The 70,498-nt window shown below is 37.4% G+C and overlaps 5 protein-coding genes and 1 pseudogene across 6 annotated transcripts; 3 read left to right on the plus strand and 3 right to left on the minus strand.

The window, feature by feature from the left end:
* Nucleotides 1-7,442: 7,442 nt before the first annotated feature.
* Nucleotides 7,443-12,199, plus strand: LOC147820683 (olfactory receptor 5T9-like). 2 transcript variants are annotated; one of them, XM_087203701.1, is made up of 2 exons: nucleotides 7,443-7,467; nucleotides 11,250-12,199. In XM_087203701.1, exons 1-2 carry the CDS (start codon nucleotides 7,461-7,463, stop codon nucleotides 12,197-12,199), a joined length of 957 nt encoding a protein of 318 aa, XP_087059827.1. In that variant the 5' UTR covers nucleotides 7,443-7,460. The 2 variants fall into 2 exon arrangements, with proteins under 2 accessions (XP_087059827.1, XP_087059826.1); XM_087203700.1 differs by lacking the exon at nucleotides 7,443-7,467 and having other exon boundaries at nucleotides 11,213-12,199.
* An 8,124-nt stretch (nucleotides 12,200-20,323) lies between these two features.
* On the minus strand, nucleotides 20,324-21,271 carry LOC147820684 (olfactory receptor 8H1-like). The gene has a single exon (XM_087203712.1). It carries the CDS (start codon nucleotides 21,269-21,271, stop codon nucleotides 20,324-20,326), a length of 948 nt encoding a protein of 315 aa, XP_087059838.1.
* Nucleotides 21,272-36,866: 15,595 nt separating this feature from the next.
* LOC147820685 (olfactory receptor 10AG1-like) lies at nucleotides 36,867-42,960 on the plus strand. Its single transcript, XM_087203789.1, has 2 exons — nucleotides 36,867-37,525; nucleotides 42,927-42,960. The coding sequence occupies exons 1-2, from the start codon at nucleotides 36,867-36,869 to the stop codon at nucleotides 42,958-42,960; spliced, it is 693 nt and encodes a 230-aa protein (XP_087059915.1).
* Nucleotides 42,961-44,356: 1,396 nt separating this feature from the next.
* On the minus strand, nucleotides 44,357-45,298 carry LOC147820686 (olfactory receptor 5W2-like). The gene has a single exon (XM_087203698.1). It carries the CDS (start codon nucleotides 45,287-45,289, stop codon nucleotides 44,357-44,359), a length of 933 nt encoding a protein of 310 aa, XP_087059824.1. The 5' UTR covers nucleotides 45,290-45,298.
* Nucleotides 45,299-52,063: 6,765 nt separating this feature from the next.
* On the minus strand, nucleotides 52,064-52,996 carry LOC147820687 (olfactory receptor 5W2-like; annotated as a pseudogene).
* Nucleotides 52,997-69,900: 16,904 nt separating this feature from the next.
* Nucleotides 69,901-70,491, plus strand: LOC147820688 (olfactory receptor 5D18-like; the record flags this gene model as incomplete). Its single annotated transcript, XM_087203694.1, has 1 exon — nucleotides 69,901-70,491. A coding segment is annotated over exon 1 (591 nt), but the record flags the coding sequence as incomplete, so codon positions are not given.
* Nucleotides 70,492-70,498: the final 7 nt, after the last annotated feature.

Below are 70,498 nucleotides of genomic sequence, written 5' to 3' on the forward strand. Positions count from 1 at the left end.
AGAAGATGGTGACACCCAGGAGATGGGAGGCACAGGTGGAGAAGGCTTTTTTCTTTCCTGCAGTGGAATTAATTGTCAGGATGGTAGAGAGAATGGACAGATAGGATCCAGATATGGTGATGAGGGACAGCACTAAATTGGAGCCAGCACAAATGTATACAATGATTTCAGCCTCATGTGTGTCACTGCAGGACAGGGCTAAAACTGGGGCTGTGCCCCAGAAAAAGTACTGGATGACATTAGGAGTGGTGGGAGGAGATGGGGAAAGGGAAGAGGGAAAGGGAAAATTATGAGGAAAGAAAGAAACGGAAACGATGTCTATGTAAATAGGGAAGGGTGGAGGGGTGAAGGGCGCACAGGAAATGGGGAAAAAATAAGAACCAAGATACATCATGGACAGACACAAGCACCCAGTGATAAATGTAAATGTATTGTATACCTAAAATGGACCAATGAAAGAATTTAAGCAAAAAAAAAAAAATTAAAAGTAGAACAGCCCTGTGATCTAGAAATACTGCTGGTTTGTGTACATCTAATGGAGGCAGGGTAAATCTGGGTCAAAGGCTACTAATTTACAGTTAGGAACAAGAAATTTGGTTATGCTTTACACAGGAGGAGTGTGACTACATTAAAGTACTGTAACTTTCCAAAAAATCTAGAAGAAACAATTTTGAAAGTTTTCACCCCAAAGAAATGATAAATATTTGATATGATGGATGTGTTTGCCCCAATTGAAACATTATGCAGTCTATGAATGTATGGAAATGTTGCTATATACCTCATTCACATGTGACATAAATTTACAGTGTGGTGAAATTTTACAAACTGTACACAAGCTTGTGAAAAATACCTAGATAAAGAGTCAGAATGTCCCCAGTTCTCCCACTAAACTTCTTTATTTATCTTCTAGTCACAGGCACCCCTGCAAAAGTAATGTCCTTCAGAGTAATAATAAACATAGAAGTCAGTGAGTTGTTTTCAAAATCAGGGTTTGGAATCTTAAATTCAAAACAATCATGGTCTTTAAATGTCACATAAGAATTTTGATAAACACGTACACCTACACAAGTAAATCAACTTATAAATTATTTCTAACATCCTAAAAACGTCTCAAGCTTCTAGTTTGTATTGGATCAGTTTCTTTTGCCCTCTGCTTTTGTCACTTAAAAATTATACTTGTCAGTGTATTGCATTTTTCATTGTTATACTGCTGCCATGTCCACAATGAGATACAAATGCCAGCGCATTGGAGGAAACATTGTGAATTTTTTGTCTTCCACTTAGCAAAACTTTGGTATCTAACTATAATTTTTAACTCTTAACCGTTGGTGAGTCTTCCATTTTGTAAATGTACTTTTACTTATATTTATTTGCTAATGTTTATTCATTGGTTACTTCCCTGAAATATACACATTAAAACTTCCTGCATTTCTTGGCAGATCTTGATATCACATTTCTTCAGTCCAAAGTTTATGAATCTAATCCCTCTCTGAAGGCTTTCGTGGTTGCTTCCAAATATCGGCAAATAGAAACAAAGCTGCTGTGAGCATGAATGTGCAGAATTTTGTGTAGAAATACGTTTTCAGCTCCTTTGGATCTGTAACAAGGTGTATGTGTGCTGGCTGGCTTTTTAGTAAAAGTGTATTTCACTTGGAAAGAAACTTTCAGGATGAGTGCTCAGGTGGCCGTGTCCCCAGCATTTCCACTGCCCCGAGTGAGCCTGCCCGGTGCTACACAACCTCGCCTGCATTTGTTGTTTACCGCATTCTGAATTTTAAGCATTGCATCAGAGGAGTAGGAGATCGTATGATTTTTTTTTTTTTGCCCATTAAGTTTATTGGTACATTTTAGGTATAAAATATAGTTACATTCATTATTGGGATCTTGTACCATTACATAAGTATCTTGGTTCTTATTTTTTTCCCCTTCCCCTGCCCTCCCTTCACCCCCTCCACCCTTCCCTATTTGCAAAGACTTTGTTTCCATTTTTTTCGTTTTCTCATATTTTTTCTTTTCCCTTTTTTCCTTCCCCCTACATTCCCACTTTCGCTGCTCCTTTAGACCTTTTCTTCCTATTACACAATATCAATTATACATTTTTTAAGTTACAATATCAAGATCTAGAAGACATTACCACAGATTTTACAGAATTTAAAAGGATATAGAAAGAATATTACAAAAATCTTTTTGAAATAAATTTGACAACTTCTAAGAAGTACCTTGGAAGACAAATTAATGAAACTAACTCTGGAGGAAATATAAAATTTGAATAACACCTATTAAAGTAAGTATATTCCTAGCTTGAAAACCTACCTATATGACAACAGGCTCATATACATTTCAACTGACAAATTATATCAAACATTTAAAGCAGAATAAAGAAGGAACACTTCTCCCCTCATTTGAGAAACTCAACATTGTGCTAATCCTAAAACTGGATAAAGATAATAAAAGGAAAAAGTATGAACATAGATAGAAATTTGTTTAACAAAACAAACTATTGGAAGTCAGATCTGGCAGGATGTAGAAAGTGGTTTTATTATAGGGATGGCAGTGTTGGTTCAGCATTGAAAGATCCACCCCAAAAAGTCATCATTTAAACAGAGGAAAGGAAAAAGCCATATGATCCTGTCACTAGTTGGAGAAAAAGTATTGGACTAAATTCTACAGCTGTTCATGGTAAAAGCTATCAGGAGACTAGAAGTAGAACAGAAACTTCTCAACAGATTAAAGACATGTACTCTGTACTTCCAGTGAGAATGCCTTATATGAATGGAGAAGATACAATGCTTTCTCCTTAAGGTGAGGAACAAGGGCAGATATGCCTACTCTTCATCTGTCCATTAAACTTTGAAACACAGACCCAATCAAAACAGTCTTGCAATCAAATGACACAATTAGGATAGAATTGGCAAGGTAGAAGTAAAATTTTTATATGTAGATGAAATGAACATCTATGGAGAAAATACTAAGAAATCTGTAGAAGCCCCTACAACTTGTATTTGAATTTAGCAGGATTAGAAAACACAAGGTATATATAAACATTCAGGTCTTTGTATACTTGCTATAAATGAAGAATTGGATATTGAAATTTAAAAGTTATGTAAGAGTACAAAGGACCTAGAAAAGTAAAAAGAAAAAAAAACAGTGTTGGAAGACATTTACTACCTAATTTTAAGATTTCCTCTAAAGCTACAGTAATCAAGGCAATGTTGGTGTAAGGAAAGACATATAGATCATTGGAAGAAAACAGAGAATCTGCAAATAGAACCACACATATATGGTCCACTGAGTTTTGAAACATTATTTAACATTAACATTTTATAGAACATAAACTCAGTTCAAGAGCAGAGGAAAACATAGTGTTTTCAGCAAATGGCACTAGAACCCCCAGTATCCATACATAAAAAGTTAATCTCAACCCTTTATTTCCATACATAAAAATAACTTGAAAGGATGTATGAACCTAAATATGAAAGGCTGAAACTGTAAAACTTTAAGAAAAAATTATAAGGGAAAATGATTATGAATTTAGGGAAGGGAAGAATTTCCTAGGATATAAAAAACATGATGTATAAAAGGAAAAAATTGATAAATGAGATTCCATCAAAATTTAGAACTTTAAATGACATCATTAAGAAAATGAAAAGTAGTCCTTAAACAGACCATATTTATAATGCATATAACCTATGGTCAGAGTATATAAAGAAATCTTACAGCTCATTAATGGACAACCCAATTGAAAAGTAGACACAAAAGATGATAAAAAGCCAGTACAGCACAAGGAAAGGTGTGCAACTCTAGAATCAGAAAAATACTAATCAGTGCAATAACAAGATTGAATTATACACTCATTAGGGAGATGAAGTTAAAAGTTTTAAAAGAACTAATGCCAGCTTAGGTGTGAACCAGTTAAAACTTTCTAATACTGCTAATGTGAATGTAAAATGATAAAACCATTTTGGAAAACAACATAGAAATTTCTTGTATTACTGTTAAGAGCCAACAGTCTCGTTCTTAAATTTTACTTGGGAGGAATGAAAGCACAGGTTCACAATAGATTTGTATATAAAAGTTCACTATCCCTTATCTGAAATTCTTGGGACCAGAGTGTTTTAGATTTTTGTTTGAAATCCTCTTAATCTGTAAAGAGGATAGCTACTCCTGCTTTTTTTTCAGGTTCCTGTCACATGGAGTATTGTTTTCCACTCTTTAACTTTCAGACTATGAGTTTCTTTTTAAATTAAATGTGTTTCTTGTATGCAGCACATTGTTGGATCTTGCTTCTTGACCATTCTGCCAGTCTATTTCTTTTGATTAGTGAATTGAGACCATTAACATTGATGGTTATAATTCATACATATTAACTTATCATTGTCATGATTTTTTCTGTTTGTTGGATCCTCCCCCTTTGCATTTAAATTCTTGTCAAGCCCTACAGATTCATTCTACTCGGCTTTCTGGGGATGTGATCCTCATTGTCTTTTGCTAGGATATTGTCTAAAATTTTTTGGAGTGTTGGTTTGGTATTCATGAATTTCCTAAGGTGCTCTTTGTCATGAAAGTGTCTTATTTCTCCATCAACTTTGAAAGATAGTTTTGCAGGGTACATCAATCTGGGTTGGAGGCTGTTTTCCTTTAGGGCTTGAAATACATCACTCCAAGCTCTTCTTGCCTTGAGGGTTTGCATTGAGAAGCCTGCTGTGATTCTGATGGGCTTTCTTTTCTATGTGATTTGTTTCTTTTCTCTAACTACTTGCAGAATTTAGTTCTTCAGTTGGGTTTCTGGAATCATAACTATTTTTTTTTCTTTTAGTTCTTTTATTGGTACATTTTAGGTATGCACTTCATTTACTTTTATCATTGGGTGTTTGTACCTGTACGTGATATATCTTGGTTCTTATTTTTTTCCCCATTACCTGTGCACCCTTCTCCCCCCTCCATCCTTCCCTATTTACATAGATTTCATTTCCATTTTTTTTTCTTTTCTCATATTTTTTCCTTTCCCTCTTTTCCTTTCCCCTTCCCCTCCCTTCACTCTCATCTTTGGATCTTTTTTCCTCTTTCAAAATATCAATTATTCATTTTAATCATTGTAACCCTTGTTTACACTATCAGTTTCTCACACTACTGAAACTATTTGGTATTTACACATGTGTGACCTATTTATTTCACTTAAGAGTATGGCCTCGATATGCATCCATTTAGCTAAAAATGACTCTAGTTTTTCATCCTTCATGGCTGAGTAGTACTCCATTTTATTAAAAAACCACATTTTCTTTATCCAGTTTCCAGTTGATGGACACTTGGGCTGCTTCCAAGCTTTAGCTATTACAAACTGTGCTGCTCTAAACATTGGTGCACATATATCACTGTGGGATGATTCTTTTAATTCTTTTGGGAAGATACCCAGCAGGGGAATAGCTGGGTCAAATGGGACCTCTAGTCCTAGTTCTTTGAGGTATCTCCATACTGACTTCCACAGTGGTTGCACCAGTCTGCACTCCCACCAACAATGGAGAAGGGATCCTTTCTCCCCACACCCCTGCCAGCATTTGTTATTGGTTGATTTCTTGATAACAGCCATTCTTTCTGGGGTGAGGTGGAATCTCAGGGTTGTTTTCATCTGCATCTCTCGAATGACCAATGATGCTGAACATTTTTTCATATATTTGTTTGTGCTTTTACTTCCTTGTCTGAGAAATGTCTGTTCATTTCAGATGCCCACTTTTGAATTGGGTCTTTGAATTTGGGGGGTCTGATTTTTTTCAATTCTTTATATATTCTAGATAGTAGTCCTTTGTCTGAGGTACAGCTGCTAAAATTTTTTTCCCACATTGTAGGTTGTCTGTTAGCTCTGTTGGTGGTTCCTTTTGCAGTGCAGAAGCTTTTTTAATAAGATGAGATCCCAGTTGTTGATTCTTTCTGCTAGTTCCGATGCTGCTGAGGCTTTGTTCATGAAGTCTTTTCCTATGCCAATGACTTCAAGAGTTCTATCTAACCTATCTTCCAGCAAGTTCAGTGTTTCTGTCTTAATATTTAGCTCTTTAATCCACTTTGATCTTAGTTTAGTGCATGGTGATAGGTATGGGTCTAGTTTCAATCTTTGGCAGGTTGAAATTCAGTTTTTCCAACACTCTTTATTAAATAGGCTATCTTTCCTCCAATGATGGTGATTGGCTCCTTTGTCAAAGTTGAGGTGGCTGAGTATGTCTGGAGTTGATTCTGCATCTTCTAATCTATTCCACTGATGCTCAGGTCTGTTCCTTTGCCAGTACCATGCTGATTTTATCACAGTAGCTTTGTAGTATAGTTTCAAGTTGGGGATTGTGATACCCCCAGCCATGTCTCTGTTGCCTAGAATTGCTTTAGCTATTCTAGGTCTCTTATGGTTCCAAATGAATTTTTGGATTGTTTTCTCTAGTTCTGTGAAGTATATTGTTGGAATTTCAATTGGCATTGCATTGAATCTATATAGTAGTTTTGGAAGTATGGCCATTTTCACTATATTGGTTCTTCCTACCCAGGAGAAAGGGATGTCTTTCCAGTTTCTTGTGTCCTCTTCAATCTCTTTTTTCCAGAGTGCTGTAGTTTTCAGTGTAGAGGTCTTTTGCTTCCTTTGTTAGATTTATTCCTACATATTTCATTTTGTTGGATGCTATTGTAAAAGGAATTGTTTCTCTAATTTCTCTCTCAGTGAGTCTGTTATTTGTGTACAAGAAGGCTATTGTTTTTTGGGTGTTGACCTTCTATCGGGCTACTCTACTGAATCTGTCAATTAAGTCTAGAAGTCTTTTGGCAGAGTTTTTTGAGTCTTCTATGTAAAGTATCCTATCCTCAGCAAATAATGACAGTTTAACTTTTTCTTTTCCCATCTTCATTCCTTTTATGTCTTTCTCTTTTCTAATTGCTGTGGCTAAGGTTTCCAGAACTATATTGAACAGGAGTGGTGATAGTGGGCATCCTATTCTATCTACATATTCCCTTAATCTGCTGTGGATACTTTCAATGGAGTTTTTGATCTCCTGAATACCTGTTTGAATCTGTTTCATGGATTCCATTTCTTTCTTATGTTGGGTATTCATGGCTTCCAGCATGTTTCTGAGCTCATCTATTTTTTTATCTATTTCTGTTCTAGATCCTCTAATCATGTCCATCACCGTGCCCACCATTTCTGTGGATATCTAGGAGATTATTTCTGCTTTGAATTTTTCTAGAGCCTCATTCATCTGGTTTGTTATTTCCTGTGCTATCAGTTCAGAGTGTTCAGGTGGTTGATTATCAGAGTTCTGCACCTCATTTCCCCCAGAAATTGCCTTTTGTGGGGTGGAAGTCTGGGTTTGTGACTTGCTTAAATGCCTTCTCATTTTTGTTTTTGGTACTGTCCCGGGTTTAGTTCCTGGGTTGATATTATGAAGTTGTTTATTGTAAGTATCTTTGTTGATCTATTTAAAACCCTCATGGAATGACTGCTTCTCAGAGGTGTCTACTGGATATAGCTGGTCTTTAGGTTTTGAGTCTATAATGACTCTGAGGCTATCTCATTTTCCTTATACCAGGAAGGAAAACTGTTTAGATCAATCATGACACCTTAACCCAAGTCATACAATCAGCAACACCGTAACATCAAATACCTCTTAAAGAATGACAATTTGTGGTAGTTATTAATCTATCACCTTTAACTGTGTGACTTAAATCAAGATCGAGGACCAACTCAACATATAGTGAATAAACTCTTCAATATAACAACTTTACCCTTTGGGATGGGGAGTTAGAAGGGGTTGGGGAGGGAGGGATAGATGGGAAGAAGGATAGGGGAAGGTTAGCAGTGTGGTCAGAGGACACAGGTTAGAAGGAAAAAGAGAATAATAGGAAAATGAAGAAGACTTCTGACTGAGGACCAAAAAAAGGGACAAAAAGGAAAGACAAACAATGTGGGAGAACAAGAGAGTGAGTGTAAGAGAGAGAGAAAGGAAAGAGAACAGAAAGAAGAAAAGAAAAGAGAAAAAAGGAGAGAAAAACAAATATTTGCAAAGAGTAGGGAAAAAAATTAAAGATAAGAGGAGCAAAAGAAAAGAAAAGAGGAAAAAACCAAAATAATAAAACTCATTTTGGGAATAAAAAATAACCATGAAGATGAAGGGCCTCTTTCAAGCTATGTCTCTGCTGTCACAATAGACAATGTCAGTTGCAGTGTGCAGATATAAGTCAATGAGTCTCAGCAAGCTAGTCACAGACCCATGAGCTTCAGGCAGATTTCTGGCTGCAAGTCCCAAGTTGAGCTCCCTGTCCTCCCATAGGGTTGAACTCTGCAGAGTTGTATTGCAGGTTCCAGCTGCCCTTCCCCTGAAGATAGTCCTGGTCCTGATAGGAGGTGAAGATGTCTCCAACTTACTCAGTACAGTGGTCTGGTGGTCTGGTGTCCTCTGCATCTTTGTAGTGTGGAACCAGGTGGCTGTACAGAGGAGCAGGGGTGGGGGGTGTCCAGTGGATTGCTGCCGGGGCATGGGCTGATCTGGCACATTCCACGCAACTGGTGATGTTGCTATGGCGTCCGCAGACCTACCTGTCTGCAGCGGGCTGATTCGGCGTGTTCCGCACGACTTAATCATAACTATTATATGCCTATGTGTAGATTTTTTTTTTATCATAGCTACTTGGAGTCCTATATGCCTCACTTATCTGTATGTCAAGTTCTTTTTCCCTGCTTGGGAAGTTTTCTGCCATCACTTCTGTGAACAGATTTTTATGTCATCTGCACTCTCTCCTGTTTCTTCATTGACTCCAATCAGTCTTATGTTATCCTTCTTTGCATCATCTAGCAGCTGCAGGATTGATTTCTCATGGACCCTTACAATTTGAAAGCAATTTTTCTTTTCCTGGTCACTAATTTTAATCTTATCTTCTATATCTGAAATGCTATCCTCACATTGGTTCATTCTGCTCCATAGACTTTTAATGGAGTTTTTTTCTTTTCTTTTCTTTTCTTTTTGGTACCAGGGATTGAGCTTGGCTCCTTGCACTTGCACAACAAGCAGCGAAACCACTGAGCTAAATCCCCGGCCCTTCAATGGAGTTTTTAATCTCCTGGAAATCTCTTTGTATCTCTTTTATGGATTCCCTTTGTTTCCTATGTTGGGATTCCATCATGTTCCTCAGCTCCTCTATTTTTTATCTGTGTCCTCTCTAGATTTATTAATCATGTCTTGCACTATAGGCACAATCTCTATTGTTATCTGAGAAATTATTTCTGATTTCACTTTTTCCAGATCCTTTTTTGTTGCCAGTTCAGGGAGTCCAGGTGGTTGAGTATCATGGTGTTCCATCTCATTTCCCTTTGGGGTTGTTTAGGTGACCTGGAAGTCTGGTTTTGAAACTTGTTTACTTGTCTTCTCATTTCAATGGGGCAGGGGGCAGGGGTGGCTTCTGCCCATACAGCTCACCTCCACTGTGCTGAGAAAAGAGACTGGTCAGAAGAAGGGAATAGAAATAAAGAATCATATGTGTAATTGGTACAAGTGACAAAATGTAGACCATATTAAATTGATTTAAAATGCCTACCTGAGGAATTGGTTGCATGAAATTTTTGGATTTTTTTCCTATTAAAAGATTTAAATTTTACATTTATATCCCAGTTAGAAAATTGATATAAGAGGCTGTTCAGCTTACTTTTTAGAATTTCATAGTCTTCTCTAACCTTGATAGTCTTGTAAATGAATTTAAGTACGAGCAAGTGTGATTTTCTGCTGTTTCTAGGGGATGGTTTCTGAATGTCAGCTTACCTCAGGGAGTGTGTAGAATGGTGAAGTGAAAATACCGCAAGTAGGGGTCAAAACCTGGGCTTGAACCATGGCTCCGTGACTGACTGTGTGACTCTGTCCCATTCTGTGTGTGCCTGGGCCGCAGCTTTCTCATCAATCCAATGCTGCTGAGTAAGTTGTTTTGGAGGTGCTGTGCCGATTCCATGGGATAAAATACACACAATTCTCACCCTTTGATGAATGATAGCATGGCAGCTGCTGTAGAGCGTTTTCTGTTTTTGAACTCATTGTTAGTAATATGCCTAATAAACTGTGTTTTCATATTTTGAGAACTGAGGGCCTGATTTCTTTTGCTTTTCCAGACTATTCATGTTCTTAAAAAATTCTGAGGTCTTTATTTTTACCTGTTAACCTGTCAAGGTGAAATCAGAGAAGGCAAATGCTTTTGGATGTAATTCCTTAAACTGTTAGCTGCCCAAAAGTTGTGTGTTTTGAGCATCTTGGATCAAGTATTGGAAACCAGCATAACTGGAGACAACTCCTTCCAGTTCCCAAGAGAAATTTAGGTAATTGCTACATTGAGACATGATCTGGAACAAAGAATATTTCATTAATTCATAAACCAGCTGTTTTCTCCATAGCAAAGAACAGAGGCATCAATGTTTGCTAGAAAATTATTATCATCGAAGTTCACAAGTACCAACTCCCCCTGATGAATCTAATCATTACCTACCACAAACATGTTCAATCAAAATGGTCACAAGGACTGCCTTTGAAAATGTTAATTGCATACTTCCCCTGTCCATAGACAAATAGATGCCATTCTAATTTTCAACATTTTAAAGAGTATTGGGGTTTGGTGAGTACAATATCATCAACATGCAATTTTAATGTCATATAAAACCTGTCCATCACTGTCCCGTAAGCACTGAGGAGGGAGCCAATTGTCTTGAATCCTAAAATGCTTCAGGCAGGCAGGCTACCCCAGTCGTCAAACTGAAATGTAAGTCTAATTTATTCCATGTTTTGCTAATGAAGAAAGTCTGTTCAATAATCCTCCCACTGCTTTTCTCACTTTGCATGATACTGTGAGTGTGGCTATTCCATATGAAAAGCTGAGAACACTAAGGAAACTCATTCTATGGATTCTGAGTGGAACCCAGGGCAAGTATTCAATCTTTGTGAACCTTAAGACAGGGAAATATGAGAGCAGGTGGAAACAACTTATAGACAATAGTGGAAAGCCAGCAAATTAAATGGGAAGATTCCGGTAATAAGATACATTCAGCCAGAAACTGAATAACAATTTAAACAGGGTAATAAATCCCCTTGGGCCAGACTTCTTCATCTCTGCCTGATCTTTTCAGCGACAAGGATTGTGCCTCTCCACAACTCAAATGGTGGACTCTGTTTTTACCACATTGCCTTTAAACTTAGAAATAATAACTAAAATGTCAGAGACAGCAAAAGACATGGAGTCACCCGTGATTTCTTTGAGGAACATGACTGAAGTCACAGTGTTTATCCTGACTGGTTTCACAGATGATTTTCACCTGCAAGTCTTCCTGTTTTCCCTATTCCTGGCAATCTGTCTCTTCTCTTTGGTGGGAAATTTGGGTCTGATAGCATTGGTCATCAGTGATATCCGACTCCACAAACCCATGTACTATTTTCTCAGTGTGCTATCATTCTTGAATGCCTGCTACTCTACAGTTGTCACCCCCAAAATGTTGGTCAATTTTCTGACAAAGGACAAAACCATTTCACTTCCTGCATGTGCAACACAGATGCTTCTCTTTTGTATTTCTGGGACCACGGAATCATTTCTTTTGGCAACAATGGCTTATAACTGCTATGTGGCCATCTACAACCCACTGCTCTATTCAGTAAGGATATCACCCAGAGTATATGTTGCACAGATCACTGCTTCCTATGTCGGTGGCACTTTAAATGCCATGGTACATACTGTGGCCACGTTTAGCCTGTCCATCTGTGGATCCAATGAAATTAGGCATGTGTCCTGTGATATCCCTCCTCTCCTCGCTATCTCCTGTTCTGATACTCACACAAACCAGCTTCTACTCTTCTACTGTGTGGGCGCCATTGAGGTGGTCACCCTCCTGATTGTCCTCATCTCCTATGGCTTCATCCTGTTGGCCATTCTGAGGATGCATTCTGCCAAAGAGAAGAGGAAAGTGTTTTCCACGTGTGACTCCCACCTTGCCAGAGTGTCCATTTATCACGGGACAATCCTGTTCATGTATGTGAGACCAAGTTCCAGCTACATCCTGGAGCATGACATGGTGGTGTCCATATTTTACACCATTGTGATTCCCATGCTGAATCCCATCATCTACAGTTTGAGGAACAAAGATGTCAAAGAGGCAATGAGAAGATTCTCTGAGAGAAATTGGTGTGTAACTAAAGTGCATTTTTAGAATTTTAACCCAAAATAATATTGCCTTTAAGTCTATATACATAAACCAAACCTAGAGAGAAAATCAGGTTTTTAGTTCATAGTGATTGTAGTCCTGAAATATTTCCAAGTATTTATTAGCCCTCTCGGACAGCAGGTGAGGAATGTCTTGTATTATCAATGTACAAATATATATATATATTCAAACACATGTATTATATAGTCATCTGTGCTATATAGTCATTGATATATATATATATATATATATAGCTTAAGTGAGGCTTTGTATAAATTGATTTTAAGTAAATGTTAGAAATGATGTTTATAGTGCTAAATAGTGCTTAGATTCCTAAAACTGTACTGTTTTAAATATCCCTAAATGGCTTATAATTCTCCAACATCCACTATGAATTTAATTCCTCATTTTTCAGTTCCTCTTTTTCAGAATGCTACTGGAATTGTCCCCCCTTTCCAGACATACTCAGATAACACTGGGCCCCTGTATGTGCCTTGGATCTGTTTGGGTCCAAACTCTAGATTTTTCTTCTTAACTGGGGACTGACCTTTCTGCTGCCTGATCACAGATGATCCACTCTGAATCCAGCTCATTTAATCCAGGCTGATGCTGCAATAACGTTTACTGAGATGGTACCTCAGGACAATGAGACCTAATACAATTACTCCTGGGAGACTAATCTATGTGGCTACTCTATGTGGCTTTTCTAAGGCCGAGATCAGCTCACTTTGAAGCTGGGATCCTTGGCCCTTGGTTTCAGGTCCTTGCTCAGTCCCTAGTCATGCCTTTGTCCTGATCTATGAGGAATTTCCTTAGATTTGTGCTCTGTCTACAACGTTTACACCTAAGAAGCACGGCCTTGAATACTGACACAATCTAATTTTAGTTAAACTCACTTTTTCTTTGGCTTCATTTTGCTGCATTTATATATGCTTCAAGGTTTCTTTACAGCAAGAGGCATTCACTGTAGATACTTTTCTTTAACCTAGCTCATTTTTGTATCAAAGGTGTGATCATCCTGAGATGTTGCAAGAAAAAATGCATAAGAACATAGCAATCAAAGCAACCTTGCTTCAAGAGATGAATTTTAAATGTTCATTTGAGATTCAAAATAATATTTTTTGTTTTCATTTTCTATTTTCTTCTGAATAGTTGTACAAAGTAGATCCTCCCACCTGTATTGGAACAAGGAACATTTGGCAGCAGAAGCTATACTTAAAATATCTCCAATATTGATGAAATACAGTTTTTGTAGATATAACACTGACTATATTGTAGACATGATTTTATGTGATAAAAATCAAGCCATGCAAACTAGAGCATCTTTAAATTCATTTGTCAGTTCATAACATTTTAAGAGAGTTTTTCTGGAAGAAAGGAATAACCTACTTCAATACTATTTCCAAATCTTACTTCCCCATAATACTAAAAACTTTCCAGCATTCCAGAATCATTCTTTAGATTTCTCGCGTATACTCCAGGGTCCCACAATTGTTAAGGAAAAGTTGTGGTCTAATTGTCTTCTAGAATATCAGTGTATTGTTGCTTAGATGAAGCAAAAGAAACAGTAGTTTGGAAACTAGAAGGTGAGCACAAAAAAAGGAGGATGATCTCATTTATACCTAAAACAACCTGGTTAAAATTATTTACAAATTAATCTAGAACTGATGTTCAGTTAACCTGTAAAAATATTTGCAGGTTCTCCTCTATTCGAGCAGCATCATGGAAATCCAATGTTGCAGAAAAATCAGTGGCCCATCTGTGGTTATTTTCCAAGTTAGTATAAAGAATGTGAAACAATGGCATCTTTTCCAACCCAAGATAATAAAATGTTATTCCACATAGCTCAGTTAGCTTTCCCTTTAAGATTGCTCTTTGACTTTCACTGTTTTTGTACACCTACCCTGTCTGACCACTTGATAAGCTTACTTTATCATTATTGGTGATGAAAATTTGCTTGCAGTTCAGATCTGCCAAGATGCTGACACTGCCATGATCATAATCACAGTAATGTGTCTGCTTGACCTCAGAGTTGTACCCACAGGCATGGAAAGGTACCTTGAACATAGGATTTAGTTAAGATATAACTGATGAACACTGCATGAATGAAGGAGTTACACTTGTCTGTGTGGGCTTGTCCTCTTCCATAAGCTTTGGTTAGTTCTTGTCTGTGCATTCATTCTCATTCTGAGATATGCATCTGTCCCTTGGTGCATAGTTTACCTGTCACTTGCTAACCCAATTCTCCTGTGTACATTGAGTACTCAAGTCTGAATTTTTATGAAAAACATGTTAAAGATCCAGATTGAAAATATCAGGGATCAGAACATGGTGTCACAAAGTATGTGTCTTTGGCAGGCTGAGGACTTTGAAATTAAGGAGTTAGAAAGGGCCTCAGACACATCAGCTCTCTATTCACCCTCTACTTACCTCCTGATCCCCTTTCTCCTTCAAAGCTATTCTTATAAACTAGAATTCTTCTTCTTAAAGGTAAGTCACACAGAGTAAAACTTCCATCACCCAAGGCAATCCATTAAACCTAGAGAAGCATGTGGCCTTCTACCACCTTTTCTATGTACAAGCTGACCGCAGGGAGATTCTATGGCCTCACTTCTGGGAAAGTATGTCATCTTACCCTCTGGAGGTTTCTGATCTGTAAGCAAAGGGAGGAAGTTCTCCACACAGAGAGAAGGAGAACCAGAAAGAGAGAGCATGTGAGGTTTTCCCCCCTCTGAGGACTGTCATCCACACAGCCCTTCTGCCCAGTGAGGATTCTACATGGCAGTCTATGCTTACTTGAGCTTTAAGACCCACATCAGAAATTACCCCTGTCTTTGGCTCTCTGTTTCTGCAATTGCATATGTCATGGAAGTCTTTTTTTTAAATTTTGGAGCAAATTATTAATACAGAATGAGCTTTGTTCTGTACATTGCTATGTGTGTAACATATTTTCATTACTTCTATCCCTATTACAATCCTCTCCCGTACCCTCTTTGTTCCCAGATTACCTTCCCTGTTTCTAGAAATCAATCTCCTAGATTCTTTTCTCCTTCTTCTTCCTCTTCTTCTTCTTCTTCTTCTTCTTCTTCTTCTTCTTCTTCTTCTTCTTTTTCTTCTTCTTCCTCTTCTTCTCCTCCTCCTCCTTCTTCTTCTGTTGTTCCTCTTCTTCCTTTTTCTTCTTCCTGTCTCTCTCTCCCCTTTCCTAAATTGCTCAAATGAAAATAAACATGTGCTATGTAACCTTGTGAAATGGCTTATTTTGTTAATTTTGTGAGGTCCAGTACAATACATATGCCAACAAATGACATTTCTTTCTTCTTCATGGCTGAAATACATGTGTGGCATTTTCTTTTTCCATCCATCTGTTCATGAGCATCTCGGCTGTTTCTATTGCTTAACTCATGAGCCACAGTGTTCTAAACATGCTATGTGTGTGTCACCAGTCTTTCAGAAATATATCAAGGAGTTGTATGCCTAACTTTACAATAGCTTTATATTCCTATCAAAAACAGGGGTTCTGGGACAGAGGTTTAGCTCTGTGGTGCTGTCACCTGCCTCGCAAATGCAAGGTCCTGAATTGGATTCCCAGTACTAAAAAAAAAAAAAGGAAAAAATAAAACAGGGGTTATTTCCATGTCTTTTTCACCTATATCCATTGTTTTTTGTATTATTGATGCATTCTGACTGGAGTGGTGTGGACCGTTTGGAATCCCCAAAAGTTCTGAAGATATTGCACATTTTTCATACTCATTGGACACTTCTCCATCTCCATTTTAGAATTTTATGCTCAGTTTATTGATTGTTCTCATTTATTGATTGCTGTTTTTGTCTGAATGGTTTTAAGTTTTTCTGAGTTATTTCCATATTGTAGACATTTATCTTTTGTTGGAAAAGGAGCTAGCAGTGAGTCTTCTGTTCTGTAGGTGGTCTCTTCCGGTGGTTGATTTTACTGTGCCAAACATTTTTAATTTGAGGCAGTCTCATTTGTTTGATTCTTGACATGATTTCCTGTGTCATCACGTCCAATTCCAGGAGGCTTTTCATGTGTCTATGGCTTCGAGTATTTCTTCTGTATTTTCTCACAAAAATCTCAAAGTTTTCAGATCTCTCTCTCTCTCTCTCCATATGTAAACTTTGATCCATTTTGCTTTGATGACAGGAAAGAGATAGGGATCTAATTTCAATCTTCTAGACATCCAGTATTTCCACCACCATTTACCAGAGAGGCTGTCATTTTTTCATCGTTTGGTTTTGGCCTCTCTCTCAAAATCAGAGGACTAAGGCTGCCTGCGTGTGTGCCTGTGATTTTTGCTCAGTACCACTGACATACACATCCACTCTGACAATAGAGAGCAGGGTTTTGTATCTCTGGCTTTGCAGTGTAACTTGAGATCAGGAAGTGTGATTCCCCTGGTATTGCTCATTTGGCTCTGGGTTTTTTGTGTTTCCATATGAAATCATTACTTGTATTTTCTAGTTTTGTGAATAATTGTGTTGATATTGTCATAAGGATCATATTGAATTCCAGATCACTTATGGTAATATAGCCATTTTAATGATGTAATTTCTACCTATCCATGAACAATGAGATATTTTCAAATTTGGATATCTTATTCAATTTCTTTCTGCAGTTTTGTTTTTAGAGGTCTGAATCTTTCCCGGTTAGGTCAATTCCTATGTATTTTATTTTGCATTTTCAAGCTACTGTGAATAGCATTGTTTTCTTTATTTTTTCCTCAGCAGGATCATCATTGGTGTAGAGGAAAGCTATTGATCATTGTATTTTGAGCTTGTATCCTGCAATTTTCCTGAATTTACTTTCATCAGATCTCAAAGACTTCTGCTACAACTTTTAGAGTCTTCTATATAAAGGGTTCTGTGTTTGGTAAACAGGGATAATCTGTCTTCTTCCTTTCCTACATGCAGCCCTTTTATTTCTCTCTTTTTCCTAATTATCCTGGTGAAAGTTTCCAGTACTAGACTCACAGTAGTGTTGAGAGAGGACACCTCTGTCGCATTCCTGACATTAGAGGAACTGACTTTAGTCATTCACTATGTTGTGTGATGTTAGCTTTGCTCGATTTAAAGAGCAGTTCTTCTATCCCTCTTTTCTTCAGGTGATCTTTTTTATGAAGGGACATTAAAGTTTGTGAAAGTATTTTCTATGTCTATTAAGAACATCATGTGGTTTCAAACCTTGCTTCTGTTTATGTGATGTAATGTATTTATCGATGCATGTATATTGAACCATTCTTAAATCGCCGTGATGAAAATACCTTGGTCAGACTGTATGATCTTTTCAGTTTGTTGGGGAGTATGTTATTCAATGTCCAGATGTTTGTAACATTTCTATGGTTTCTTTTGCTTTAATTCTAATTTCAATGTACTATGTTCTAATAATAAAAATGAGATGATTTTGATTCTTTTGTATTTATTTAAGTATCCTTTATGAACCATTATGCGGTGTATTGTGGAGAAAGGCCCACACACTGCTGACAATAATGTGCATTCTGCTGTAGTACTGTGGAACATTGTCTAGATGACTATTAAGTCCATTTGTTCAAATGCGTGTATAAGCTGTGATGTATCTTCTTACATTTTTTTAGTTTATCTATTTGTGAAAATGGAGCACTGCATCTGCAACTATGGTGCTGTTATTTTTTTCTTTTATGTCCAGTAGTGTGTTTGTTTTATGAAGTAGGTGCACTGATGTTTACGCATATATATGTATAAAAATTGTTCCATTATTATCTACACATGAATCACTTGAAAGCAAAAACAGTTGTTCACATTTTGCTGTGGTGTATTATGATCTTCTACAAATGATATTTCCATTATATAGCATTCTGACCTGGCACCCTAAACTCCATCAGAATATCTTGAATTATTTCAGACAAATAACTTCCATTACATGAGCTGTGCAGTGATATAATAAAATAATTAAGCAATTACAAATGTAGCTTAAATGTTTCTAAATGCTACTCAATTATATTATGTTTATTTAATAACATGATATAAGTGTTCTCTAGGTCACATCATAAAGAAAATAACTTAGGGCTAATTTAATTCAAATTTAAGAATTTCTTTGCCTTCAATGTTGCCTATAAACTCATAGATTGCACTGCCAATGAAAAATGATAGCATAATTTGTCTAAATCATAGAAATGCATATAAATGAAAGTAAAGTAAAACCACATCTTATAAAATTGAGTGGAAGTGGAACCCATAACTATATGAAATAACTGAGACCCTTATAATGAATGATGTACCCAAACAGCATATTCAACAGTACATGTTTATTAAATCTTAGTTCTCATTGCAAAGAAAAACAACTAGGAATCCCTTCAAGGATCGATTCTAAAAACATAGATAGCAAAGGAAGAATATTGTACCCTTTTAAAAGATTTGAAGAAACTAATTGATAGGCAAGTTGCTAAAACCTCAACATATTCCTAATTTTAAAAATGGAGATATTGCAGTTAACTTTACACATTCAAAATAATTAAATATAATTTTATGAAAACTAATTTAAATGTCGACAAATAATTCTTATATTCTGAGATTAAAACAATCCATATAATTTTCAAAATATTTATATAAAAAACTTGCCTGGAAAAATAAACAATACATTACAAAATAACCTTAAAACAGCAAAGAAAAATTTAAAGTTGCAATTAGAGATTGAATAGTCAGAATATTTTAAAAAGTAATATTTTACTTCTCTACTTGACTTAATTTTAATCAATGCCACCTATTCTAAATTCATCATTTATCCTTTTTTTGCAACTTTCACCATTAAAATGTGAAACAAATGAGGCACACTGTGCAGTAATTTCTCACAATCATGAAGAAATCAGCAGACAGACAAAGGGGCAGGGGCTGAAGCTTCTTGTCCCATCTCAGAAAGCTGCGGTTAGACATGGGGCGAAGGCACACACCTAACACATGCTACTGCATGCAGATTTTTAACTCGGTAAATTCACAGCATTTCAGGTTCAACCTATTACACGATGGGGGACTCTTAGTTTTTCCCATATTTTGAGAACATGTTCATCAGGCAGATTTCAATTACAAAGAGATTCTTAGATGTTAAAGTTTTAAGTGACTACAGAAAGCAGAAACAATTACACAGGATATGACAGAAACCGTATTGAACAATATAGCTATTAATAACCATTTATTTAAGAGGACATGTACAAAACTGTCGAAAATTGCTATTGCATTTCTCTCTTCTTTAATAATTTTCATTTTTTGCCAAATTGTTCTAACTTTAACATAGATCACATTCCTCTGACTTAATTCTACTTCAATATTTTACTTTATTATGGATCCAATATGGGGAACTACTGACTTCTTGTTTTTTTTCTGTTATCATTTTGTATGTTAGCTTTTTGTGTGTTGGCCAACTAAATTTACCAAAAGAAATTTGTAAAACTTGGAGGAATAATCTTCAAAAATGGTATGCATTAAGATATATAAGGAATCAGTGTTGGGGTACAGTGGTGAGTAGAGCTGCTTTCCAAAATATCCTAGGGATTCAAGTCTTCTGATAATAATGGGCAACATTTACTTTTATCACCCTAAAAATTTCACAACCATCTCCTGATCAGATGATAATGAAATTATACATCTAGTCCAGTTGAGGGGGATTCATCATAAACTTTCGGTAAATTAATGAGGGTTACTCACTAAAAAGTTTCCAGATCTAGAAGCCAAATGCTTGAATGTTGGATTTGAAAGCCATTGTTACTAAGTAAACTGCCCTTATTCTCTGTGTTATAAACACAATGATCTATGAAAAAATGCCTTTCTTTTATATTATAAAGTTTTCCAAAAACTGGAGAAAGCATGAATACTGTACGAAAGCTTTAAAAATGGCACACACATTTTTTTCTTTTGCACATTAGTTGCCCTAAAATCACATGTATTAAAACACTGGATTTAATATGCACTTGGTGATTTCCAATTTCAGTATGAATTTCTAAAATAATGCTCATGGCACTGTCCAAGATCATGCTTAGTTAAGTAAGGGCACTTGAGCAGCACAAAGAGATGCAGTTGCTTTCAGAGAGACACCCTAAAATCCCCCAAAGGAAAATGAAAAGACAGTGTAAATGCTTAACTTCACTGTTATTTTAACTGCCTGTGGCCCTCTATCTTCTGCAGGGCTCTCAGGGCAGCGTGCTTCACCTCTTTGTTTCTGAGACTGTAAATGAGAGGGTTCAGCATGGGGCTCACAATCGTGTAAAACACAGAAGCCACCTGATCCCTTCCCAAGGAGTAGGACGTCTTTGGTTTTAGGTAAGTAAACATCATAGTGCTGTAGAAGATGGTGACTCCCAGGAGATGGGAGGCACAGGTGGAGAAGGCTTTTTTCTTTCCTGCAGTGGAATTAATTTTCAGGATAGTAGAGAGAATGGACAGATAGGATCCAGATATGGTGATGAGGGACAGCATTAAATTGGAGCCAGCACAAATGTATACAATGATTTCAGCCTCATAAGTGTCACTGCAGGACAGGGCTAAAACTGGGGATACATCACAGAAAAAATGCTGGATGACATTAGAATTGCAGAAGTGCAGTCTGCTATGGGAAACCGCACCCAAAGTGGCATCCAGAAAGCCAATAACATAGCAGCCAACGAGCAGGGCATGGCACAGTCTTGTAGACATAATGACTGAATAGTGCAGAGGGTTACAGATAGCTACATAGCGATCATAGGCCATAGAGGAGAGAAGAAAACATTCAGCAGTGCCAAAGACTACAAAAAAGAATATCTGAGTGAAGCAGCCCAGGAAAGAGATGCTCTTGGTGGAAGTCAGTAAGCTCTGTAAGGTTTTAGGGGTGATGACACTTGAATAGCTGAGGTCGAGAAATGACAGGTGAGTGAGAAAAAAGTACATGGGGGTGTGAAGCTGGGGATCCAGGCGAATGATCAGTATCATCCCCGCGTTCCCCAGCACCGTGACCAGGTAAATCAGGAGGAAGAGCCCGGAGAGGACCAGCTGTGTCTCTGCAGAGTCCGTCAGCCCCATGAGGATGAAGTCAGTCACACTGCTGGAGTTCCACCTACTCATGGTGCAATGCTTTAAACTAGTGAGAAGTCAAACTTGATTATTATCTGGAATGATTTCAAAATCATTGTATAAATGGCCCACTATTTTTATAATTATTTTCTAGAAATTGATTAAATTTTTACCAAATGCAACTGAAAATATTCAATTTCCAATTGTAGACATGCTTGTAAATTGATATTAGCATGCAATATAATATATACATGCTATAAAATTAGAATGGACCTGATACTATTTTGCAGGCTTTTCTTCACAAACATTAAATACCCATGAAAATATTATACCATAGCTACAAGTATCAACATATTGTAGATGGGAAAAAGGGTCCAGAAAATAATTTATCAGAAGTCAGAGCAATTAAATTCTGACCCTGCCTGACTCCACTTCTGTTTATAGTTGTTTCAGCAAACCTAAGTAATGTTATATAGTAAAAAGTAATGGAAGCAGTTTTAAGGTATCACTTACTGTCCTTTTGATCCAATACCCTGTAATACCAATCACAAATAATAAAGTTCCCTTTGGGTATTTAGGATTATATATGAAATAAAAATATTAATTTCCAGCACATATTTTCCTTATTTGATCATTCAAAACCATTTTCCCAAAAATTATAATTTAAAATAGGCACATTAGTTGTATAGTATGATTCCATCAACTCTACATTTCTGTTTCTACAAATCCCAGTATTTCTTAGGATAAGGTCCAAGTGCTACATACCTACATGTTCTTTTGGAAAAGTCCCCATTTCGGTTTAGCAGATTTGAAACCATCCAGTTTTAAGGAGAATACTTACTGTGACCCAAAGATGCTGCAAAAACTTCCAATAGTCTCTGTCTAGAGACTTGCAAACCATCAAATTATTCTCAGAAATAATTTTTCTGAGAAATATATTTAAAATCTGAATGTTTCTGTAAAATGATTGTGCATTCATTGTTTTATTGCAAAGTAAATTAACCTAGAAAATTCATGCAGGACTTGGTCAAATTGTAACTTCCCAGGGTATCCCCAAAGACTGAGGGAGTAGGTGGGCATATAAACAGAACGGTGCGAGCCCTGCTTCCAGCCTAATTCCAGAGTGCCTCATTAATGGGCATTGAAGATAACACAACATTTGATCATCCCAGGGGAGCAACTTCTAAGCAAGTCTACTTGGAATGCTTTCAACTGTAAAAGACCAAGAACTAAATAGGCAAAGGGATAGCTTTTTCCTTTACACAGGCTTTACAGTGACGAGCCAGATCACTTTGTATTCTTTGTGATGCTTTAATTTAAAAAAATATGTTTTGAATTGATACATAATATATAACATAAAATACAAATATTTACATTGTATAGTTACAAATCAGGAAAATTTGACCCAGTTGGAAGAACAGAAGCTTCCAGAGAAATCTTCACTTCCTTTAAGAATAATACTACTAAGGACAGAATGTCAAATTTTCCACTATGAAACACTTAATATTTCAGAGGATGAATCTATCACAGGAGTAAAACATGTTTATTGAAAAATACAATACATCAATATTCAAAGAAGTAAATAAAAGCAAAGTTGAAATCTTTTGAAGTTTTATGGACATAATTACAATTTCTCCCAATCACCTCCTTATATTCCGTAATAATTATATAGATATGTAAGTCTATATTTGCAAAGTTATTGTAATAAGTATCTTCATTTTACAACCAAAATTTTATAAAATGGCATGAGCTATCTTATGTCAATCATGTCCTAGCCTGCGCCTTCGGGGAGTGTGCATTCCACATCCGGTGCTAAGTGACCTGAGTGTTCTCAAGCTGACAAACACACATTGTACAGCATCACAGGAGAGGTCCGGGCCTGCTTCTGGCTGTCAGCACCACCTGCACCATCTGCGTGCAGGACTACTGCAGCAGGCTTGCCTCTCTGGGTGTTCTTCAGTGTTCCAAAACATAAGACCAATGGACAGCATCAGTCCTGAGAGTAGCAAACATTCTGAAATTAGTTTAGTCAGCAAAAGCTCACTTCCACCGTTTATAATCAGGTCAAATGTTTTCTTATTAAACTAAAAATAATGGAACTGAAATATTTCATTATGTTCATGTCTGTATCACTTTATTCAGCACTGTGCTCAGGGAACTCTTGGGACCGTGAAATACTCTTTGTTCTTCTTTGAGTTTCTATGAGGTTCTCTCAGGTATGAAATATTAAATCAAGAAGTGGAACATTGAAATAATGAAATTATCTCATTTAAATGATGTACTAATATTTCATTATCAATTAAGGGTTATTTCCCCAAGATGAAGAAGCAGAGCAGGAATCTGAAAAAGGAAACAGTGAGAATCCAACAAAATGCTCCTGGGAATTTGCACTAATTGACGGACAAATCAATGTGCGTGTAAGTTGCAGCATGCGTGACTGTTTCAGGAAAATGTGCACCTGCACAAGAATTTTGGTAGGTGATTTCTGTGGTAGATGAAGAAGCTGCTTCTGAAAGAATTTTCCTTGAAGAACTTGTGGCAGAGTGGCACTATTCATCAATGTTTTCGTTTATGCAGAGACAGGCCAGTTTGGAGATTTCAAAGCCATCCTCAAACTGCAAGACAAACAGGCCACCTCGAGGTTTAAGCTGAACAGAAGGCTCAGGATGACTTCTGATGTCAGGAGGCCAAACCTCCTCAGGAAGGATTTTGCTGTGCTGGGTACTCTGAGCACTGAAACCAAAGAGGATCAGGGTTAGAGCCGCATGTGACAGCAGGGCCGTGACTGTGCTGGATTGTTTTGTAGCAGGGACCAAAGACTGATCATAAATTAGAATCTCTCTCAAGGTAAACAGTGGAATGCTTTTTTCCAAGCTCATCAGATTTTAAAGCATGCTTTAAAGAGCATCTCTTCTCTCTGTCTGTCTGTCTCTCTGTCTCTATTATACACTCTCCCATCCCTCTGCTGTGTTCCTCAATCTTTTGTTTAATCTTTGGCTTATTAGAAAATTGGAATAGGATTCTTCTTTATTTATATTTTGATAAGAACATAATATTTATACATACTTACAGAATGTGATATTTTTATCCATATATACAGTATTGTGTATCTATCAACTCAGGGTAATCAGCACATCCAGTGTGTTAAGGTTCTATGGTTTCTTCATGGTGAATTCATTGATACTCTTTTTTTGATGAATACTGACTATTTTTTTAAATTTCTAATTCATTAATTGTCATTTATGTTTTATTTTAATTGTCCTGTAGTAGATTGAAATCATTATTCTCTAACACCTCATAATAATTGGTTATCATACTTATTATTTGCTTAATAACATTTATTTGTTTAATATAAATTTACCCTGATTAATCCTATTCTATTACATTGTATAGATAGAAGTTGAATTTTCAATTAATTAATTTCACTAAGAATAATGTTACATTATTATTTTACATTTTAAAAATTGTGAGTGGCAGATTTTGTTATTTTTAAATATTAAATTATATGGTCAGAAAATAAGACTCCTTTATTTAAGCTTCTTAAATTTATTGAAATTTATAATTACCTGTAGTCAAATATAAATAACTCATCGATTTTTGTGAAAAAAATATTCCAATGCTGAAATGGAAGGCTGGACTTACATTAACTATAATATCATCTGTTATAAAATCTGAGCAGGTGAAAACTAAACAGGTAGAAACAAAGACACCAAAATAATGATACAACATGTCAGAAGATGAGATGTGATGTGAATGCGAGACACATCATGTGAAGCCACGCAGTAGACAGAGCTTTAGGAGGTGAAGCAGTTGGAGGTGATGAGAAATGTGTGATCCAGGTGGACTTCAGCGAAAGGATCTCAGCTGAACTAACACATGGGGAAACAATACAAGTCACCTGAAGGAAGTTCTCACATCGGTGCTAGGGCCTGCGTGGTTACCGGTGTGCGCAGTTTGTGGAATGACAGAGGACTGTATGTAGTAAGGGGATCGTTCTTCAGTGGTGGTGGGTGATCCTGGTAGAACAAAGAATAAAGTTTCTGTTTTTGATTTGCTATGTGTTGTGCAAAAAACAATAAAAAAGACAAGAACAGATAATATACGGAGTCTTTTGAGCTTTCTCTCTTAAAAAAGAATTTTTAAGGAAGTCCTCAGACATACGGTCACACTGAGAGGATAAAATAAAATGCCATAAATGTTCCTGAAAAACAGGAGAGCAAAATCAGTGTAGTAAAACTTATGAGAAGTACAATACACTTGATTTTGTATTTTGATTCATCCACTGTCTTTAGCTTTCTAAAGGAAATTATTAATTAATACATGCAAAGTTAGTCATTTCTTCAATGAATTTATATTTTGCAATACTAATAGTTTTGATTAGTTTTAAAACTGAACGTTTTTCTTTCTCTTCTCTGTTGTTTTTAGCTATAGTCACATTGTTTTTAATTCATTGTCTTTGTCAGCCTTTTGTCTCTGTGACCATATATCTGATATGGGGTGTAAGATTAATTGCGTCAACTTGACTGGCTTGGGAGTTATCAAAGGAATTAGTAAAGTACTCTAAAGATGTATCTGGTAGGTCATGGGCACTGTAACTTATCTCTTACACTTTCCCCTCTGGCACTCTTCCCAGCTGCCGTGAACTAACACGTGTGTTCCACTGAGCCCTTCCACCATGAGGTTTCTGTCATGGAGCCAGCTAACCATGAACTGAATGCCTTGAAACCCTGATTCAAATAACCCTGTTGCCCTTTACATGGTGGCCATTGGGTATTACGACCAAGCAGTGGGAAACTGTAGAATGATGAACGTTAGATGATAATGAAAGTGGTGAATGATTCCTATAGAATTTCCTAAAGAATTTCAGTTTTTACAGAAATATTACAAGGAGATCAACTCAGCAAACTTCCACAAAAATGAAGAAAAACTCATAGAACTAATTAATATTTAGAAAACAAAATTTGCACAATTTCTGACCAACTAGGTAAGATTGTTGCAAGTGAGATACAATGATAAATATATTATTTGTCCAAGTGACTGAGTTTATGTGTGGAAAATAGAGAATCAAACAGAAGAAAAAAACAGAAGAAAGAGTTACGCAAGCTCTATGTAAATCTGTGACCACGATGTATATTGTACTCAAGACTGATTTTGGCCACTGTCTTCTCCTACATAGTTGACTTCAACCACCCCTTAACTGGTCTTTCTGCTTCTACCCTTGCTCACAGTGAAGCATATTATGTTCTTATTTCCGTGCCCTTTCCCAGACATTTTAGTACCAAAAGGAAGAAAACACAGTGTAAATGATTGCAGCTGTGGGGAAATTCCATGATGTGTACATTGCCTGAATGATGTGCTGACGAGACTCGGAGGGTTTTCTATGCATGGCCCAGTACCTGGAAATTCAGGTGCACTAGTTTCCAAGACAAAGGACCAGGGCTGAGAAGTCCATAATAAGCGGAAAATAGTTAAGTGATGAAATAAAAATTAAAAGAGGTTATTAGGGGTCAAGTGGAAGTTACATTGGAGCGAGATGAGATCATACACGTGAAATACTTGATTTTGGCTACAGGAATAATAATGGGTCACTTTCATAGGACAACACAGCAGCCCAGGGCAAGGATGGGCAGGGACTGAGTCATCAGAGGCTGTGACCAACCCACAGGGACAAACTCTTCACTACCTTCTGAACAGTATAGTGTCATGCTTCATAGAGCTGCACATATATTGAACAGGAAATAAAGAAAGAGAAGAAAATTGAAAGCATTTTCTACAACCTTTTTGAAGACTCATAGCAGCAACAAAAATTCACACTACTTCCTCACATCTGTTATTTTTAAATGCATCATGGTGAATTTCACACATGAACAACCTGAAGTACATAGGAATTCATCATTTCTGAGTTGTGCTCTTTGAGGCCGAAGGACATTTTACCATGTGGTCACCAGGGCCTGAGCAAGGTGATATCTGAAAAAGGACACAAAATTTCAGATAGAGGAACAAACTCAGGAGATCTATTGTATGGCGGAGTTAATCATAAGCACTGAATTCTTGAGACTTGCTGAGAGAATACATTTTAAATGTTCTTACCATGGAAAATGGGTTCGCACATAGTCCCAGTTACTTGGAAGACTGAGGCACCGAGGCAGCAGGGCTCCAGATTTGAATGGAGCCTCTGAAAATGAGCATGGCCCCACCTCCAGGTGAAGTGTAAAAGTGCTGGGGGTGTAACTCAGTGTGGAGGACCTACATTCAGTGGGGATTACCTCAAACAGAGAGATAAGCACGTGAGGTAGTGAATATGTCATTTGTCTCAATTTAGACATTGCACAGTGTGCACGTATTTCAAAATATCATTTTGCAGACAAAATGTACACAATTTCTCTTTGTCAAAGGTAAATAAATCGTTTCAAATGTTGTTTTAATCATATCAAATTGAACAGCTTCAGATTCCAAACAAGGAGTGAGCCCAAGTTTAGAGTGCGGTGGACTGCCTGAGGCAGCCTCTCCCAGCAGGGGAACCTCGCTGTCCTCCAAAGATGAGAGGCTGGGGAGAAAGCAGGGAGGAGGAGTGACCAGAAGGCGGGAGCCCCACTCCCCAGGGACAGAAATGACCCCAGACACTGATACAATCACAGAAACCCTTGATTGCATACTAAGTTACCAACTGATTGGCAGGTTGTTGCTCTTAAAAATGCAACACATCACTGAAGAGCAGATGGCCCTCACCACATAGACAAGTCTATTCCTAAAATGCACCACAGTTGACAAAAGGGTGAAGGAAGTGCTTTAAAAGCAAAGAGCAATGGCTAGATTTGTTACTTTAATAATGTAAAACATTTACATAAGACCTTATTCTTCTTAAAAGAGGAAACATATGGTGATTTCTTCATGGCATATAAAAGGTAAGAAGTATTTATTGTACCCTGCTTATTTTATTGCAGAGTATTTTTTAATCTTATGGGTGAAGAGCCCAGAAGAAATACTTTCTTAAAATCAAATTCAATAATAGGCAAATCTTGTGAACTCCAAACATATAGATTATATCTATACATAAATTAGTCTCTGTTTTCATAATAGTAAATGCAATTTGCAATAAGCATGGAATTATTTTCCCTTTGTGAATGGTTTGTTATTACTTAACATTTTATTGATAGTATTGAAAATATTAAATCCAAAATGATATTTTCTACTGAATTTTCTGTAGTGTTACCAAGGTTTTATTAAGACGTACACTCTGGCATTAAACTGATGAGTTGGAATTCAGCCAGTTCACATGCCTACTTCTTCACACTGGGCAAGGTCCGTAATCATACAGTGCAGCCCAATCTCTACTTAAAATTGAGTCTGTGGCCATTGCCCACTGCATTCAGAATGCATTAAATGAGGTGACAAAAAGAGAGTCAGTAACATGCTGCTTAGCACTTAGTAAGTGTTGAAAAGTTAACAGCAAAAGAAAAATAGTTCCACCAATGAGTGACATCTCTGCTCTCCTCCATAGCTCTGATGGTCCCTAGCGAAGCAGAAAAAATAAATCAGTAAAGAATGCCATCTACTCGATGCAGGAGAAACTGATTACTAAGGAGATATCATCCTAATATGCATAATTTCCACTGGAATTCAGCAGCACCTTTGACCAGTGAGTACTTGAATCCAGCAAAAATTGGAAACAATTTCTGAGATCAGTGCGGATCTTTACTTCTGCCATTGCTCATTAAGAAATATTTATAAACCATTCACCTGTGATGGCATCTGACTAGTTGTTGGAATAGAAAACTGAACGAAAATATATCTTTTTCCCCTCTTGGAAAATGTTCTAGTCTTGTTTCTTCAAAGTAAAAACAATTAAAGGATTCTGTCTTGTCCTTAGAACTGACAAAGTCTCAGCTTATCTGTCACTTTGTTAACACCGTGGATTTCTCTGCATAGATTTTACATATCTAAAGCAACACCTGGACAGTGTTTGATTTTACCACCAATACCTAAGTTCTGTGAGGTCTGAAACTGGGCCCATCATATAGTTTATTTCTTTTTATTATCCTTAGTATTTAACACATTACAAATTCTATAGACAGCTACAAATATAGATAGGAATTCGATGTCTTATATATTCCAGCAAACACTCCTCAATCATTGAAAATTCAATTATTGGGCTGGGGATTTAGCTCAGTGATTTGGCTGCCTGCTGCGCAAGTGCAAGGAACCGAGTTCAATCCCTGGTAGCAAAAAAAAAAAGAAAAGAAAATTCAATTATCGCTTTGTTCCAGATGGGTTTCCAAAGGTATAACTTAAGGACAAAATTGTGGATGATGATGTACAATTTTGAAAGCTTTGTGAAGATATAAAGTGGGAACATAATTACCAAAATAGAAAAGACAGGGAAAAAAAGGAAGAGAAAAGAAAAACATTTTTTAAAAGGTTGGAAAACAGGGATGACAGGAAAGATTTCAGAGAATATACTGAGTGAAAACCCATTTGGACTCTAGGAAATGAGTGTAAAAGTAGAAAACTCCTGAGAAGGAGAATTTTGGCGACTCTGGTAATCTGTGAAAAGTAACAGGTGGGATGGAAATTTTCAAAAAGGAAAAGTAATGGCTTCCAGTACAGTGGAAGGGTTAGCAAACATTTTTCTAGAAAAACTTAATTTCTGACGCCCTACCGAGGTCCTGAGTCACGCGGAAGACGCCGAATCAGCCCACTGCAGACAGGCAGCCACCTGATTCCACATTACCAAGGCGCAGAGGACACCAGACCACCAGACCAAGGTACTGAGTCCAACTGTTCCCGGCCCAGAGGTAGGGGCTTCTGAGCCGTCGTCCCACTGCTCCTGATCCAGAGGAAGGGGCTTCCCAGTCACCATCCCTCCCGCTACTCCCAGCCCAGAGGAAAGGGCTTTTGGGCCACCTTCTGTCCCGCTGCTCCTGGCCCAGAGGAAGGGGTTTCCTGGCCACCATCCCTCCCGCTGCTCCCAGCCCACAGGAAAGGGCTTTTGGGTCACCATCCCTACCGCTGCTCCTGGCCCCTGTCCCACCTCACCCAGCTCAGAGGAGGTAATCTGTGCAGGGGCTAACAGCCCCCTACCCCAGTCAAAATGAGAAAACACATAAATAAGTCTCAAAACCAGACTTCCAGATCACCTACAGCAACCCCAAAGGGAAATGAGATGGAACACTCTGATACTCAACCACCTGGACCCACTGAACTGGCAACAAAAGAGGATCTGGAAAAAATGAAATCAGAAATCATTTCTCAGATAACAGGAGAAATTGTGCCCTTAGTGCAAGACATGATTAATAAATCTAGAGAGGAGCTAAGGAACATGATGGAATCCCAACATAAGAAACAAATGGAATCCATAAAACAGATGCAAATAGATTTCCAGGACATGAAAAACTCCATTGAAAGCCTATACAGCAGAATGAGCCAGTGTGAGGACAGAATTTCAGATATAGAAGATAAGATTGCAATTAGTGAGCAGGAAAAGAAAAATTGCTTCAAAATTATCAGGGAACATGAGAAATAAATCCAGCAGCTGCTAGATGATGCAAAAAAGAATAACATAAGACTGATTGGGCTCAATGAAGAAACAGGAGAGAGTGGAGATGACATAAAAAATCTCTTCACAGAAATAATGGCAGAAAACTTCCCAAGCAGGGGAAAAGAGCTTGACATACAGATAAGGGAGGCATATAGGACTCCAAATAGCCTTGATCAAAAAAAATTTACACATAGGCATATAATTGTTAAGATTCCAGAAACACAACAGAAGAACAAAGTTCTCCAAGCAGTCAGAGAAAAGAAACAAATCACATACAAAGGAAAGCCCATCAGAATCACAGGAGACTTCTCAACACAAACCATCAAGGCAAGAAGAGCTTGGAGTGACATATTCCAAGCCCTAAAAGAAAACAGCCTCCAACCCAGATTGATGTACCCTGCAAAACTATCTTTCAAAATGGATGGAGAAATAAGATACTTTCATGACAAAGAGCACCTTAGGAACTTCGTGAATATCAAACCAGCACTCCAAAGAATTTTACACAATATCCTAGGAACAGATATTGAGGATCACAACCCCAGGAAGCAAAGCAGAATGAACCCATCTGGTATGACAAGAAATTAAATGGAAAGGGAGAGAACCCAACAAAAAGAAAAAGTCATGGCAATGACAAGTCAATATGTTTCAGTTATAACCATCAACGTTAATGGTCTCAATTCACCAATCAAAAGAAATAGACTGGCAGAATGGGTCAAGAAGCAAAATCCAACAATATGCTGCATAGAAGAAACACACTTCATTCAAAAGGAAACTCATAGACTGAAAGTTAAAGGGTGGAAAACAATACTGCATGCGACAGGAACCCGAAAAAAAGCAGGAGTAGCTATCCTCTTGGCAGATCAAGTAGATTTCAAACCAACACTGATTAAGAGAGATGAAGAAGGACACTACATCCTTGTAAAGGGAAGAATCCAAGAGGAAGAGATGACAATCATAAATATCTATGCACCAAACACTAGTGCACCCAACTATATAAAACAAATACTAACGGACATGAAAAGCCATATATGCTCTAATACAATTGTAGTGGGGGACCTTAACACCCCACTGTCACAAATAGATAGATCAACTAGACTAAAAATAGGTAATGAAATACTAGAACTCAATCAAACTCTTGAACAAATGAACTTAACAGATGTTTACAGAGGCTTCCACCCCACAAAATCAGAATACACATTCTTCTCAGCTGCACATGGGTCTTTCTCCAAAATAGACCACATACTCACACATAGAACATGTTTAAGTAAGTGCAAAGGAATTGAAGATATCCCCTGTATATTATCAGACCATAGTGCCATGAAATTGGAGATCCATAGCAAAAGAAACTCAAAAAATTTCATAAGCACGTGGAAATTGAACAACACACTTCTGAATAACCAATGGGTCACAGAGGAAATTAAAGAAGAAATCAGACAGTTCCTTCAATTAAATGACAACGACAATACAACATATCGGAATCTATGGGACACAATGAAAGCAGTCTTATGAGGGAAATTCATAGCAGTGAATATGCATATTAGGAAAACAGACTGAGCCCAATTAAACAACCTGATGCTGAACCTCAAGCTTCTAGAAAAAGAAGAGCAAGACAACCCCAAAGCTCATACAAGGGAAGAAATTATAAAGATCAGAGGAGAAATCAATGCAATGGAGACTAAGAGAATGATACAAAAAATCAATGAAGCCAAGAGTTGGTTCTTTGAAAGAATCAACAAAACTGATAAACCTTTAGCCAACCTTGTCAGAAAAAGGAAAGAAAAGGCCCAAATCCATGCAAGTAGGAATGAAAAGGGTGAAACTACAACAGATCCAGCAGAAATCCAGAGGGTCATCAATACCTACTTCCAGAACCTATACGCCAATAAGATGGACAACACAGAAGAAATGGACAGATTCCTAGATACATACGAATTACCAAAGTTGAATGAAGAAGACCTAAAAATTCTGAACAACTCAATATCAACCAATGAAATTGAAAATGTAGTTAAAAACTTATCACCTAAGAAAAGCCTGGGCCCTGATGGCTTCACTGCTGAATTCTACAAGACATTTAGAGAGAAACTGCTGCCACTACTGTTTAAACTCTTCAATGAAATTGAAAGGGAAGCAATACTCCCAAATTCATTCCTGGAAGCAAGCATCACCTTGATCCCCAAAGCAGAGAAAGACCCAACTGAAAAAGAGAACTATAGGCCAATCTCACTAATGAACATAGATGCAAAAATCCTTAATAAGATACTGGCAAACAGAATGCAGAAGATCATCAAGAAGATCATACACCCTGATCAAGTGGGATTCATCCCAGGGATGCAGGGATGGTTCAATATACAGAAATCAATTAATGTAATACACTTTATCAATAGAGCCAAGGACAAAAACCATATGATTATCTCCATAGATGCAGAAAAAGCATTTGACAAAATCCAACATGCATTTATGATAAAAACCCTACAAAAAATTGGAATAGATGGTCTCTACCTCAAACTGATAGAAGTCATCTATGAAAAACCAACAGCCAATATCATACTAAATGGTCAAAAACTGAAATCCTTCACACTCAAATCAGGAATGAGACAAGGATGTCCACTATCACCACTCTTGTTCAATATAGTTCTGGAAACATTAGCCACGGCAATTAGACAAGAGAAAGAAATAAAAGGAATAAAGATAGGAAATGAAGAAGTCAAATTGTCATTATTTGCAGATGACATGATACTCTATATAGAAGACCCCAAGAACTCCACCAAAAGTCTTCTAGACTTAAGAACCAAATTCAGTCAAGTAGCTGGTTACAAGGTCAACACACAAAAATCAATAGCTTTCCTCTACACCAATGACAGACTCACTGAGAGAGAAATAGGGCAAATAATTCCTTTCACAATAGCATCCAAAAAACTGAAATACCTAGGAATCATCCTAACAAAAGAAATCAAAGACCTCTTCTCTGAAAACTACGGCACTCTGAAAAGAGAGATTGAAGATGATATCAGAAAATGGACAGACATCCCCTGTTCCTGGGTAGGAAGGATTAATATAGTGAAAATGGCCGTACTTCCAAAACTGTTATATAGATTTAATGCAATTCCAATTGAGATCCCAGCAGCATACTTCATAGACCTTGAGAGAACAATCCAAAAATTCATTTGGAATAAGAAGAGACCCAGAATAGCAAAAGCAATTCTAGGTAACAGAGACATGGCAGGGAGTATCACAATCCCCAACCTGCAACTCTACTACAAAGCTACTGTGATAAAAACAGCATGGTACTGGCAAAGAAACAGGCTTGAGGACCAGTGGAACAGATTAGAAGATGCAGAAACAACGCCAGACACACTCAGCCATCTCATCTTCGACAAAGGAGCCAAACACCCTCGGAGGAAAGATAGCCTCTTTAATAAATGGTGCTGGAAAAATTGGGTTTCAACTTGCCAAAGATTAAAACTAGACCTGTATCTCTCACCATGCACTAAACTAAAATAAAAATGGATTAAAGATCTAAATATTAAAATAGAAACTCTGAACCAGTTGGAACAGAGGTTAGGTAGAACCCTTGAAGACATCGGTGTAGGAAAAGATTTTATGAACAAAACCTCAGTTGCCCGTGAACTAGCACAAACAATCAACAAATGGGATCTCTTCTTATTAAAAAGCTTCTGCACAGCAAGAGAAACCACCAGCAGTGTGAAGAGACAATCCACAATGTGGGAAAAAATGTTCACCTGCTCTTCTTTAGACAAAGGTCTACTATCTCGAATCTATAAAGAACTTAAAAAGATCAGATCTCCCAAATTTAAAGACCCAATCCAAAAATGGGCATCTGAAATGAACAGACATTTCTCAGACAAAGAAGTAGAAATAGCAAATAAATACATGAAAAAATGCTCAACATCACTGGTCATTCGAGAGATGCAAATGAAAACAACCCTGAGATTCCACTTCACTCCAGAAAGAATGGCTGCTATCATGAAATCAACCAATAAGAAATGCTGGCAGGGCTGTGGGGAAAGAGGAACCCTGCTCCACTGCTGGTGGGAGTGTAGACCGGTGAAAGCACTGTGGAAATCACTATGGAGATACCTTAAAGAACTAGGACTGGAAATCCCATTTGACCCTGCTATTCCACTGCTGGGGATCTTCCCCAAAGAATTAAAAGAATCATACCACAGTGATATATGTGCACCCATGTTCATAGCAGCGCAGTTTGTAATAGCTAAAACTTGGAAACAGCCCAAATGCCCATCAACTGGAGACTGGATAAAGAAAATGTGGTTTTTTAAATAAAATGGAGTACTACTCAGCCATAAAAAATGAGAAATTAGAGACATATATAGCTAAGTGGATGCACATTGAGGCAATACTCTTAAGTGAAATAAATAGGACACACATGTGTAAATACCAAATAGTTTCTCTGGTGTGAGAAACTGAAAGTGTAAATAAGGACTAAATGTATAATAGGTAATGTGAAATAGGAAGAAAAGGGGCAAAGGGGAAGGAAGTGGGAGGGCTAAGGGAAAGGATAGAAGGGAATGGGATTAATATGAGAAAATGGAAAAATAGGAACAAAATAGGGAGGACTGGAGGGGTTGAAGGGAGGGCTGGGCAAAGGTGAAAAACAAGAACCAAGAGAGACTATGTAAAGGTGCAAATTTCCAATGATGAATGTCATTTCGTTGTATACCTAAAATGTACCAATGATTAGAATGAATAATCGATAATGTAAAATAGGAAGAAAAGGTCCAAAGAGGTAGGGGTAGTGGGAGGGGCAGGGGAAAGGAAAGAAGGGAAAGGAAAAAGGATGAGAAATGGAAAAAATGGAAATAAAGTCTTTGTAAATAGGGAAGGGTGGAGGGTGTGAAGGGGGGGCTAGGAATGGGGAAAAAATAAGAACCAAGATGCATCATGTAAAGGTACAATTCCCAATGAGAGATGTAATTGTATTGTATACCTACAATGTACCAATAAAAGAATTTAATACAAAAAAAAAAACTTAATTTCTAAGGGAGCAGTACTAGGCCCAGTGGACAGTGCATTTAGCACTGTGATATCTAATGGCTATTCAGAAGCAAATATTTAGAACAGGAGCACATATGGCATATACCATATATTGTACAAATATTATATAGATACATTCTCTGTTTTGGAAGACAGGTACAAAAAGGAAAATTTGACTTATCAGCTGGTATCAGGTGTGATTCCTATGGTCAAATTCTCTTCTACATTTTATTTTGTTGTTGTTGTCTAATTACCGCTAAAAAGCCTTAAACTTTCCTAATGATAACTTTAAGGCCTAAAGTTTATAATAAAAATTGAGTCATTAAGTTTAGTGGAGGTTATGATAGATTTTAAGGTATGTTATAAAAATTTATTCAGTGAACATATGATTTACTATAATGCATTGTTTATACTATGCTTTTCTGTGAGTAAAGATCAATATATTTCTAGGCTGGAGGCAAGGTAATATTTCTGTCTCTTTTTTATTTGGTAAACATCTAAGCCTTTTCCTGAGAACATACATGGACTGGGTTACCAAGACCCAGGCTGGCCCGAATTGTTCAGAGAAACGGATTCTCATTGACTGACCACCGTGCTCTTGGATTATTTGAAATGCAGTTCATAGGGAAAACACAAAAACAAAAGAGAAAACAAAAGACACATAAACAGATTGTGACTGAGAAGGTTCTGAGAGAAAGAAATAAAATTAAAAGCATTAGCGAGGATACTGATCAGGAAGGAGAAACATTTCTCACTAAATAATACCAAATATTGGCAGGAGCAGTTCTTATCCTCAGTAAAGATTACCTGTCATGTTTCATTCTTATTTTATTGCTGTTTGTTTTGCTGTGTTTCATTATCACATACTTTCCCTCTGTTATGAGCAGGAAAAAAGAGTTTACAATTACACTCTCACTTAACATCTGGAGACTTAGGACATCACACTGGAAATATATCACTAAAATATTAAACAAGACAAACAGAACTGGACATCTATCCTGTGTCAGTGCACCCGACTTCATTGATGTTTCCAATTCTGCGGTTGAACCTCGAGGATGGAAGGACTTCAAATCTTTGAATTCGTTTTCTTCATAGATGGGATCAACAGGTCAAAACCCTCCACAGAGAAACCAAACTGCCCTGGTGGAATTCATCTTACTTGGCTTCTCTGATGTTCCCAGTCTGCAAGGATTCCTTTTTGGGCTGTTTCTGGTCATGTATGTGATGGCTCTGGTAGGAAATAGCCTCATTCTCATCGTAACCAAGACAGACCCTTCACTGCAGATGCCCATGTATCTTTTCCTGGGGAATTTTTCATTTTTGGAAATATGTTATGTGTCGGTCACTATCCCCAGACTATTAGAAGATCTCCACAGACAAAATAGAAGTATTTCCTTTCTGGCCTGTGCTACGCAGATGTATGTCTTTCTAGTCCTAGGGGTCACCGAGTGCTTCATTCTAACAGCTATGGCTTGTGACAGGTATGTTGCCATTTGCAACCTGTTACTCTACCCTGTCATCATGAACAACAAGCTGAGCAGCCAACTGGCAGGTGGCTGCTGGATAAGTGGAGTTCCAGTTCACATCGGGTTCACCTACTCGATCTTCTCTCTCCCTTTCTGTGGCCATAACCAGCTGAACCACTTTTTCTGTGATGTACCTCCAGTCCTCACCCTTGTCTGTGGAGACACTTTTTTGATTGAGATGCTGATTTATGTCATTGCTCTTTTGGTTGTCACTGTTCCTTTCATCTTTGACAAACCACCCTCATTGGAAGAAAGATAGCCTGTTCAATAAATGGTGTTGGAAAAACTGGATTTCAATCAGGCAAAGATTAAAACTAGATCCATATCTATCACCATGCACTAAACTAAGATCAAAGTGGATTAAAGAGCTAAATATTATCACAGAAACACTGAACTTGCTGGAAGATAAGTTAGGTAGAACTCTTGAAGACATTGGCATGGGAAAAGACTTTATGAACAAAACCTCAATAGCATGAGAACTGGCAGAAACAATCAACAACTGGGATCTCATCATATTAAAGAGCTTCTGCACTGCAAGAGAAACTACCAACAGAGCTAAGAGACAACCTACAATATGGGAAAAAATGTTTAGCAGTTTTACCTGAGACAAAAGTCTACTATCTAGAATGTATAAAGAATTGAAAAAATCAGACCCCCCAAATTCAAAGACCCAATTCAAAAATGGGCATCTGAAATGAACAGATATTTCTCAGACAAAGAAGTAAAAACAGCAAATAAATATATGAAAAAATGTTCAACATCACTGGTCATTCGAGAGATGCAGATGAAAACAACACTGAGATTCCACCTCGCCCCACAAAGAATGGCTGCTATCAAGAAATCAACCAATAACAAATGCTGGCAGGGGTATGGGGAGAAAGGAACCCTTCTCCATTGTTGGTGGGAGTGCAGACTGGTGCAACCACTGTGGAAATCCATATGGAGATACCTCAAAGAACTAGGACTAGAGGTCCCATTGGACCCAGGTATTCCCCTACTGGTTATCTTCCCCAAAGTATTCCCCACAGTGATATATGTGCACCTATGTTTATAGCAGCACAGTTTGTAATAGCTAAAGTTTGGAAACAGCCCAAGTGCCCATCAACTGGAGACTGTATAAAGAAGATGTGGTTTTGTATTAAATGGAGTACTACTCAGCCATAAATAATGAGAAACTAGAGACATTTATGGCTAAATGGATGCATGTTGAGGCCATACTCTTAAGTGAAATAAATAGGACACGTGTAAATACTGAATAGTTTCTCTAGTGTGAGAAATTGAAAGTGTAAATAAGGATGAAAATGATTAAAATGAATAATTGTTAATTTGAAATAGGAAAAGGTCCAAAGAGGTAGGGATGGCAGATGAGAAGGGGAAAGGGAAGAAGGGAAAGGAAAAATCATGAGAAAGAAAAAGAATGTAAACAAAGTCTATGTAAATAGGGAAGGGTGGAGGGGGTGAGGGGCGCACAGGTAATGGGGAAAAAATAAGAACCAAGATACATCATGTACAGGTACAAGCACCCAATGATAAATGTAAATGTATTGTATACCTAAAATGTACCAATTAATATATAAATATATAAAATAAAAAAGAGGTTTCTGTGCTCTGACTGTTTTTGGGAAAAAAAGTAGTGCCTGACACTATATTCCATGGAGAGATTGCAGGGCAATCTAGGCAGAAAAGGAATGTGAATACTTTCACAGCAGCTCCAATGGCCAATTTGTGTCTTAAATTTGTAAAGTAATAACAGTCATTAAGGCACGGTGATAGGAAAAGTCCTGCTAAAGAATGCTCATACCCAGTGACTGACACATGCGTAATACGGGAGGGGAAGTAGAACCTTATTCCACCAATGACAAACGAAGGGAAAAACTGTGTACTATTGGAATACTATGATGTGAGAGGTTGGAACTCAAGTGGAAATGAAAGTAAAATACCTCCTCAAAAAATCTTAAGACATTTGAAGCTTAAAGGATAAGCACTATTTGGAAAGAGAAAGAAGCTTAACAGGGAAGTTGTGATAATTGTTGAAATTAAGAATGGGGAGAGAAAAGGCTGGGAAAGAATTTATCATTTGGCTGCAGCACAAAGCTCATATGCACTGTTTTTCTGGTATCACAAGTTTGGATAAAAATGCATAACTGAAGTTATTGACATGAATAGAACATAAATCTAACAAAAGGTCATTTTCAAAGATTTTATTCATCAAATTGATTTTATTTTTATTCAGATGAGTTTGGGGTTTTTTTCAGTGGGGCAGACACTGACTCTTCAGATGAGTTTAATAGTGCTGTATCACATTAAATCTCCCAGAATTACAGAAATGTGAGGTTTCATAACAAAATTAAAAAATTGTGAAGATCGAAGCTCCTGTCCTCATCCAGTTTCCAAAGAGGAAGACAAGGCAGACAAGAAGTGTAAATTTACAGAGAGAAAACAGATTGAAAATCACCAAAGCCAAACTCACCACAATGACAGAATTTGTTCCCTTGGGCTTTCCTAAGAGTCCCAACTTGCACCGCTTGATCTTCGGAATATTCTTTTTTTTTTTTCACTTTATTAAATTCTTTTATTGGTACATTTTAGGTACACAACACAATTACATTTCTCATTGGGAATTGTACCTTTACATAATTCATCTTGGTTCTTGTTTTTTCCCCATTCCTAGCCCTCCCTTCACCCCCTCCACCCTTCCCTATTTACAAAGACTTTATTTCCATTTTTTCCATTTCTCTTCAATATTCTCACGCATCTCTTTGATTATCCCCTGAGGAACGGAGTTATCGTCCTAATAACAAGACGAGCCCACGCTTCGCACCCCTATGTATTTTCATCAGTGAGTTTTACTTCCTAGAAATCTGCTGTGTCTGTCACTGTTCCTGGAATGCTTCTGGGTCTTCGGACCCAGAAAGGAACTGATTCCTTTTTCTCCTGTGCCCCACAGACGAGCTCCTTCCTTGTGCTGGGGGCCGCGCAGTGCTGCCCCCTGGTGGCGACGGCCTAGCACCTCTTCGTGGCCTTTTGTAGCCCCCTGCAGTCTCCGCTGATCATGAACACTTTTCATAAAAAAGTTTTTAAAGACTTCCATAAAGGCAGCAAAACTAGCACTTACTGCACAGAGGAGAAATTACGAGGCTTTGCTATCTATATTATTGGATGTCTAATTTTTAAACAATGGCGATGTCAGAATAAAAGGTGCGTAATTATAACTAGAGATAATGTATTCCTTTCTATTTATGAACATTAATTTAATTAACCTGTCCTGTACTCATGGACATTTATCTTATATTTAATTTTTCATAGTCTAAAAGATCTGTCATAAGTAAAATTATACATCCAAATTTTATTATATGCAAATTGCAAATACTTTGTTGAAGTAAATAATAAGTAGCCTCAAAGTACAAGTGGAGTAGATCCTAAAATGGCAATTTTAGCCTTCTTACTCTAGGCATTTTATGTTATCTAATTATTTTCAAAAGAAAAAGCCTACAGGGGTAGGGGAAGTGAGAGGGTGGGGAAAGGAAAGAAGAGGAAGGAAAAATATGAGAAAAGGAAAAAATGGAAACAAAGTCTTTATAATAAGGGAGGGTGGAGGGAGGGCAGGGGAATGGGGAAAAAATAAGAACCAAGATGCATCATGGAAAGGTACAAGTTCCCAGTGATGAATGTAACTGTATTGGGTACCTACAATGTACCAATGAACTTCATGAAAAAACTGTCCTGTATTTTATACACTACCACATATGTTCCCGAGTTGCCCCTGGCAACCTCTCTGTAATTTGACCCAGATCCTAAAACTTCACCATGAAAAGTCTATTTCTGGCCTCTTATAGATATTGCTTCCATGAATCCCTAGAAATCAGTCCCAGTCGATCCCTCTACCAAGTGTGTGGAAACAGGTTTGTCTTTCAAACAATGCCAACTCTTCTCACGTGGTAGAATAATTGTTCATGAAAACAATGCTTGAAAATTTACAAAATTATTGCACTACCGCGTCCTCGGAGGTCTGTCAAGGCCACTTGTAAACCAAGGCAGGGTCCCAGCAGTGAGTGAGGGCAGAGCACAGAGACAGGAAGGGCTGGCACGCGGCAGCTCCTTTGTTTATCTGTCTCACCCCGGCACCCGAATTTGCCCGTGTGGGCGTGAACAGGAAGCAGTGTGGGGCCAGTGGCTCGCGTGGGCCTGGGAAGTAACAAGAAAGAGAAGTCATTGTCCCTTAGCACGGCACAGCCCGGCAGCCTCGGGGAGTACCCTATGCTGCTGCCCTCTGAGGGGTGTTTCACAGCAGGCGAAGGTCTGTGGTCTACTGAGAAGGAGCAGGCACTCTGTGGTGATCAAATTTCTTCTGTCGGTGACATTTAAAGAAAAGAAAAAACCGCGAACATTGTCCACATGTCATGAGGGTCAATATGGATAACTTGGTTGACAAATCCTATCGATGAGAGTGTACAAAAATAGGCTGCCCAAAAAATTTACCAGTCTGTGCCTAGCGACACATTAGGTAGTCTTGTGCTCCTGTGGGACCCGACTTGGACGAAACCATTGTGGATGTTGTGGTACTTACTTTGGTTTGCCTTGTTTGCTGTTCTAAATCCTTCTCCTTCTTCCTATAAACCTGGAAGGCAAACTAGATGAAATCCTGAGCCATTAATTTATTTTTAATTTTTGAAATCATGATTCTTTCTGACCATTTGATTGATCCTAATTGATTGATCTTGATTGATCTTGGTGTTTTGTTATTACTATTTTTTTGTATGATGCTTTCACTGCCAAAACACGAAATGTACTCCTTTGGGAAATATCATGATGCAAATGAAACCTAAGTAATTGCCCATAATTTCCCACCAGTGAAGCTCAGGAAAGTAATATTTTCTGTAACCCAAGAGCTTCATTAATTCCTCCATGCATATTTGGAGGAGGTGGGTTCTTTCTTGAGTATATTCTTTCCAATCTCGCTTTTTCTGTCTCTCAAGACACCTCCTTTTCTCACGCTGCACTTTTGAAGCCAGGATCAAACTTTAACTTCATAAACGCACCTACCTCTCTGGGCCATGTGCCCAACCCTCAGTCTACATTACTACCTGAGCATGTGTAGCCATATGTTATTGAAAAATTGTTCCTCTAAATTCATTCCCAAAGAGATTTCTGTTTTAACACGAATGGCTTTTCAGAATCATACAATGAAAAGACTTGAGGAGGACTTTAAGACATGAGAGAGAAACGGCTACGAAACACAAAAACACCTGGGTCTAAATGACTCTTTGATGTCACTGGCAACACTAAGCACATAACCACAGGCAACTGACTACTTAAAAATCTCTCCGTCAGAGACGGTAGCCTGGTTCTGAGTCACGGGCTACTGCAAAATGAGTTAATGCCTGATCCTAATACAAAGGAAACCAGATCACTTCGGTGGTCAAAACAAGAGGAGAAATGACTGTGGATGAGAACATCTCTGTCATATAAGCAAAGCATCGCGTTTTGGCTAACATCAGTGTATTTATTTAATGAAATACACCATGAGATTTTTGTGCTTTATTAATTTTACAAGCATTTAAAATGTGTGTAAGAAACTATTACATTTAAGTAATAATGAAACATTTCAATTGCCCACAATCTAATAGTAAATACTGTCGGCTTTTAGAAAACTATTAAAGTAGTTGCATATTTAAACAAAAGTAACAGTGAATGAAATTTAAGAAATGAAAACATTCTTGCTCTCAGAATCCAGACTGAAAGAAAAACAGGAGCAATATGTCAGAAATCACTTGTGTGTACCAACATGAACTGATGTCTAATATGATATGTTAGCTTTGTATTTAATATATATTTCAAATATAATATATGAAATTATTTAATTTGTATTATTTCACATCTGAATTATTTCACTATTTTTATGTGAGATTTCTTCATGCTGTTGTGTCTAGTAATAGTTCATTTCCGTCACTGTAGCAACATAATAAATGCACACATCGAATGTTATTTATCGAAGTACAAATCATACTACAGTGATAATTTTTGTACAAGCTTTGAGTATACACATGAACTCAGCTATTTTGTGTATAAAATAAGAAATGACATTTTGGGATCATAAGGTACCAATTTTACTTATACCTTAACATAATTCATACCTTCCCCAAAACAGTTAGTATGTATAAAAAGAGTACAAAATACCCAAATAGACATTCCTCAAAAGAAGACATGCAAATTTTTCTAAAGTACATGAAGAATTTTTTTTTTTTTTGGTATGGGAGATCGAACTCAGGTCCTTCCGCTTGCGAGGCAGGTGGTGGAATATAAAGAAATTTTCAACATGCTAATCATTAGGGAAATTATAATCAAAATCCCTCTCCTCTTTATTTCTTATAATTTGGACTTTCTTTCTCAGGACATTTTTCTGCTCCCTTCAGGATTTCTAATACACAGGTTGTCTTCTTAACTAGGCTCTTCTTCCATCCCTTCCCTGCTCCATTATACGTCTATCATTATTTAGGTGTAAAACTCAGTGTCCCCTGTTAAAAGAATTGTTTTCATCAGACAAGATTTATATATTTCCATGTTCTTAGTTACAGTGCCTTGGACTCATTTCATGTTATTTTATATTGTATTACCCATTATTATTCTGTTCAGCTATTTGATGTTTCTAACTTTCAATTCAATGTTGTACTCGTTGGAATAGCAATCATTCCACCATGAAGTGCAGTGACCCGGAAGAACAGATGGCCCATACTAAACACTCTGTAAATCTTAGAAGAATAAACTTGTTACACAAAATGCACATCAAACAAATGACACTTCTGCATACTGACATGAAGACTGCAAAGTTTCCCAAAGATAAAGATTACCACGTTTTTGGAAGACATAATGATGTACAAAGTATTCGGGGAACTACAAAAATTGTATGCAGGGAATAGTAAATTATTTATTCTATTGAATTAAGGTACCTGAACCAACAAAATATTATGAATATGTAAACAAATCACATTGTGGTCATATACATTGTGGGTATATAAATATGTATTTACTTGTATTACTTGGTGTACTGTATTTTTTTTACTAACAGAAAATTTTATTTCTCAATTTTCTCATGGCCTCCTTCACATCCTTGTTCCGTAGGCTGTAAATGAGAGGGTTCAGCATGGGAATCACCAGGGTGTAAAACAGTGAGGTCATTTTGTCCTGATCTAGGGAGTAGGAAGAACTAGGGCGAAAGTACATGAAGAGCATGGTTCCCTGGAAAATGGCAACCGCAGTGAGGTGGGAGGTGCAGGTGGAGAAAGCTTTGAATCTTCCCTGAGCAGAGCGGATCTTTAAGACTGACAAAATGATATAGCAGTAGGAGACCAGCACTCCCGAGATGGTTCCCAGTTCAACAAATCCAAAAACAGTGAACAACACCAGCTCATTGGTTTGTACATCAGAACAAGACAGAAGAAGAAGTGGAGGTAAATCACAGAAGAAATGGTTGATCACATTAGAACCACAGAAACATAAGCGGAATGCCAGTGATGTATGTATGAAACCATCTACGACTCCAAACAGATAGATACTGGCCACAAGTACAGAGCACAGCCTGCTGGACATGTCCACTGCATAGAGCAGGGGGCTGCTGATGGCCTTGTACCGATCAAAGGCCATCACCGCCAGCAGCAGGCACTCAACATCTATGAACATGCAGAAGATGAAGAACTGCAGGGCACAGCCAAAAAAGGAAATTGATTTGTTGTTGGCGAGAAGGTCCAACAGCATCTTGGGGCCAATTGCAGTAGAATAGGAGAGGTCAGAAAAAGACAGGTGGCTGAGAAAATAGTACATGGGTGTGTGAAGCTGGGAGTCCACTCTGATTAAAGTGATCATACCGAGATTCGCCAGGAGATTCATGAGATACACAGCTAAAAATATGCCAAATAGGGTTATTTTCATTTCAGGGTTATTGGTTATTCCTAAGAGAAAGAATTCAGTGAGTAAGGAGCAGTTTCCTTTGTCCATTCTTCTTTGTTCTAATTCTAAACTGTAAGAAGAATAAAAAGAGATAATTTAGGATTTTACTTCTCTAGACATCTAAAGTATATTAACCGTGAAGCAGAATATAAATTCTTCCTGCAAATTCCGTCCTTTATTCTCAGAAAATAGCAGAAACAAGTGTCAGTCTAAAGAAGCAGTGTCAAGGGAAAAAGAAATTTAAAATATCTAGACGTGAGAGTTGGTAAACTTTGATTCTAAATTTACTTACAATTCCTGAAGTGCATGAGTTGGCTTTGCCTCATCCATTCCCAGGCACTAGATTTGAATATACTAAAAGCTAGTTCCAGACCCAAAAATCATGGGAAATGAGCACCGGAGTTAGAAATACAAGGCAGGACATAAAAGACTCAACATCTCCTATGGTCCATGATATGATTGCATTACGATACTTAAGAACCTTTACTAATTTTTATCACTGGCAATCATGTTGAATATAAGCCAGTAAGTAAAACTTATTACGATGTTGTTAGGTTTCATTGAAAAATAGAACCTGTGTAATTGAACTATTCTTTTACTTATCACCACTATTTCAAGAGAGCTTTGAGAACATTTTTTAATAACTCAGCTGATTCTCAAAGTCAAATCCCTGGAAATTCCAAAGGAAAATAATAAAGAGAACTGGAAACAACAGGCTACCACAAATACTTATGCCTGTGGTTGGCTTTTAAATTGACTTTTTCATTAAAATTATAATAGAAGAAGAAACACTGAATTTTGCTGTGATATATAAGCTTCAGTTCTGTATGTTTATGTGTACATGTGTCATGGTGTCTGTGTATGTCTGTCTATCGATACATGAAATATGGGGGGTCATCTTTCCCCTACATTAACAATTACACCGTGTGGGCTATGTGGACTTCACTTTACATATATTGGTATATGTAATACATTATCTCTACTATTTTTATTTCAATAAAACAAGAACACATGTTACATTCACATGTACCACACTTACATTTACCTTCTCTTGCACAGAGATTTTGAAGATGAATTGTTTACTTACTGACAATCTCAATCAAAATCTTATTTAAATCTTAATTAAATATGAATAAGTGAAACTTTCATAGTCCTTATACAAATGACAAATGAAGTTAGGCAATTACATGTAAGTTTAGTAAGAAAATATCGTTAGCCACTAGATTGCAGAATGTGTAAAATTCGGTAAGCAGGTAGAAAACCTTTCACTATTTGAAATGATCAAAATCACTCTCAACTTTAATTCCTCATTTTTTTCAGAGAAAGTTATGTTTGGTTTTTTCCTCTGTTGTTTCAATATAGTCATTCAGAAACCTACCTGTTGTGACAGACATCCTGTACTTACTGTTGTTGCCCGAACCACATGCACATCATATTTAATTTCACCCAATGCCTATTGGGAAATAAATCTAAGCCTCTGCCCGCTCTGCTGTTTGTTTTCCAAACGTGATTAATTGCGTTCCTAGCTCAGTGTCCCCCGGGAACCCTGTAACAAGTGCCGCGAAGGTTGAACTCCTCGTTCTTCCCCCAGGTCACCAAATTAATCAGGGTCAGAAACTGACCGGGTCACGAAACACACCCTCTTCTAGTGCAACTAGACATCAAAGAACTGAAAGACATCCTCTCCTAAAAGACTTCCATGTCCTTCTCTCTTCTCATCATGTCTCCTCCACTTCTGAAACAGGCTCCTTCATGGCCCAGTTGGAAGTGTGGTAATACTTCCAACGTGATGCTTTTTAAATTAATCATTGTTTGATTCCTCCCAACTCTGTCCCAGTCACACTGATTGCAATTATTTTGTGCCATGCATCATCCATTACATCTACGCTGCTCTTTCTGATGGGTTTTCCTAATGTGACCATGTATGTATGTCTCCATATTCACACAAGCCTTAGAACATAGATTTGCAATAGCGATGGAACAGTAAATGTGTGTTGTTAAATATTTTCAGGTTGTTAGTCTGGGAGATATTTAGTAGAAAGTAAGAGACAACCTTTCATCTATATTTATACCAATGTTTATGCTATACTTATACAATATTGTTCATATGCATATTGATGATCAACTATAGGAAAGTATATGTTGGTATAATGTTCTCCAGCAAAAAGCCAAATTCTATTGATTTCTAAAATAAATTTTGTATACTATTAATGATATTTTGGAAGTGCAAGAAATGTGAATAGTCTATTTATCCCAAACTCTGTTCTACATCTACTAATTTAATGGTCCACACTTCCTCAGTATTGTTCTTCCATCTTGTCCTCCAGCTTCACTGGAATCCTCCTTTGGGGGCAGAGAGATAAATCCCATATTTATATTTTCTAACCATAAAAATGTCTCTGTTCTCCCTTCTGCCCTTGTGTTTTTAAATACCCTTCCTTCTGCAATGGGCTTTGGTGGGCAAAAGTTATGGATTTCAATACGGACCATTGTGCTTGTCTTACCTTACATGTATTTATATATTAGGTAACTGTTCTTTGCATATATTTTCACATATTTCAAACCTTCTTTTATGTCTCTATCTCTCACAATCCCAACACACAGGGAGAACTCTGAGCTCGAAAAATAATCACCAAACTTCCAGAGTGCCACAGACATCATATTCGACTCCAAAGGGCCTGCTCTCAAGAGCTCTCTAGCCAGTGTGTAATAAAGAAAAAAGTCATCCCTCTGTGAAGAGAAAATAGCTATCTTGGCTCTGTCATAAAATATCAGTGCCATGGGAAATTGGCAGAATAGGAACCTGGTCTTGGAGATTTAGGAGAACGAAGAGTTGGTTCAAGTCCCACACCTGCACCGAGGGAACAGAGCATGGAGAGAGCAGGAATAGAAAAGGTTGCCAGGCTGAGACGCAGTCTGCTTCTTTATTTTAGCTGGAGACATCAGTGTCATCTTTGTTTGTAAAAGTGCTAGATGATACAATGTGAAGAAGCACGTAGAGGATAAGTAAATAAGACTCCCATGCTATGCAACACATCAGCCAGGGGAAAAAACCCTGTATTGGCCATGTTGAATGAAATTTTATAATGCATAAGTCATTGCAAGACATACAGATTTCCATGTGCTTTTACAAACCTGCTAATGACTTTAAAGCACAATAATATATCCCATTGTATTTTGTCTTAATTCAGTTAATTTCTTTTTACTCAAAAACCAGTAAATGAAGAACTGAGTGAACCAAAAGTAATAGCACAGCATATAGGCTTGAGCCATGTGTACACCCAGGTAATCTGGGCCAATCCAGTGTCTTCTCAAACCTAAGCCAAGAGTACTCAAGGACATACTGCTTTTTCAAAAGATAAAAAGACTATATCAAAAATAGAGCAAGATAACACTTCCGGCTATACTTACTAAAATATTCTCAAGTGGGGAGTAAAGTTCCTTAGGGATGCACTTTGGGGCCCTTTCATGTTTTACTGTCATTTGTGGAGTGATTGTACTGCTGTAAATAGGCAAAATGACTGCCGTATGGGATATTATTGAGGCAAGCCCAATCTAAATAAGTTTAATAATTCACCAAAATTAAACTAAAGACACTGAGGAATGTGTGCTCCCCGAGAACTCCACACCATGATCTTCCTCTCTGGAGGGAGGGAAAGGGAATTATCCTTGGTCCACACTCATGTCTCCAGGGGTGACAAGTCTCCTTAGATTGCAGTCTGTTTAAGCAGCACCAAGTAATTTAATGAGTGAAATAAAGACAGATGATAGGGGAGAGGGAGGTATTCTTCAGGGAGATGAGAAGAAATCCAGGGAAGGAGAAAGAGGGTAGTATGGTGTTCGAAGGCTGACTAAAAATGACCGAGGTGTCCACAGGTGGGTCATCTCCCCAGATGAATGTAACTATGATGAGTCACACACGTGGAGAGTATTAATAAAAATTTAAGTGCTGGTGAAGGTAGTCCTTTTTCCTGCCTGCTTTCTTCACTAGGTCTGTGTTTTTCTCCAGCACTCTGGTCTCTCTCCTGCTCTCCTTAGCTCTTGTGAATGCAGTGTGGAGTGAGAACAGTTGTCCAACTTGTTGGGTCTGTGGGTAGATGGTCACTAGAGGCTCCTTCTCTCTGCTGGGTGTGCAGCATCCACTATTCTAAGACTGAGTTATTAACAATTGGCTTTTGCTATACATTTATGAGTTTATATATCATTAATTTGGAATTTTCTTTCTTCAGCATCTGTCAAGAATGTAATTCCTGGACTCATGACAGCTTCATTGTGTTATCAGGGAATCAGGCTTCATTGTCTGCTCTACTACTTTTGAGCCTGATTACTATTTTCAAGGCCAACTCACATTTCAATAGTACTACTAGATTTGTTTTTGTTTGTGTTTTTTGAGACAGGGTCTCATGATATATTTCAAGCTGGCCTCAAACTCACTATGTAGCCCTACTGGCCTCAAACCCCGTGGCAATCCTCCTGTCTCAGCCTCCCAAGTGCTAAGATGATAGATGTGTGGCACCACTCCCAGGTCAGAAGCACTGTTGGAGCAGCGTTCTTTATATCCACATTCTAACACTTGGAATGAGAAAGTCTCAAAGATGGCTTCATGCAAGCTCTTTTATAACTGAGTTTACTGTAGATTCACGAGTATTTTTACAGAAATTATAAAGGCTCCTCTCTAAACTTCTTATAAACCTTCACCTTATTCTTTATATCATCTATACCATATTTCCTGTTATACAAGACTTTGTCTAAGCAAGCTCAAACTGATTGTAATAATTTGCCAACTGTTAAAAGTGAAGATACTGATGCATTTGTAACACACAAGAGCTTGATTACCATTAACTACTTCTCTGGTGCATATTTGAAGGGACGGGAATTATCTTTCATGCAAACTTATTTTCCCATGAGATGCTTCCTTGTCTCTAGGGATGAGAACTCTCTTCAGGTTACATTCTGTTTAGTCAGGAACTGTCTTATGCTAAAGCAGGGCTGTCCTTGTTCACGCTGAAGTTTAGCTATACAGTTGCCATTGGCCACTGGTGGACATGAAAGAAAAATTTGATTTAAAAGACCAAGTTGGAAAGGAAATGATGAGGATTGAACTGTACATTCTGAAGCAGAAAAGTTTTTGATGACATTTTCCATAGTGCCATGGAATCCCAAGTTATTAGAATCATGGACAATGTGCTTAAGGTATTCTAGTCAAATTTCCTCACAATAATTCTAGACGATAACTTGTAAGCCTCAAATATTGATGGTGATGAGGATCATAATGGAATCAGCACATTGTATGCATGGACATCTTATAGAGGATTTCAACTTTTCTTCTATTTTTGTTGTTACCCACTACATCTGAAATTAGGCATTGCTATGAAGACCAAACCAGTTTTCAGATGCTGTAATGAAAGTAAATATATGAGTGGAAAGTGGGTTTTTTGATGGAGAGCAATTTTCATCCTCTAAGTTACTGCAAATCCATTGCCACACCATTTTTACTCTCCTCTAATTTATTTATTTATTTATTTTTTGGTACCGGGGATTGAACTCGGGTCCTTGCGCTTGCGCAGCAGGCCGCAAAACCACTGAGCTAAATCCCTGGCCCCTCTGCTCTAATTTAAATAATGTTTTTTGGCATGTTGAGTCTTACACTAGACTACTGAGTTGTTATCACAAAATAGCAAGCTTTTAGTGACTTACAAGCAAAGACAAATTATATTTCACTGTTCTGGATGTGGGAAGTTTCCCACAGGGCACTTGTGGACTGGGTGTCTTGAGGGATAGCAATTTATGTTTCATGGACAACCCAATTTCTTCAGTCCTCCCATGGTGGGTGGAACCAGGAGGGGCTACAGACCTGGTTGGTCAGAAAAGAACCTCATACATGATAAACGTGCTTCTATCTCCCCTCAGAGGCCACACCTACTATTACCATGGGTGGTTAGGATCTCAACATCCAGGGAAACAAAATAAAGCTTTCCCCGAACATCACAATTTCAAAACCATAATCACAGAGGACTGACTATTCAACAGGACTGAGAATGAGGGAGAGGGAAAGGAAAGCTTCCAGGAGAAAGGGATTAAGGAGTTGACAGTAGACAATTCCAACAGACAGGGTTGTAGTACTAGAGGCTTTTAAATTATTCTCTATATTCTTACCGGATCAAGCCTCACTGGATTCCAAACTTCATACCACTGTTTTATACAACTCAAGACTTCACTAAATGTCAAACCCTCAGCTTGGGCTCCCTCAGTCTCCCAAAGAAGCGTTGTTTCTGTCTGCTGTTTCTGTCTGCGACTGAGTATTCCGTCCAGTGACACCTGTGTTCTGCATTGAGGATTTAGACATTTTGCCATGGAATTTAATTGACAGTCTGTTTATTTCAGGACTGTCTTAAGGTTATGTGAACTATATGAATTCTAAGCTAATGTTTGTTTTTTCACTACACATAACATTCCTTAGTAACTAAACTGGATTTCCCTCAAATGCAAAGCCCATAAATATGTTTAAAAGACATTAGTAAAATATTCCCTAATTTCATTATAATTAAAATTAAATCAAGAAATGAACACATAAAATGATGGTATGATTCAAAATGAGAGGAACATTTTTATATGGAAGGAATATCATGTAATAATGTAAGACATATAACAAAGGCAAACAGTTGGATGTCGGCAACATTTTATTAGTACATTTTAGCACAAGTATTTATTGTACAAAACTAAACTAAGTGACACAACTTATTTATGTGGTGTTATGAGATATAATTTTATAGAAACAAGAGCCGCTGTAAATACTTAGCTTTGCATGCATAAGGAAACTTTTTAAAACCACCTTTTCTTTTGCACCTTTTCAAAGGCCTCTTTCACATCCTTGTTCTGTAGGCTGTAAATCAGAGGGTTCAGCATGGGAATCACCAGGGTGTAAAACAGTGAGGTCATTTTGTCTTGATCTAGGGAGTAGGAAGAACTAGGGCGGAAGTACGTGAAGAGCATGGTTCCCTGGAAAATGGCAACCGCAGTGAGGTGGGAGGCACAGGTGGAGAAAGCTTTGAATCTTCCCTCAGCAGAGCGGATCTTTAAGATTGACAAAATGATATAGCAGTAGGAGACCAGCACTCCTGAAATGGTGCTCAATTCAATAAACCCAAAGATGATAAATATCACTAACTCATTGACCTGTGTATCCGAGCAAGACAATAGAAGGGGAGGAGGGACATCACAGAAGAAATGATTAATCTCATTGGACCCACAGAAACACAAGCAGAATGCAAATCCTGTGTTTATCAAAGCATCTGCCAGTCCCATCAGGTAAACCCCAGCCAGGAGCTGGGCACACAGCCTGCTGGACATGTGGGCTGTGTACAGCAGGGGGCTGCTGATGGCCTTGTACTGGTCGAAGGCCATGACCGCCAACAGCACACACTCAGAGTCCACAAACATACAAAAGATCAAGAATTACAGAGCACAGCCAACAGTGGAAATCGATTTCCTCTTAGCTAAGAGGTCCACCAGCATCTTGGGTCCGATTGCAGTGGAATAGCAGAGATCACAGACAGACAGGTGGCTGAGGAAAAAGTACATGGGGGTGTGGAGCTGGGAATCAAATCTAATCAACATGATCATTCCAAGATTCGCCAGAAGATTGATGAGGTAAACAAGCAGAAACATGGTGAAAAGGGTCACTTTGACATCGGCATTATTGGTGATTCCCAAGAAAACAAATTCACTCAAGGAGGAGCAGTTTCCCCTGTCCATTCTTCTTTATTCTTGTGCAACCTTGAAAATAAATTTCAAAAGATAAACAGGTACATATTTAATTCATTTGCACATCTACAAATTATCAGCAACACAGATCATTTTCTATACCTGTAATTCTCTTTCTTAACCTCAGAAAATTATTGTTATATTCCATGATTTAAAACACATTGCATCTACTGAAAATAACAAAATATATTAGAAAGCAGATGAGAAAATCTGATTGAAATCTAGATGCCATTGGGATGTTACTCTGTCTACAATGTTTAATTTCTCTGGTCGTTACCTTCCTTTACTTCAGGAAGTATATTTTCAATGTATTGAAATTTCCATACATTTTTCAAAATAATATGTAATGAACACCAGTCTTGAGGAGACTTGGGTGTGAGATGCAGGACTAGGCATATAGCATTCTTAGAAACATCGCCATAGACACAAAATAATTCCAATTATGATGCTCCTCAAACTTTTTGACTGGTTTTTAGAAACACTGTGTTGGCTCTAGAAATAATGGGCATATCACTGATTAATAAGAAGCAAATTATATTCTTCTGTTTCATGGTAAATGTGATCTTTAGTGTTTGATAGTACAGTACATGAAATAGGTATTATTTAATTTTTTCTGAAAGTGCATTGTCATTTGCTTCAATGTTCTGCTTATTCCTAGGGGTAGTCTGGAGCTAACTCCTGACTTTTTAAAGAGAAATTTTAAAATGGAAGTGTACACACTATAGTGTAGCACATGATGTAGTACACCATAATATAGCAAGTTTTAAATGACTTTTTATTTTAAAAATGATAACAGTATAAGGGGCAATAAGTAGTTCTGGGATATAAAGGCTTCATTCCATTATGTATACGTGCATGTCTTCCTGAATTTGTAGGACATCAGAAAATTGGAATACAGGAAATGTATATTTGAGCATCTATTTTTTATTTTTAATTATTTATTGTTGTTTTGGTCTGGATAACTATGGCATGTGATTCATACGGAATTGAAATGGCATCTATTGTTAAGTATGTGATACAATTATCTTATAAATTATTAACCCAAAGAAACAATAAAACCAGTGAACTGGTGTAGGTTCCTACACAATGATAAAATGAGTAAAGGCTTACCTATGAATATAGAGCAAAATACAACTAAAAGTTGGTTTGTAGATAATAAGTACAGTCAGAGTTTTCCAGTTCTGAGTAGAAAAGGCTGTTTTGAAACATTGCACTTCAAATTGACTTTACTAAACTGGGGTAAAAGAATTCATTTCTAAATCTTTCTTCAAAGATAGTTTTCACTCTCACATTTTTAACCTTGGAAATTCAGGCGCTTACCTGAGATGAACAGATTTTGGTAGCTGAACACCAGGTAGACAGAGTGTTATTGTATAAGGTAGAATTTGGGAATTAAACTCTCTGAAGCTATTTCCCCCAGGCTTTGGTGATATGCAAACATGTGCTTAATTATATTTATGTCTGTATTTCCACTGTGTATACATGAATTTTTTAAGCAAAAATTGACCTTTAATTCTTTACTGTTGTCACCAAAATTATCTATGATGAAAACTGCAAATTAAACTTATAGTAAAAAATGACAATATATACATGCATTATTCTTTGAAATATAATCTGTATCATCCTCATCCAGTTAAAGCACAGTCTCATTAAATCATATAGGCCCCTAAACATTTCCAATTCTATTCTATATTTCAATTTTTTCTACTTTTAAAACTCCTTCACCATTTTCATATTACATTTTAATGAAATTTTTGAGATATGGGTCATGTACTTTAAATATCACATTATTAAAGTCAATAAATTTTGGTGTTATTATAATCACAAGCTTGGGAAACCACCACCACTGTCTACTTTCAGAACATTTTTCATCACTTCAGTTAAAAAATAAACAAAAACTATATCCCTAGTAGTCATCACTCCTCTTAGTCTTCTCTCCTCAATTACTGGCAAACTTTATTCTACTTTCTGACTTTATGTATTTACTTATTCTTCTAATCAGATGTAAAGAGAAATATTCCATGTGTCATTTTATGTTGCTGTTTTCTCAGCAGAATATTCTAAACATTTCTTCTTTTTGTGACCCATATCAGATTTTCATTCCATCTCATGGCTGAATAATATTTAATTTTAAGAATATAACACACTGCAACCATCTGTGTGTAATTTGATGTTTGCCTAGTTTTTTCTACTTTTCTTGCTTTCGTGAATAATAATCTGTGAACACTAAGGTTAATGGAAGTTTAAAGGTCAGTATTTTCACCCAGCATTCGTATCTTTCCACTGGACAGCCACATGTCGTTCACCCATGTTGTACTGATTTCATTACTGTATCATATTATCTACACTTACTACTTTAATTTCTGAATTATGTTAAATATATTCATATAAGACTTGTTCTATTACATTTAAGTCTTTAGAAATGTGTATTCTATCTTTTATTATTCCCTGAAGTCTCTAGTAAGACAATTTACAAAGATAATTGCTGACTTCATATTGTTGCTAAATATTTCGGGCACTTTATAATGGGCAATAGGAGGCAAAAATTAGAATTACACAGGAATTGAGGACTTTTCCCTGCCAAAATATTTCACATGTGTAAGGATGACTTATTTAAGACTTATACACAAATAACTATTTTTCTCAAAATCAGTTTCATATTTTTATAAAAATAATTTCATTTCCTATTCTCCATGGGAATTCTGTGTAAAATTGAGAATTACAGGAAGATTGAGTTTTATATCCACAACAAATAGCAATAAAATTCTCAACATTCTTTTAACCATTGCCTACCACTCTGGTATCTGTTCTGTTTGGGCTATTTCAAAAGATCCTAGAGCTAACTGTGTTTTAGAATTGCTTTTTTTTGCTGAATTGATTCCTATATCATTTTACAGTCACCTTCTTCTCCTTTTTACTTTTTTTGACTTCGTCTATTCTGATAGAAGCATGTTACTCCTTCTTTCTTTTGTTGTCAAATTTTGTGGGATATCTTATTGTATCCATTCCTCTTCAATGTATTTGTGTCCTGAGATATGAAATGAGTTTTTGGAGACAACATATAGAGCAGTACATCCATATTGGTTTTTAATGGTTCCTGGAGGCATTGTTAGTACCAAAAATGATAAGTCACAAATTATTCTGGCCAATTGAAAAGAACAAGTTCTAGCCTGCTCCTGGAGTACCAGACAAAGTACAAGTGCCAGGATGAAATTTTCCAAACAAAATACATTAATATATTCCATGAGTTTCAAATACACTTAGTCATTCTATACATTCTATTCAGAGAACTTTCTTTACATTCAATGTAATTATTAATAGATAGTGTCTTATTACACCCACTTTGTCAATGGTTTTATAGATTATAATTTTTTTATTTTTGCAATGGCTTTATTTTTTTCTCTTTCTCAAAATTCCTCTTGTTCAGTATTTATAAGTGATTTACTCTAGCAGTATGATTTGATAACTTGCTGATTATTTCTGGTTTGTCTATTACAGATTTTTGCCTAGAGATTATCATGAGGCTTAGAGAAAAACATCTGTACATCATAAGCCTTTTTGAAGTGATTGCAATTTATGGTTGTAAGCATAAAGCAAAGACAAACAAAAAATTAAAAAGTTACAATAAGAAGAAAATTCTCAAGGGCAGGCTTCCATCTCGTAATTTGGAAGTTTGATATTCTTTTTTATACTTTTCTATATTGCCTATCCCTTAACATACAAATGTAATTTTTGCTTTTTTTAACTATATATACACACTCATATATGTATTGCTCTTTTTAACTGTTTATGTGTGTGTGTGTGTGTGTGTGTGTGTGTATAGTTTTAACAGGCTTACAATACTGAAGAATATTTAATGTTTGTATACTTACATTTAACAATGAATTCTGTACCTTCCCAAGTTTGGGTCTACTCATTTATGTCTTTTGTTTTAGTTTGTAAAACTTCCTTTATTATTTTCTGTAGGATAGGTCTAGGTAGTTATATTCTCCCAGATTTTGTTTCCCTGGGAATGTCTTGATCCATCCTTCATTTCTAAAGTACACTTTTGCTCTCTACAGTATTGTTAGTTAAAACTTTTTTCTTCTGTCTTGTGAAAATGTCATGCTTCATTATCCTTTTGCATAAAGAAGAATGCTATCTGGTTAAATGGGACAGTCTTAGTTTCCTTTCTTTTTTTCTTGCTGTCTTGAGACTCTTCTTTTTGTTTTCACATTTGAGAGCCTGAATAAAACATGTCTTGGGATAGAGTACCTGAACCTAATCTTCCTCTAATTGGATATTTGTGTTTTTCTCCAGCATCAGGTCATTTTTTGTTAGAATTTCTTTGCAAAATCTTTCTACTCCTTTGTCATACTTGAGTACCTTTGAGCCACAAAAACCTGCATATTTGGTGTTTAACATTGTCCCAAAGTTCCTGTAAGTTTTTCATGAATACATATTCATTTAAAATTTTTTCTTCTTTGACTTTTATTCCCAAATTCCTTGTCTTCAATGTCACCTAATTTTCTTCTATGTAATCCATCCTCCTATTAATTTTTTCTATCACATTATTAATTTCACTGAGTACATTTTTCAGCTCAAGAATTCTTGTATAATTGTGTTTTAATTGCTTCTATCACTTTCTCCTATATAAGGTGTGATCAAAAGATAAAATGATTCCCCGTCTCCAAGGATGACAATTCTCTTCAGGTTTCAGTCTGTTTAGACAAGAACTAAATTTATATTCTAAAGCAATCTTTCCTTGTAAGCCATTATTTTTAACTGTATATTTGTCATCAGCCGTTGGTGGACATGAAAGAAGAATGAGGTTTTAGGAGACTACAGGGGAAGGAAATAGTAAGGATTGAACAGGACATTCTAGATTAGAAAAGCATTGGGATGACATATTTCATAATACTACAAAATCTTAAATTAAAAGAGTCATGGAAAATATTCTCAAGGTATTTAAGTGTGAACTTTCTAAAAATAATTACAAACAATAAATTTTCAGATCCAGCCCGCCACTCCTGGCCCAGAGGTAGGGGCTTCTAAGCCACCATCCCACTGCTCCTGGTCCAGAGAGAGGGGCTTCTAGGCCACCATCTCTCCTGTCGCTCCCAGCCCAGAGGAAGGGGCCTCCGGGTTGAAGTCTGTCCCATTGCTCCCGGCCCAGAGGTAGGGGCTTCTGAGCCACCATCCCACTGCTCCTGGTCCAGAGGAAGGGGCTTCCAGGCCAGCATCCCTCCTGCCACTCCCAGCCCCTTACCCATGTCACCCAGCTCAGAGGAGGGGAGCTACGTGGGTGCCAACAGCACCTCCCCGCCGCCAGTGGAAATGAGAAGACACATAAAAAAGTCTCAAAACAAGACTTCCAGATCACCTACAGCAACCCCAAAGGGAAATGAGATGGGACACTCTGATACTCAACCACCTGGACCCACTGAACTGGCAACAAAAGGGGATCTGGAAAAAATGAAATCAGAAATAATTTCTCAGATAACAGGAGAGATTGTGCTCCTAGTGCAAGACATGATTAATAAATCTAGAGAGGAGCTGAGGAACATGATGGAATCCCAACTTAGGAAACAAATGGAATCCACAAAACAGATGCAAATAGATCTCCAGGAGATGAAAAACTCCATTGAAAGTCTACACAGCAGAATGAGCCAATGTGAGGACAGAATTTGCAACTAATGACCAGGAAAAGAAAAATTGCTTCAAAATTTTAAGGGAACATGAGAAATCAATCCAGCAGCTGCTAGACGATGCAAAGAAGAATAACATAAGACTGACTGGAGACAAAGAAGAAACAGGAGAGAGTGCAATTTAAAAAAACTCTTCACAGAAGTAATGGCAGAAAACTTCCCAAGCAGGGGAAAAGAAGTTGACATACAGATAAGTGAAGCATATAGGACTCCAAATAGCCTTGATCAAAAAAAAATCTACACATAGGCATATAACTGTTAAGATTCCAGAAACACAACAGAAGAACAAAGTTCTACAAGCAGTTAGAGAAAAGAAACAAATCACATACAAAGGAAAGCCCATCAGAATCACAGACTACTCAACACAAACCATCAAGGCAAGAAGAGCTTGGAGTGACATATTCCAAGCCCTAAAAGAAAACAGCCTCCAACCCAGATTGATGTACCCTGCAAAACTATCTTTCAAAATGGATGGAGAAATAAGATAATTTCATGAAAAAGAGCACCTTAGGAACTTCATGAATACCAAACTGGCACTCCAAAAAATTTTACACAATATCCTAGGAACAGACATTGAGCATCACAACCCCAGAAAGCAAAGCAGAATGAACCCATCTGACATGACAAGAAATTAAATGTAAAGGGGGAGAACCCAACAAAAAGAAAAGGTCATGACAATGATAAGTCAATATGTTTCAGTTATACCCATCAACATAAATGGTCTCAATTCACCAATCAAAAGAAATAGACTGGAAGAATGGGCCAAGAAGCAAAATCCAACAATATGCTGCATAAAAGAAACACACTTCATTCAAAAGGAAACTCATAGACTGAAAGTTAAAGGGTGGCAAACAATATTCCATGTGACAAGAACCCGAAAAAAAGCAGGAGTAGCTATCCTCTTGGCAGATCAAGTAGATTTCAAACCAACACTGATTAAGAGATAAAGAAGGACACTACATCCTTGTAAAGGGAAGAATCCAAGAGGAAGAGATGACAATCATAAATATCTATGCACCAAACACTAGTGCACCCAACTATATAAAACAAATACTAACGGACATGAAAGGTCATATATGCACTAATACAATTGTAGTGGGGGATCTCAACACCCCACTGTCACAAATAGATAGATCAACTAGACTAAAAATAAGCAATGAAATACTAGAACTCAATCGAACTCTTGAACAAATGAACTTAACAGATGTTTACAGAGTCTTCCACCCCACAAAATCAGAATACACATTCTTCTCAGCTGCACATGGGTCATTCTCCAAAATAGACCACATACTCACACATAGAACATGTTTAAGTAAGTGCAAAGGAATTGAAGATATCCCCTGTATATTATCAGACCATAAGGCGATGAAATTGGAGATCCATAGCAAAAGAAACTCAAAAAATTTCATAAACACGTGGAAATTGAGCAACACACTTCTGAATAACCAATGAGTCACAGAGGAAATTAAAGAAGAAATCAGACAGTTCCTTCAATTAAATGACAATGACAATACAACATATCGGAATCTATGGGACACAATGAAAGCAGTCTTATGAGGGAAATTCATAGCAGTGAATACGCATATTAGGAAAACAGAACAAGCCCAATTAAACAACCTGATGCTGAACCTCAAGCTTCTAGAAAAAGAAGAGCAGGACAACCCCAAAGCTCATACAAGGGAGGAAATTATAAAGATCAGAGGAGAAATCAATACAATGGAGACTAAGAGAACGATACAAAAAATCAATGAAGCCAAGAGTTGGTTCTTCGAAAGAATCAACAAAATTGACAAACCTTTAGCCAACCTTGTCAGAAAAAGGAAAGAAAAGGCCCAAATCCATGCAATTAGGAATGAAAAGGGTGAAACTACAACAGACCCAGCAGAAATCCAGAGGATCATCAATACCTACTTCCAGAACCTATATGTCAATAAGATGGACAACACAGAAGAAATGGACAGCTTCCTACATACATGTGAATTACCAAAGTTGAATGAAGAAGACCTAAAAATTCTAAACAACCCGATATCAACCAATGAAATTGAAAATGTAATTAAAAACTTATCAACTAAGAAAAGCCCAGGCCCTGATGGTTTCACTGCTGAATTCTACAAGACTTTTAGAGAGGAACTACTGCCACTACTGTTTAAACTCTTCAATGAAATTGAAAGGGAAGCAATACTCCCAAATTCATTCCTGGAAACAAGCATCACCTTGATCCCCAAAGCAGAGAAAGACCCAACCGAAAAGGAGAACTATAGGCCAATCTCACTAATGAACATACATGCAAAAATCCTTAATAAGATACTGGCAAACAGAATGCAGAAGATCATCAAGAAGATCATACACCCTGATCAAGTGGGATTCATCCCAGGGATGCAGGGATGGTTCAACATACAGAAATCAATCAATGTAATACACTATATCAATAGAGCCAAGGACAAAAACCATATGATTATCTCCATAGATGCAGAAAAAGCATTTGACAAAATCCAACATGCATTTATGATAAAAACCTACAAAAAATTGACATAGATGGTCTTTACCTCAAACTGATAGAAGCCATCTGTGAAAAACCAACAGCCAATATCATACTAAATGGTCAAAAACTGAAATCCTTCACACTCAAATCAGGAGCAAGACAAGGATGTCCACTATCACCACTCTTGTTCAATATACTGTTGGAAACATTAGCCACAGCAATTACACAAGAGAAAGAAATAAAAGGAATAAAGATAGGAAATGAAGAAGTCAAATTGTCATTATTTGCAGATGACATGATACTCTATATAGAAGACCCCAAGAACTCCACCAAAAGTCTTCTAGACTTAAGAACCAAATTCAGTCAAGTAGCTGGTTACAAGGTCAACACACAAAAATCAATAGCTTTCCTCTACACCAATGACAGACTCACTGAGAGAGAAATGGGGCAATTAATTCCTTTCACAATAGCATCCAGAAAACTGAAATATCTGGGAATCAACCTAATGAAAGAAATCAAAGGCCGCTTCTCTGAAAACTATAACACTCTGAAAGAGAGAGATTGAAGATGATATCTGAAAATGGACAGACATCCCCTGCTTCTCAGTAGGAAGGATTAATATAGTGAAAATGGCCATACTTCCAAAACTGCTATATAGATTCAATGCAATTCCAATTGTGATCCCAGCAGCATACTTCATGGACCTGGAGAAAACAATCCAAAAATTCATTTGGAACAAGAAGAGACCCAGAATAGCAAAGCAATTCTAGGTAACAGAGACATCACCGGGGGTATCACAATCCCCAACTTGCAACTCTACTACAAAGCTACTGTGATAAAAACAGCATGGTACTGGCAAAGAAACAGAACTGAGGACCAGTGGAACAGATTAGATGATGCCGAAACAGCACCAGACATACTCAGCCACCTCATCTTCAATAAAGGAGCCAAAAACCTCACTAGAGGAATTATAGCCTCTTTAATAAATGGTGCTGGAAAAATTGGGTTTCAACTTGCCAAAGATTAAAACTAGACCTATATCTCTCACCATGGACTAAACTAAAATCAAAATGCATTAAAGATCTAAATATAAAAAAGAAACTCTGAACCAGTTGGAACAGAGGTTACACAGAACCCTTAAAGACATTGGTGTAGGAAAAGATTTTATGAACAAAGTCTCACTTGCCCCTGAACTAGCACAATCAACAATTGGGATTTCTTCTTATTAAAAAGCTTCTGCACAGCAAGAGAAACCACCAGCAGTGTGAAGAGACAATCCACAATGTGGGAAAAACATCTTCACCTGCTTTTCCTCAGACAAAGGCCTACTATCTTGAATCTATAAAGAAATTAAAAAGATCAGACCTCCCAAATTTAAAGACCCAATCCGAATATTGGCATCTGAAATGAACAGACATTTCTCACACAAAGAAGTAGAAATAGCAAATAAATACATCAAAAAATGTTCAACATCATTGGTCATTCGAGAGATGCAAATGAAAACAACACTGAGATTCCACCTCACTCCAGAAAGAATGGCTGCTATCATGAAATCAATCAATAACAAATGCTGGTGGGGCTGTGGGGAAAGAGGAACCCTGCTTCACTGCTAGTGAGAGTGTAGACTGGTGCAACCACTGTGGAAATCAGTATGGAGATACCTCAAAGAACTAGGACTGGAAGTCCCATTTGACCCATCTCTTCCCCTGCTGGGTATCTTCCCCAAAGAATTAAAAGAACCATACAACAGTGATATATGTGCACCCATGTTCATAGCAGCACAGTTTGTGATAGCTAAAACTTGGAAACAGCACAAATGCCCATCAACTGGAGATTGGATAAAGAAAATGTGGTTTTTTAATAAAATGGAGTACTACTCAGCCATAAAAAATGGTAAACTAGAGACATTTATAGCTAAATGGATACACATTGAGGCAATACTCTTAAGGGAAATAAATAGGACAGACATATATAAATACTGAATAGTTTCTCTGGTGTGAGAAACTGAAAGAGTAAATAAGAACTAAAACATATAATAGGTAATGTGAAATAGGAAGAAAAGGGGCAAAGGGGAAGGAAGTGGGAGGGGTAGGGGAAAGGAAAGAAGGGAATGGAATTAATATGAGAAAATGGAAAAATAGGAACAAAATCTTTGTAAATAGGGAGGACTGGAGGGGTTGAAGGGAGGGCTAGACCAGGGTGAAAAATAAGAACCAAGAGAGATTATGTAAAGGTGCAAATTTCCAATGATGAATGTCATTCTATTGTATACCTAAAATGTACCAATGATTAGAATGAATAATTGATAATGCAAAATTGGAAGAAAAGGTCCGAAGGGGTAAGGGTAGTGGGAGGGACAGGGGAAAGGAAAGAAGGGAAAGAAAAATGCTGAGAAATGGAAAAAATGGAAATAAAGTCTTTGTAAATAGGGAAGGGTGGAGGGGGTGAAGGGAGGGCTAGGAATGGGGAAACAATAAGAACCAAGATGCATCACGTAAAGGTACAAATTCCCAATGAGAAATGTAAATGTGTTGTATACCTAAAATGTACCAATAAAAGAATTTAAGAAAAAATAAAAAATAAATAAATTTTCAACCTATATATTCATGGTGATTAAGACTGTAATCAAATCAGTTTATTGCATGTTTGAACATCTTGTATAAGATTTCAAATTTTCTTCTCTGTATGTAATAAATGGTCACTACCATGAAGATCAAATCAGCTTTCCGGTGTGTAGCAAAAGTAAATATAGGAGGTGGAAATGGGATGTTTGACAGAGGACAATTTTCATCCTTCAAATGATTGCAAATCCACTGCCACACCATGGTTCCCAACTTGTGCTTGAAATACTGCTTTCTACGCTATTGCTTCTTGACCTAAACTATAGAGCGGTAAGAAAATAGCAACATTTTATTGATATACAAACAAAAATCGTACTTCTCCATTCTGGATGTGTGAAGGCTAAACCAGGGCACCGGTAGGCAGACTTGGTATCTTGTGAGAGCTGATTGTATGTTTCACAGACAGACCGATTTCTGCTGTCTTCCCGTGGAAGAAGGGGCCCAGGAGTGTGGCACCCTGTCGTGTCAGGAAGTGCTTCAGTGCTAATCGTTCTGCTCTCCCGAAATGTCGCCTTCCAAATGCCTCACCCATTAAGGTCACAAATGGGATTGTTAGCACAGCAACAGACAGTAATAAAACAAACCTGACCTGTTAAATCACAATTTTAAAAGTAAAGACTTTCGTTGAAGAAATTGGTACGGACACAAACATATGAAGTATTTGATCTCATACAAGAACTCTTTACAGTTTTTTTCTTCACCGTGATGCCTTCTCCTAACTTGTCACTTGGTCCTAAATTCCACTTCGACAGTAGGGAATCCTTTTGTCAATGCTTTTATGCTAAAATGTTCTTTTAAATTTTTTTTTACTTTTCTTTTTACTCACAAATGTTTGTAGGGGCTTTAGCTTCTATAGTAGCAATGATAAGAATGCCATTGTGCATTCATTGTTTTTCTCTTGTTGCTAAGGTAAAATACCCGAAATTCAAAGTTAGAGGGAAAAGGGTTTATTTGGCTTACAATTCTTAGAGGTTTCAGTCCATAATTGAGTGGCTCTAGGGCCGGGGATTTAGCTCAGTGGTGCCACTGCCTGTCTTGCAAGCTCAAGGTCCCAAGTTCAATGCCTGGTACCAAAAAAAAAAAAAATCATAAATGACTGGCTCCAAAGCATGGTGGGAGAGGGACAACAGTTGGCAGTGGCAGAAGACAACAAAAGCAACAAAAGACCTTACCGGCATCTTTCTGCTCCCTTTCTTTTATTCAGACTACTTAGGGCAGGTAGCATTCATGCCCTTAATCCTAGTGCCCTTGGGCCTAGCCCCACCATGAATCAAAAACACACTCTAGATTCAGCCACCTCTGAAAAAGCACGAGGTTTTGAGGGGAACCTAAACACAAGCCATAACATTCCACACCCTGGCCCCCCAAAGACTCATGCATATCCCTTTATGTAAAAAAGCATTTAGTTTATCTCCAAGAACTTCCAAAGTTCTAACAGTTTCAGTATTGCTAAAAAGTCCAAGTCTAAAGTCTCCTCTGATATTTAAGGCAAACTCTCTTAGCTGCAAGCCCCTGTACAAATGAAAAGAAAGTAAACACTTCCAACATTCAATGCCACAAGGTAGATATTTCCATTTCAAAAGTTACAAATAGAGGGATACAAAGGGATGGGACCAAAGCAAGTCTAAAGTCCAGTGGGGAAACATTAAATCCCACAGTTCCACTTCCAGCATCCAAGGCAATCTGTGGCAAGTTGTGAATTTCAAAGGGCTTGGGTGGCTCTGCCCCTACCACACTGTGGGTGCTTGTAGCTCCTACGTCTGTCATCTCTCTTGGGCCAGTTCTGCTCTCTTCTCAGATGATTCACACTTCTGGCTTCTCCAAACTTTCAGGGTCTCCACTGCACTTTTGACTTCACACTCACAGCTTCACACACTGCCCTCTCAGGGACACACTGCCCGGCCTCCCAGGCCTTTTTCTGAAATCTGGGTGGAAGCCTTCCTGACCCCACAACTCTTGCATTCTGCATGTGCCTAAAACCAGCATCATGTGGATGATGCCGAGGTCTGCTGCCAGCTGGAGCTGTAGCCAATCTTCCTTCTCTCTTGGCTGTAGGGGTCCAGTGTCTATGAACCAAATCTGGAGGAACAACTTCCCTAGCTTTCTGCCATTCTAGAACAACTTCCTTCTCAAAGCAAAGTCTTTCACTTTTGTGATTTTGAGGCTGCAAAGGGTGGAGTCCTGCTGCTTCTTGTGATATCCTCAGGTCATCTTTTCTATTCTTCTGTTCCTTCTCAGCAATCAAGATCTCCTTTGTTCTATCTTTGCAGGCAACAACTTTACTGGAGCTTACTTTCTGGACAAACTCAATTCTCTGGACTCCTTGATTCTCCACATAAATCAGGCTGAAAGCCCCCAACAGTAGCCATGCCATGGCCTCAACATTAGAACGCCTTGAAATTTCTTCTGTGAGATTAATTAGTGCACTGCCCTTAATCTCAGTCTCAGGCAAAGTCTCTGGACATGAGCAAAATACAGACAAACTATCTGTCAAGCCACAACACAAATTGTCTGGAGTCCAATAACTGATGCAGTCCTTCTTCATAGTAGAAACCTCCCGAGCCCAGTCTTTACCAGATTTCTCTTCTTCCAAGCGAGCTCTGACCAGAACCTCCCGTACATAAAAGCCTAAGGAATTCCAGCTCTACTTTTTCAGCCAGTATCTCCAAACCTTTCTTAACTTTTCCCCTTCCCACAAGCCAGCTCCAAAGGCTCATGAGCCTCATGGCCAGGTAATAGCACAGCACCAACCCCACTTCTGGTACCAAATCCTGTATTAGTTGCTTTTCTCTTGTTTCTGAGACAAAATCCCTGACACCCAAAATTTGAAGGGAAATGGTTTATTTGGCTCACAGTTTGTAGAGGTTTCAGTACGTAGTTGGTTGGCTTCAATGCAGAGCAGCACATGGAAGAGGGGTGCCACAGAAGAGAAAGTTTATGGTGCCAGAAGGCACCAAAGCAACAAGGGACCTTAGTAGCATTTTTTTGCCCCTTTTATTCAGCCTACTTAGGGTGGGTAGCACTCATACCCTTAATCCTTGTGCCCTCAGGCCTAACCCCACTATGAATCAATCACTCTCTAGAGTCAGCCACCTGTGCCAGAGCCCCACCTAAGACTACATGAGGGGACATCTAGACACAAGCCATAACAACTCTTTTTATGTTATTTTTGCAGGGAGTTGTGCTTGTGTATTCTGTAACTGTGGGATGGCACCCTGCTGCAGAACATCAAGTAATAAAGCAAAAAGTAATGGCTGAGAAGTGAAGAAAGAGCATTGCCTTCATGAAATTTTGAGCCTAAGCAAGAAATTGTTCTCATTTATTTACTTATTTGCTTTCAAGTGTTGTGATGGACATTATCGAGTGAAAAGACTGCATAGAAGAGACACCAAGAAGATAAAGTTTAATGTCTAAATTTCCTTCTGGATCAGCAACTATAGCATTAAACCCATTCCTTTAAAACCGCAAACTCGTGGTGTGTTCAGTTGGTATTTGGGAGAGTTTGTAAACCCCATGATATCTCACTGGGACATACTTATCAGTGAAGAAGGGAAACATAACAGGATACTTTCTGCAAACAGCAAAATGATACCCTTTCTGTTTTTCCTTACTTTAGAAGTTTCACAAAGTCCATTAATTTCTGCTCCTTATACTCAATTAGACACATGGAGAAGTAGAAAACAGCTGGATGGGTGTAGTGGTGAAAACCTATGTCAAAGCACTTGAAATGTACTCTCAGAATCTTTAAACCTTTTTTGTGTGGAAAAGACAATTTTACCCAGAACTCCATGTAGTGTTGATTGCTGTTTTCAGAGCACCCTTCACACCCTTGCTTCTTAAACTGTAGATCAAGGGCTTTAACAATGGGATGAGGACTGTGTAGAACACAGAGGCCATCTCGTCCGAGTCCATGGACTAACTTGAGCTGTGACAAATTCTTTAGTGGGTTCTGAAGACTGTCTAAACTGGGAATTGTTCAGAACATAAATGCAAATTTGAAACATACACTGACATCCATAATCATTTTCACTTATCAACTTAACAAATTTATTTAATTCACTAATGGGAATTACAAAGGCCTACAATAGTGGTGGTGAACCTGTGGCATGTGTGTCACAGTGAGCATACAGAACCTCTTTTGTGATGACACCACAAGTTGGATGAGTTGTAGTTTCTAAATTAAAACCTCAGTATTCCAGTTTAATTGCAGTGCTGTTACTTTGTGATAATGAAGTAGATTTTAGGTTACAGTTTGGGCACTGAGTCTCTATAAAGTTCGCCATCACTGGCCTGTAATGACTCAGACATATGGAGCATCTGAATACACTTTGAAAAGAATTAGGCAAGAGGTATTCAAAGTTTTAGCACCACAACAATAAAAATGTTTTTAGTAGATATTTTATTAGTAGTAATATAGTGGGATAATTTGACTATATTGTGTAAATATGAATAACTATGTTCAGAGATATAGTATTGTTCATGATATTAACAATAAAAATTACAGCCAAAAGGGGAAGAACTGCTAAACTAGCCTGGAAAAGATGTGCAGAAGTGAAAGAGAGAGGAGTTAAACAAGCACAACTGGACAAGGGAGAAAATGTCCAATGTTCTATTACTGAAGGTTTTTCTGTTAGTAGGATCCCTGTGAGTGACAACAGTTAATGAAAATTTTATAACAGCTACTAAAAAGGATTTCAGAATTTCCCAATACAGAGACATGATAATATCTGAGGTAATATTTGTGCCAATTATCACAAGCTGATTTATACACTTTGTATGTACATGAGATAAATTACTCCATAAAAGTGTGCAATTACTGTGCCAATTAAAATATATATAATTTTCTTAAAGATTACATCAGATAATGATGATTAATTTTAATTGTTTATCTTGTGATCTCAAGAGAATAGAGCAGTAAATCATCTCTCAGGTTCATGTCTCTGAGGTTGTAAACACAGTATAAAGAAGCACATATCATTCTGGGCCAAAAGAGATCATAATTCTATCATTTACAGGTTTGTTTGAAGATTCAAAGGTAATACTGATACTAACTTCAATGAGGAAAGCAACTTGAGAGTGAGAAAATTTATTCCTTTAGAACTGGAATGTTTTCATGTCAGTCTTTAATAAAGTTAATTACTTCTGTTGGAAATTTTTGTTAAGTACCTTTCTCCTGTGTTTTATTTTTATGCTGCACTCTGGTATATCTTTGAGATATTTATAATGGCACTGGACTATTTCCCATAGGCTTCATCTGTACTTTATTCACTATTTGAAATGTGGTTATTAATAAAGGAAATTTTCACATATCTAGACTTTGAAAAAATATTAGATTTTGGCAGAGGAAAAACAGATACATGGCTAGGAATGTGAGGACCTAGACATAGATGTGTGGATTGTTCTGCTTTAGTGAGTCTTTGGAAAAGCCACTGTTTCTCTGGGTCCTATTTTGTAACTTCTAGAATAAGGAAGGAAACTATACAAGATCTTTAAACCTATTCTTATTTTATTATCCTTTGGGCAGTGTGCAAAGATGAATAATTATACATCCCTGGGTTGAAGAACTTACTCTCTAAAACTAAGATTGATTTTGAAATCAGATTTACTAGGTCAGACAGGGACACAGATTAAAGTCCAACATAGAATTATAATAAAGTCAAAACATTTAGTTTTATGGCAGTGGCACTTAATGTCAGTAAATGAAGATACGATATAAACCATATATCTGTTTTTTTCTACTGATGGCAAGACTGAGATAATCATTTTAGGATGATATTTAATGAACTGATAAAAGACAGCAGAAAGTATTATGTGAAAAAGTAAATTTAAGTGAAACAAATGTTATAAAACCACTTTCTACCTATGGAAGTACCAAAAAATACATTTGAGAATTTAAAATTTAATTACTTTTATTATCTTATCAAATTTGAAGTTGCTGATGTTTAAAATGTTACCCATGTATTTTTTCTCTTATAGTAACAAGGTAGTTTCTGAAAGACATTTTCATCATCCTCCAGACTTTAAAAGGAGAGTAAACCACACTTCATATGTGCTCACTCTCCTTTTCACTTTCAGACTAAATTTCAGATTCTGAACACAGAAACCATGTTGCTGTCAGATGGAAACAGAAGTGGGGCCATGTTCACCCTCTTGGGCTTCTCAGATTACCCAACCCTGCAAGTACCACTCTTCCTAATTTTTATGGGCATCTACACTGTCACTGTGGTAGGAAATATGGGCATGATTGCCATAAGCAAAATTAACCCCAAACTGCACACCCCCATGTACTTTTTCCTCAGTCATCTCTCATTCGTGGACTTCTGCTACTCCTCCATCATTGCTCCCAAGATGCTGGTGAACCTAATTGCAAGTGACAGAAGCATTTCATTTTCAGGATGTATAGCACAATACTTTTTCTTTTGTACCTTTGTGGTAACAGAAGCCTTTTTGTTAGCAGTGATGGCCTATGACCGCTTTGTGGCCATCTGTAACCCTCTTCTCTACACAGTTGCCATGTCCCAGAAACCCTGTGCCATGCTGGTGGTGGGGTCATATTCATGGGGGTTAGTGTGTTCCTTGACACTGACATGCTCCGCTTTGCAATTATCTTTCCATGATTTCAACATAATCGATCACTTTTTCTGTGAGTTCTCCTCATTGCTCTCCCTCTCTTGCTCAGATACTTACATTAGTCAATTACTCT

The sequence above is a fragment of the Heterocephalus glaber genome, unplaced genomic scaffold, assembly GCF_053883595.1.
Source record: "Heterocephalus glaber isolate CG9 unplaced genomic scaffold, H.glaber_assembly_v1.0 deba00001806, whole genome shotgun sequence".
Classification (NCBI taxonomy): domain Eukaryota; kingdom Metazoa; phylum Chordata; class Mammalia; order Rodentia; family Bathyergidae; genus Heterocephalus; species Heterocephalus glaber.

Coding starts and splice junctions, on each gene's coding strand:
- LOC147820683 (XM_087203700.1), top strand. CDS start 11,213: ATGTCAGAGACAGCAAAAGACATGGAGTCACCCGTGATTTCTTTGAGG.
- LOC147820684 (XM_087203712.1), bottom strand. CDS start 21,271: ATGAGTAGGTGGAACTCCAGCAGTGTGACTGACTTCATCCTCATGGGG.
- LOC147820685 (XM_087203789.1), top strand. CDS start 36,867: ATGGGATCAACAGGTCAAAACCCTCCACAGAGAAACCAAACTGCCCTG. Junction 37,526..42,926: donor GTCACTGTTCCTTTCATCTT/TGACAAACCACC, acceptor AATCTAATAGTA/AATACTGTCGGCTTTTAGAA.
- LOC147820686 (XM_087203698.1), bottom strand. CDS start 45,289: ATGGACAAAGGAAACTGCTCCTTACTCACTGAATTCTTTCTCTTAGGA.